This window comes from Phodopus roborovskii, unplaced genomic scaffold, assembly GCF_943737965.1.
Source record: "Phodopus roborovskii unplaced genomic scaffold, PHOROB, whole genome shotgun sequence".
Taxonomy (NCBI): Eukaryota; Metazoa; Chordata; class Mammalia; order Rodentia; family Cricetidae; genus Phodopus; species Phodopus roborovskii.
The window spans coordinates 4,915,423-4,987,511 of NW_026126448.1; the positions used below are offsets into that span (position 1 = coordinate 4,915,423).

Below are 72,089 nucleotides of genomic sequence, written 5' to 3' on the forward strand. Positions count from 1 at the left end.
TTTTTAAATGTTAATGTCATAGTAGAGAGCAGAAACATTGTAATTAAAAATCTTGGAAATCAAAGGAGATGAAGAAGTGAGAGATATGTGTTCTTTTAAAAATGTATGAAAATACAACTATAAATGAGAAATATTTCTAGTGGGACAACTATTATTATCTATGTAAGACCTGCACAGGATTAGTGCCACCATTTGCCATTGTGGAAAAGGGAGAAACTCAAAAAAGACCTCATCCCACTCTGAGGCTTTATAGGAAGCTAATAGCTGCTGAAGAGGAAAAGATACACTTTTTTCAGTGATGTAACCACTGGTAAGTAATGTTCCTGTAAACAAACCTTTAACATGGTCCTATAAAATACCCTAATTAAGCTCAACAGATTATCATAAAGAATAAAAGGTGTGATATTATAAAGGAAAGTTGTTGGAAAGAGGAAGATTAGTAGGACTGGGAGGGCACAAGAGAGGGCAATGGAAGGGAATACAAAGTATATGCATGAGTAGAAATAAACTAATAACATCCATTATATATAATTAATATATACTAATAAAATATAAAAGAAAGACAAAGGAAGAGATTAATCAGTAATTAAGAGTATTTGTTGCTCTTTCAGAGGACCCAGGTTTAGTTCTGGCATCCAGATGGTGGTCACAACCATATCTAACTCCAATTTCAGGAAATCAAACAACTTTTCTGACCTCTGTGGGCACCAAGAATGCGAGTGGTCAATACAAACATGCATGTAAAACTCACATGCACACAAATGAAATAATTTTAGAAAAATATTGTGAAAATATATATTATTTTGCTCATTCAAAATTCAAGAAGGATGTATCATAAATATTTTCATTTAAAAAAATAAGTTACTTAGTATTTTGGACTTGATCCAGCAGTCAAATGCGGTAGATTTTATATCTACCATGCACACATCATGTACAATACTAGGGTTATAGAGAAATTGTAAATTCAAAGGAAAGTTAAAATAAATCTAATGCAAACTTTCATCTAATATGTTTTATCACAGGTATAATGGGAGCTACAGGGGTGTTTGGCACACACTGTGTTATCTTGTACCTCCTTCAGATGGTAGTGCTCAGTTCAGGTATGTCTCTCTCACTTGCGCTTAAGAGCCTTACCAATGTCAAACATGCCAAGAAAATCAAGGTTTGGTACAAAGAATCATGACTAATGGAAAGAAAGTATAATAAGCCCACATATAACAGTTTGAAAATGTCAAACTATCTTCAACAGTCTAAATCATTCTGCATTGCTACCAACAAAAAAATAACAGCCACATTGTCTTCATGTTTTGCCATTATTTGTGTTGTCAATGTTTTTTATTTCAGCTATTCTAATAATTGGTTGAAAGCTTACTGGTTTTTTGATTCATAGTATTCACTAATTTTCATCTTTATTTACTGTGGAGTTCAGACAATTCCCTGCTCTACAACATGTGGAACAGTAACTTTCAAGCTGATTACTGTGATGAGTGACTCCATTTTAAAATGCAGCGGTTTGTTACATTTTGAGTTTGTATACAGTCAGAATAACTATATACATTTGTGCAAGTAAACTATCATTGCCAACCCAGTATGAATCTCTCAAAGAATGAAATCACAAGTTGCTTAATTGTACAAGTAAAGAAAATAACACTTATTAACTTATCAGCATGGATCAGGAACACCTGGGCAAATGGGTATATCAAGACTATCTCAGAAAATCCAAGCTCATTAATTAACACATCAGTCCAATGAATGTGGCAGCCCCTTCATCTGTACCACATAAAAGGTCAACAGTTTAACACAAAGAGGCAGCAGTGCCTGCCACATTCTCATCTACAACCCTTGTGCACGTATCACCTGACACACAGGCAATGGATTACCTAATGTCCCTGGAGCCTCAGTTCAGCAAAATTTCCACTACATGGCATGGCCTACTCATACTGCAATTTTCCCTGACTATGTTTTCCACACTGCCTTGATTTGTCTTGAATCCAGCCTGTCTTGAAGTGGCTCAACACCTCCAATAGTTCCTTAAAATCTTCCCTAACCACTTGTAGTAACACTTCCTGCTTTAGTATCAATTAGGTAATTAGTAATTAAAATGCCTTCAGGATAAACAAAGTGACATTCTTTGAAGTATGTGTGGATGTTTGAGAGAGAGAAGGAGAAGATATAAAAAGGATTAACAGAGAAAATTATTTCAACAAAAGGTGTGAACACAGATACTAATTCACACTCTTGTCTTTTGATTATTCTCCTTCACAGAAGAATTCACAGTGTCTGGCTTGACTAGGCCAGTCTTGGCTCCATTGGGGGGGAACCTTGAACTCAGTTGTCAGGTGTCCCCACCACAAAATGCAGAGCACATGGAGATTCGCTGGTTCAGGTACCGCTATACACAGCCTGTGCACCTGTATAAAAATGGTAAAGACCTGCATGGAGAAACTATCTCCAAGTATGTAGAGCGGACAGAACTCTTGAAAGATGATATTGGGAAAGGAAGAGTGACCCTAAGGATCTTCAATGTGACTGCCGATGATAATGGGCCATATCACTGCATCTTCAAAGATGGTGAATTTTATGAAGAGCACATCACAGAGGTCAAGGTCACAGGTAGGCACGGATTCCTCTGAGACTACTGTATATCTATGACTTAAAGACTATCTATGGTTGAGTAGTTGGAATATTATCAGTGGTTGACACTTATTGCATGGTTTGATTAGCAAGATGAATTCTATACAATTAGTTTTTGAATTTGATGTCATAGAAGATCAAAAATAAAAATTATTACAGTACAGAAAGTGTTTTGATCAGTAAATACTTTCTTATAGCTACATACATTGTTAGGTTTCTAACATAACAATCAGATTCCTTTTCGGTTGTTTTATTATCCTTTCAAATATTTCTAACAACATTTTAGTAATTTTCCAAATTAACTGAATATTTAAAATATGCTTTTTACTATAAAGTTGGGTGGGTATGGTGATGGGGATGATATTATAAGAATGCATAGAAAAAAAGATGTAATATAATATAGAAATTTTCAATGAAAGAAATAAAATACTCTTTTTATAATAATACTTATATACATTTGTCTCCAATCAATTCACTGACTACTTTGTAACCATTTAATTTTCTAAATCCTTTGAAAAATCATCATTATTCTCAGATATAAAACTGTATATGAAGTATAGACTATGAAGCATTTATTCTACTTTCCCTACTCTGAATTATTCTAGATGAAAAATAAATGAAAGAATGTTAAGAGCATAAAATGTAAAAAAAAATAAAGAATGCATAAATTTGTGCACATACACATAGGGCTCTAAACCCAGATGTTTAACTTTCATTGGATATCACCAACACTCACCTCTGTGATCTAGAGCAGATTTACACAATGAAGCTGGTTGCCATGCTTAAAGGTCAAATGATACAAAAAGCTAACTATTGTTGCTTTTGGTAGTCTTATGGGTCAAATGGAAACTATATTAGACACACACACACACACACACACACACACACACACACACACACACTGTGTGTTAGTCCTAGGAATTTTTCTAGACAGAGCAGGTTTGGTACAGTGTTTTACGTTTCCATCATTTCTCTTTTGGCTTATGCATTAGGCAAGTTTATGTTTCAATAAATGCACAGACATTTTTCAGACATGTTTATTCTGTCTAAGTTAGTATGTGCTTTTCATATTATTGATGTATTGCCTATTTTAAATTAAACACATTTTAATATAATTTTTATTGATTCTTCAATAATTTTATATCATCCACCCCAATCCCACTCACCTCTCAGTCCTTTTCTATCAGTCCTTCACCACTGTATCATCCCCCACCCCAACACAAGAGAAAAATTTAAAAAGAAGAATAAAGATTAATTTAAAAAACTAAAACAGCAAGAAAAGCAAAAAGAAACAAATAAATATTTGCTCCTACCACTTTTCTATCACCTCTTCATTTTATTTTTGTGACAATAGTAGCTAGACACACTATATATACTTTTCTCCAAATAGCTTTATTTACAAATGTTCACAAATTATAAAATTACCTACTACAGAAATACACAGATTCAAGTAGAGTCCCACAATTGTGCTTATAATGAAATTCAATTTCATGATCTATTTACAGCTCAAAATTAGCTAGTGACCATGATAAAACATTAAATTATAAATTATATAATGGTAAAAATCTTGATTTCTGTTCATCATAATCCAAAGATAAAGGTTAGTTTCTCACTCTTAGTAAAAAAAAATTAAAATATGGTTCAAATAAATGAATAAACAAATGAAACAAGTCTTTCCTGTGTTGATTTAGTCTGGACAGGGTACAGACTGTGTATTATAGATTTCTATCTAGCCCTTGCCATTTTCATGAGATTTTTTTTCTTTTTCTTTTTTCATTTTACATATTGATTCCAGTTCCCACTCCCTCCCTCTCTCTTTCCCTTTCTTCCCCCCTCACATGCACCCCAACCACCCTCCCCTCCCACCCACCTCCCACTCGACATGTAGGGTGATGCCATCCAGGAGGGGTCATCTAAATTTGTCAAGTCATTTTAAGTAGGGGCTAGGACTTCTCTCCTGTCTCTAGGTTAAGGCAGTATCCCTCCGTGGGGAATGTGCACCCAAAGTCCTTTTGTGCACCAGGAATACATCCTGGTTCCACTGTCTGAGGTCCCTTAGACTGCCCAGGCCTTATAGCTGAGACCCATGTTCAGGGGGTCTGAGTCAGTCCCATGCTGGATTCCCAGCTATCAGTCTGGTGGCCTGTTAGCTCCTCCTTGTTCAGGTCAGCTGTCTCTATGTGTTTCTGCAGCCTGGTCTTGTCCTCCCTCTCTGCATCTGGATTCTAGTGTTTAGTTATGGGTTTTTGCTTCTGATTCCAACAGGTACTAGATGAGGGCTCCATGATGGTGGATAAGTTAGTCGTTGATCTCATTATCTGGAAAGGGCATTTATGTTAGCCTTTCCACTGTTGTCTCTGTCTCTCTGTCTCTGTCTCTGTCTCTCTCTGTCTCTCTGTCTCTCGGCCAGTTAGCTCAGTTGGTTAGAGTGTGGTGCTAATAATGCCAAGGTCTCAGGTTTGATTCCCATAAGGGCCAGTTTCATGAGATTTATATGGCTACTTGCATCCTATAGAGTTTTGATTACTAGTATATCTTTTGAAATTAGAACTAAAACAGGATAAAGAAAACTTTTATTTTCTTTCTGTTCTTTCCTCTTCCATTTACACCTAACAATATTGTTTTCCTCTTTTGTTGTCAACCAGTCACAAGCTCAGACATACAGATTCTTATGCATCCCCCTAATACAAAAGGTGTGATGTTGGAGTGTCATTCAGGAGGCTGGTTCCCAATGCCTCATATGGAATGGAGAGACAGCAAAGGCGAGGTCATTCCAGCAACATCAAAATCCCACTCACAGAATAGAAACAAATTGTTCAGCATGACAATGGCCCTTCTTATTAAAGCCAACTCCCACCGGAATGTCACTTGCTGCCTTCGAAATCCTCTAACTCACCAGGAAGAAAGCATCAACATTGTCCTATCAGGTAAAAATATGTTTTTGTTCTCCAGGAATAGCCATTATTGCACATAATTATTACTGATTCTTCCTTGATTTTGTTCCTTAGGCCTTGCATTCTCTGGGGCTTACTTACAATCTAGTTTTTTGTCTCTCTTACTCTCTTTGATGTATTTAATTCTCAATCTATATTCTTGACAATTGTAGTGTGTTTATATGTCACTGTGATAAGGCATCAACATCATCATAAACAAGTTGGATAGGAAAAGTGTCTATTTGGATTATATACCTATATCTTAGTGATTTATCAAAGAAAGCCAGAGCAGGAGCTCCAATGGTCTGTCTATTTTTGTGCCAGTACCAAGCTGTTTTCAGTACTATAGCTCCATAGTAGAGCTTGAAGTCAGGGATGCTGTTGCCTCCTGAAGTTCCTTTATTGTACAGGTTTGTTTTGCCTATCCTGAGATCTTTTGTTTTTCCATATAAAGTTGAGTATTGTTCTTTCAAAATCTGTGAGGAATTGTGCTGGGTTTTTGATGGGGATTTCACTGAATCTGTGGATTTCTTTTGGTAAGATTGTCATTTTTACTATGTTGATCCTACCTATCCAAAACCATGGGAGATATTTCCATTTTCTGGTATCTTCTTTAATTTTATTCTGGAAAGAAGCAAAGTGCTTGCTACATAGGTCTTTTACTTGTTTGGTTAGCGTTACCTCAAGATATTTTATGTTGTTTGTGGCTATTGTAAAGGGTGATGTCTCTCTGATTTCCTTCTCAGCCTCTTTATTATCTGTATATAGTAATGCTACTTTTTTTTTTTCAGTTAATCTTATCTCCTGCCACTTTGCTGAAGGTGTTTATCAGCTGTAGGAGTTCCTTGGTAGAGTTTTTCCTGCCACTTATGTAAATATCATATCACCTGCAAATAGTGAAAATTTGTCTTCTTCCTTTTCAAATTGTATCCCCTTGATCTCCATTTGTTGTCTTATTGCTCCAGCTAGAACTTCAAGTACAATATTGAGGTGATATGGAAAGAGTGGACAGCCTTGTCCTGTTCCTCATTTTAGAGAAATCTCATTAAGTTTCTCTCCATTTAGTTTGATGTTGGCTGTCGGTTTACTGTATATTGCTTTTATAATATTTTTATTATTTTACATGTCAATCCCAGTTCCCTCGCCCTCCAACCCTCCCTCCCTCCCTTTTACCCTCTCTGCCCCCTCACATGCACCCTGACCACCCTCCCCTCCCATCCCCCTTCCCCAATTCCACATGTAAGGCAATGCCATCCAGGTGGGGTCATGTAGATCTGACAGATCATTTGAAGTAGGGACTAGGACTTCTCTCCTGTCTCTGGGTTAAGGCAGTATCCCTCCATGGGGGATGTGTTCCCAAGGTCCTTTTGTGCACCAGGAATACATCCTTGTTCCACTGTCTGAAGACCCTTAGACTGCTTGGTCCTTCTGGCTGAGACCATATTCAGGGGGGCCTGAGTCAGTCCCATGCTGGCTTCCCAGCTATCAGTCCGGGGGGGCTCGTTAGCTCCTCCTTGTTCAGGTCAGCTATCTTTATGTGTTTCTGCAACCCATGATGTTTTTGTATGTTCCTGTTATCACTAATCTCCTCAAGACCTTTATCATGAAGGGGTGTTGGATTTTGTCAAAGGCTTTTCAGCATGTAGTGAGATGCTCATATGGTTTTTCTTTTTCAGTTTGTTTATATGGTGGATTATGCTGATAGATTTTTGTATGTTGAACCATCCCTGAGTCATGGTGGATGATTTCTCTGATATGTTCTTGAATATAATTTGCAGTATTTTATTGAGTATTTTGCTATCAATGTTCATGAGGGATATTAATCTGTAGTTTTCTTTCTTAGTAGTGTCTTCATATGGCTTGGATACCAAGGTAATTATAGACTAGTAAAAAAGTTTGGCAATGACTCTTCTGCATCTATTTTGTCGAACACTTTGAGGAGTATTATTATTAGCTGTCCTTTGAATATCTGATAGAATTCTTCACTGAAACCATCTGTCCATGGGATTTTTTGTGGGGGGACAAGGGGGGCATTGGGAGAGTTTTGATGACTGCTTGTGTTTCATTAGGGTTTATAGGTCAATTTAAATTGCTTATCTGTTCTTTATTTAATTTTGGTAATTGATACATATCCATAAAATTGGTCCATTTTCTTTAAAGTTTCAAATTTTGTGGAGTACAGATTTCAAAGTATAACCTGAAGATTCTCTTGATTTTTCTCAGTATCTGTTGATATGTTCCTCTTTTTATTTCTCATCTTGTTAATTTGCATAATCTCACTCTGCTTTTTGATTAGTTTGGATAAAGGTTTGTCTATCTTGTTGATTTTCTTGAAGAACCAACTCTTTATTACATTGATTCTTTGTATTGTTTTCTTTGTTTCTACTTTATTGATTCTTCCCTCCATTTGATTATTTCCTGGTATCTGATCCTCTGGGATGAGTTTGTTTATTTTTGTTCTGGAGCTTTCAGTTGTGTTGTTAATTCTCTAATGTGAATATCCTCCAGCTACTTCATGTGGGCACTTAGTGCTATGAACTTTCCTCTTAGTATTACTTTCAATGTGTCCCATAAGTTTGAGTATGTTCTGTCTTCATTGTCATTGAATTCTAGAAAGTCTTTAATTGCTTTCTTTCTTGACCCAGGAATGTTGCAATTGCACATTGTTCTGTTTCCATGAGTTTGTAGGTTTCTGCAAATTGTGTTTTTGTTGAATTCTAACTTTAAAGCAGGGGGATCTATTAAGATACAGGGGACTATTCCAATTTTTTTATATTTGTTGTGGTTTGCTATGTTGCCAAGCATGTGGCTGATAATAGAGAAGGTTCCTTCCATGTGGATCTGAGAAGAAGATATATTCTTTTGTGTTTGGATGGAATGTTCTATAGGTGTCTGTTAAACCCAATAGGGTTATAACTTCTGTTAGCTCTTTTGTTTCTTTTTTAAGATTCTGCCTAGTGATTCTGTCTAATGTTAAGAATGGGGTGTTGAATTCTCCCACTATAAGTGTGTGAGGTTTTATGTGAGATGTATGTGAGCTTTAGTAATGTTTCTTTTACGTATATGGGTGCCTTTGTATTTGGCACCCATGTTCAGAATTGAGACTTCATCCTGATGGATTTCTCCTGTAAGGAATATGAAATGACCTTCTTCATCTCTTTTTATTTATTTTAGTTTGAAGTCTAGATTTTTAGATATTAGTATAGGTACACCAGCTTTTTTCTTGGGTCCATTTGATTAGAATGTATTTTCCCAACCATTTACTCTGAGGTAGCATCTGCCTTTGAAGTTGAGGTGTGTTTCTTGTATGCAGCAGAAGGATGGGTTCTGTCTTCATATCCATTCTGTTAGCCTGTGTTTTATTATAGGTGAGTTAAGACCATTAATATTGAGGGGAAGTTAAGTACCATTGATTGTTAATTCTTGTTTGTTTTAGAGTTGGTGGTGGTGGTGGTATTATGGGTATATTTGCCTGCTTTTGGGGGGGGGGGTTCTGGTAAAGTGGGATTATCTATTGCCTATGGTTTTGTGACTATATTTAATGTCCTTGGGTTCGAGTTTTCCTTCCAGAACTTTCTGTAGGACTGTATTTGTGGATATGTATTGTGAAAATCTGGCTTTGTCATTAAATATCTTGTTTTCTCCATTTATAATGATTGAGAATTTTGCTGGGCAAAGTAGTCTGGGCTGTTATCCATGGTCTCTTAGTCTTTATAGAACATCTATCCAGGACTTTCTGGCTTTTACAGTTTCCATGGAGAAGTCAGGTGCAATTCTGATTGGTCTGCCTTTATATGTTACTTGGCCTTTTTCCTTGACTGCTCTTAGTATTCTTTCTTTATTCTGTATGTTTGATGTTTTGAATATTATATGGTGAGGGGACTTTATTTTCCTTTGGTCCAGTTTGTTTGGTGTTTGGTACACTTCTTGTACTTTCATAGGCATGTCTTTGTCTGGTTAGGAAAGTTTTCTTCTACTATTTTGTTGAGAATATTTTCTGCACCTTTAAGCTGGGTTTCTTTGCCTTCTTCTATACCTATTATTCTTAGGTTTGGCCTTTTCATGGTGTCCCACATTTCCTGGACATTTTATGTTAAGTATTTGTTGGATTCAAGATTTTCTTTGGTCAATGTGTATATTTCCTCTAGTTTATCTTCAGCGCCTGAGATCCTCTCTTCTTTCTCTTGTATTCTGTTGGTTATATTTGCATCTGTAGTTTCTGAACATTTACCCAGCTTTTCTGTTTCCAGCATTCCCTCTATTTGTGTTTTCTTTATTGTCTCTATTTCAGTTTTCATGTCACAGACTGTTTGAATTGTTTCCTTCATCTGTTTGATTGTTTTATCTTGGCTTTCCTTGCTTTCTTTAAGAGATTTGTTGATTTCTTGCTTTTGTTTGTTTTTTCTTCCATTTCTATAAGGGATTTTCTCATATCCTTTTTGAGAGGCTCTATAATTTTCATGAAGTTATTTTTAAGGTCATTCTCTTCTGCTTCATCTGCGTTGAGATGTTCAGGTCTTACTGGCATAGAATCCCTAGCCCCTGGTGTGTCATATAAGTCTTTCTGTTGTTGGAGGTGTTCTTATATTGTTGTTTTCCCATCTCTTCTTCCAGTGGGTACATGTGGGGTCTCTCCCTCTCCTCTCTACTTCTCTAACATAAAGGTGGAGAGGCAGAGCAGGAATGGTGCTCTATGCTGCTGGCTCCTTTGTTTTGCCTCCAGGTCGCTCTAAGGGATTCAGTGGCTTGAAGCCCAAGGCATAGTTTTTGAGGCCTTACTATCTTCATACTTCCTTTTATCTCATGACTTTAAGTACCACAAGAATTCTTACTCTTCCTTAAGATACATCTCCTCTGTTGCTCTGCTCTCGTCTGAAAACTCATAAGTCAGCCCAAAATTTAATAAGTATCAAAAAAGGAGCACAATAAGAACTAAACTGTAAATTCAGTGTTACTCCCAATCTTGCAGAATTGAGTGCTTTGGAGTAGCAATTCATATTTTCAGTTCTCAGAACCAAGTCATTAAAGTCACCAATTACTTCAATTTCCTATCACATTCATGCATACAAAAAAATAATGCTGGGTCTACCATTAAAATATAGCAGACTTTCATTGTTACTGGAGTCTCAGGACAGATGTCTGACTCAGGGCCCCAGATAGCAGTTGTTCCAATGACCTAGATTTAGACACATGTCCTAAAAAAGAAAAATGGGTGTAAAACCTGAAAACAAAAGAAGAGAATTTAATTTCACTCTGACCACATTGATAGAACATGTCCAAAGATGCCCTGTGACAATATAGGCCTTGAAATTATACAGCCATGAATAAACAAAAGCTAAAGTTGAGAGGTTTTGAGCAGTCCACTGAATATTCTTTCCACCACAAAGGTTCCTATCTATAAGGACTTGAGGGGAGTGCTCATCATTTGGTGTTAACCTGGAATCATGGGATTTAAGATGAAATTATAGATCCAGAAAATCAGAAAAGAATGAATCCTAGAGAAAAATGATCAGGTCAATAATTGAATTCTCCTTCATCATTTCTCATCAGCTTTTCATAGCCATCTAAGCCTGCATCATTTATTATGGTTTAGAAATAGCATACTAAAACTCTCCTGTTTCCTATCTAGCTTATGGTGGTATAACCTGAGCTTAAGGATAGAATAGATTACCTAAACTACCATCTATGTTAAGTACTCTGAGGTTGGTCTCTATTTTGCTTATAGTTAAACAACCCCCAATTTTTTTTCAGTTATCTGTGTCACTGTTACTCCCATTGCTTCACCTCCCAATGTTCTCCTTCTCTGCCTCATCTATTCATGCATCCATGTAGATGAGCTCTGTCTTCATATCTTTCCTCTAGTTATTTCTTCTTCCAACACAATGTAAATTCAACTAACTTCCCAAACTTCCTCAATTCCATATTCAAATCTCACTTCCTCATAATATCACTTTGAAGACCAACACAAAGCATGCAACCTGCCTCTACACATCTGGAGGTCCCTGTTTCCTTACTCTTTTAACTTTGATTCCTTTATTATTACTCCTTTTAAACCTATTATGCAACTCTCTTATGCTATTTCTCTAGATCAGTATCCTTTCCAAAAGAAACAATCTTTGGTGATTTTATATACTGACCCTCCAACTGCTTCAAATATACATATGTGTGTATGTAAATAAGGAAAGGTAAAATTGAAATAATTACTAACTTATTACATCTTCATTGAGTAACAAAATGTATATTTTATGATCTTATATTTTCTTTAAATATTTACAAACTCTAAACAACATGTTATAAAATAATTACAATAAACACAAACTTTGCACACTGTTGTATTTTTAGGAAATGGAAAATATTTAACCATATGTTCCATTCATGAAACATAAAAAAAGTAAAGTTTTATGACAAAGACAGGATCATGATCAAACTTACTCATGCAAGAATGTGTTGTTGAAATGACTAGCAAGTTGGCAAGGTTCCAATTGAAGATCACTGGGTTACAAGGCATGAGAGTTTATCTGGGATATGAACTAATACCTGGTAAATTACGTGCATGAAAGTAACAACTGAATACAGGTTTGTTCCACAACAAACAAACATTCAAAATTATATAGGAGAATTTTCAGTGGGCTCTAAATTGCCTCATGCTAGAAACAATGACATGTTTTAGATGGTGTAGGATTTTTATCTGGGAAGAAAGATTGACCAGGACCAGGAGGGTAGCATACGTGGGACTACCAGATGAGAAGGCTGGGGAGAGGAAAGCATAAAGAAGTAGGGAAGAGACGCTATGTTGGCAAAGGAGTAACATGCAGGATTGCAGGTAAACCACAGCCTCATGACAATCCATACATTAATAGAAATTGGTTAATAATTAAGACAGATAGCCAATAAAAAAGCCTGAACCACCAGTCAAACATTTTATACTTAATAAAAGTCTTTGTGTTTATTCATGGCAAAGCAGTTGTGGGGCCAGGCAGAACAGAAACCTCCATTTTCAAATAAGAGGAAAGGAAAATTTATACAAACTTAAGTCACTGAATATATTCAGGAATAGTAGTCCCAGAACCAATGAGTGCACTGAATAGAGCAGGGCTCATAACATGGAACTTAAGATATGAGTTCTGCAACATTGATTTGGACTGGCTTTATGATTCTCATTGGCAGCCCACACTTGAACATTGGGGAAGATTTAGTTCTGTCTCTTCCTTTTCACCCAGGAAGCTTATGAGGCAGTATTAATGGAAAGAATTGAGAGAAATAGCCTCCACATACCTTTATATCCACCACACTCTAAATGATATCTGGCTTATTTGACTCTGGAAAAAGTTTGTTCTTTATCTAACCCATGATAACTACCTCTCTACACTTGCCTAGGCCTACTATTCCAAGGTGGTAGACAGGAATTGTATCAAGCTTCAAATGAATCACTATTCTTAATGATGTATGAATAAGCAAGTTTTCTCAGTGATGACCTTTGTGACTCAAATTTCAGACAAACTGTTTTCATGGAGAAGAGTTTGGATACAGATTCTGAGTTTAATAACATGTGTGCTAATAGCCTTCCTCTTGACTTCCTGTGTTCGGCAACATCTCATATTTGGTAAGTATGTATGAGTGGTATGGAACAAGTAAATAATGGGAAGTAGCTAAAGCTTTTCAATCATTGCTTCTCATGCCAGTCTTCCCAGAAAGTCCTTAACTCTTGGGTCTCATGTTATATAGGACCTTACCTATGAGTTTTAGTAGGTCTTATTTATTTATTTATTATTTTTAAATTTATTTTATTATCGATCCCAGTTACCTCTCCCTCCCTACCTCTTTTCCTCTCTCCCACACTCCCATGCACCCCCAGACACCCTCCCCTCACCCCCCCAATCCACATGTAAGGTGTTGCCTTCCAGGAGGGGTCATCTAAATCTGTCAAGTCATTTTAAGTAGGGGCTAGGCCTTCTCTCCTGCCTCTAGGTAAAGGGAGTATCCTTCCATGGAGAATGTGTTCCCAAGTCCTTTTGTGCACCAAGGATATATCCTGGTTCCACTGGCTGAAGTCCCTTAGCCTGCCCAGGCCTTCTAGCTGTGACCCATATTCAGGGGGTCTGAGTTAGTCTCATGCTGGATTCCCAGCTATCAGTCTGGGTGTCCATTAGCTCCTCCTTGTTCAGGTCAGCTGTCTCTATGTGTTTCTGCAACCTGGTCTTGTCCTCCCTCTCTGCACCTGGATTCCAGTTCGGCTCAGTGTTTAGTTGTAGGTGTCTGCTTCTGTTTCCCTCAGCTACTAGATGAGATCTCTTATGATGGTGGATAAGTTAGTTGTTGATCTCATTATCAGGGAAGGGCATTAATGTTAGCCTTTCTACTGTTGCTCAAATTGCTAGTTGGGGTCAGTCTTGTAAGTCTCTGGACATTTCTCTAGGTTCAGTTTTCTCTTCAAACCTAAAATGGCTCCCTCTTTTATGGTCTCTCTACCTCTATCTCTCTCTCTTTTCTCTCATCTGTTCCTCCCCTGAGTCAATCTTCCTAGTCTCACATGCTTTCCTCTCCTCCCTTTGTCTTTCTCCTAGCTTCCTCTCACTCACTGTTTCCCCCTCCACTCCCAATATGGTCAGGAGATCTTGTCCTTTTACCCTTCTGTGAGGGACCTCATAGGAATCTCTTAGAATCCTCCTTGTATCCTAGTTTCTCTGGTTATGTGTATTATAGGCTGGTGATCCTTTGCTCTATGTCTAAATTCCATAAATGAGTGAGTACATACCATATTCCTCTTTTTGTGACTGGGTTAGGTCTTAATAATAAAAGCCCAGAGTCAGATACAGAGGTAAATACTGAAAGTTCAGAGAGACAAAGGAGCAAATGACAGCCACACCTAAACTCCTTAACTTCTTAGGCAAAAAAAGAGGGATCGTCTGTGTTCTCCGATCTTCATTCCACTCTCTGCCCAGCCATATCACTTCCTGTCTGTCTGTACAGACCTCCCGACCTCTATGGCTAGATAGTAGCTAGCTCAACTGTCTGATTTTCAGGCAATCTTTATTTTATTTGCTACAGCACAATAACTCTATACAATATATTCAGGAAATAAATACATCAACAATGTCTAATCTATTAGCAATCGACAAAGCCAGAGAAAATACTCCCTATCTATCTATCCTATCTTGGTGAATCTAAAAATTTGTACCTAATTTACATTCTATCCTAACATGCATTACCAACCAAAACATTGTATTTTTATATTTCTCAACCTCAAAACATATATATATATATATATATATATATATATATATATATATATATTTACCTCATTGGTGGATTTCCTTCATGAAACTGGTAATAAGAAAAACTATACCTATAAAATCTTCAACTTGATCAAAGACCCAAAAAGAAATAATATTACCTGACTAAGCAAGAAGTTCAAACAAGTGGCTGTTAGATATGACAGAAACTTCTGACTGCCTGGACAGTCACCAAAGTTCCTGTACAATGTTTGGGCATCCAAGCAAATCTGAAAAATGTTTCTGTGAAGCCATATATTCTAAAGGGCTGTCTGACCTTTTCTTATCAAGGTTTTAGTAATAATTTCTTTTGTGTCCTTCTTGTCCAATTTGGACAGCATACTGTCAAAAGTTGAGGCAAAAGCAATCTCTTGCACAATGGCTTATTTTTGCCACCAAGAATGTAAACTCCACATGGTGTTTCAATGTCCATCATCTTCTAGAAATAAATTGGTGCTGCAAGGAGCAGACATATCTCATTGTCGTATAAAAAGAATCTATGGTATTGAAATAGCTAAAATGCCATATTCTGTAGGTCTCTGAAGTATTTGAAGATGACCTGTCTAGTGCATCTCTGTTTGACCTTGTAAACATACCAAATATGACTACAAGTTTGATTGTAATAAGTGACTAATTACAAACCTGAATTTCCTTATCTGAAATGGGTGGTAATAATAGCTATCAAGGGCAAAAAATGTGTATTGCATTGTTAAATGAGTTGCAAAGGTACCTTGAAGAAAATTAGAAATGTATATACAGTATATTCTAACAAAAATAATTTCAACTTTATATCAATATGTAAAAATCAAGCCAATTTAAATTTTTAAAGCTATTAGCTGTTTTTGGTTTAAAATGCATTCAATAATCTAAATTTTTATGCTATTTATAAATGCCCTTTTTTCTTTTCATAGTGGATTAAATAATCTATGCTTGTATTTATCATATCTATCTATATTTCTTTTTTTTCCTTTTCAAAATAAGAACGCTGAATCTAATCTTCTTTGTTCAAAAATTTTCCTGTCATTACCAATAACAACTTATAAACAACCCTCCTAAAAAAAGACAAACATCCAAAACACATTGAATGACCAAAAACTACTCACCCAACCTCTGCTTTCTGTGGGCAACAGCATCTTCAGGGGATCCTATAAAGAAAAATTTGGGTTAATTGTCAAGTCCTGGAATAGGTAGCTATAACATTTGTTATCCAGTCTCTGCATAATAGGAAAGGGCAAGGCTTATCTCAGGTCTAGGCTAGAGTAGTCTATGCAGCTGGATCATCTCAGCTAGCCACTTCAAAATTGTCGTGAGCTGTTGGTAGTCTAATACCTATCTTTAGGAGTTTTTCAGTTTAGTGGTGTTATCATAGTCCTGGTGGAAGCATCATTGTGGGGACCCATCATCCTTTTGGAGACTTCAAAGGTCACTGTTCCACATGGTCATGGTTCATTTCAGAAAACTTAAACATTTTAAATGTCATATGCAACAGATTTCAACGAAGTTAAAAGACCAATATTTGGTATGTACATCCAGAGTACAAACAGTTAATTCCCAGTTACATGATAGAGACTCAAACCCTAAATCATGTACAGGAAGCTAGATGATGGCTTTTTCTAGAATTAATTAGTATTTTATGTGACCATTGATATAATAACAAAAACTGTAAAATATATACATATATATGTATTAATATTATAAATTTTGAGGTAATATTAATACCTTAACAAAAGCTGTTAAAGAGTCAAAATAAAACTAAAAGATTATGAGATTAGTGCCAATACAAAATTTCTTATATTTTTTTTTCTTCAGTTTCTCTTCAGACATGAGACAGAAATTTTAAATTTTACTTTAGCAAGCATGTTTGAGTTTAGAGAAGGAAAGAGCTACACTCCAACTCCAAAACCAATTTTAAATCTTTATTGCTCTGAAACAACAAAAAAGCCTATTTGTATCATGTATCTGTAGAGAAAAGCAGAAACAAACATTTGGGGAAATTTATGAAATTTTATCCTGTTGGAGATGTGTAGGCTAATTTACGTTTTTTCTCAGGACAATTTGTGGATGATTTGGGTTTTTTTGTTTGTTTTGTTTTTTTTCTTCAGATGTCTCATTTATCCACTGGTCTTCAGATTTCCATTATGGAAAGTTGTAGTGATCAAATGAGAATCATTTGTTAGTTTTAAAGTTAGTTTAAATTGAACAGCCATTCTGTTTTATTAACTATCACTTCTAATCAAGAAACGTCTCTTGGTCAAATTTAATCTTTATTAATTTTGATGGTATACATAGCTTTTCTTCTCCTGTAGAAACAAAAGCAAATCACCTTCCCCAACATAACACATACCCTAGTTTTCATTCTGAGGTCAGCACATCTTTAAAGTATACAGGCTGATCTAATTCTGTAGTTTTTCCCTATTAGCCAATGTATCTCTGCAGCTGTCATTCATTTCTTATTAGCATTCAGAAAATTAAAAGTTAATGAAACATTATTCAGTCTATATCTAGGGGACTTTGTTATTCTTTTCTGTTAATTTGGCATATCCTTTAGAGTTTGATTTGATCTTTCTGTAACTGCTTACCCTGTAAGGTTATGTAGTATTGTAAAATAAGTTCTTAATTAGTCTAGATAATGAAAGACCAGAGTCAGATATAGAGGGGAATGCTGAGAGATCAGAGAGAGGGAGCAAGCCATAGTACATCTTATCTTCTAAGCATCTCTGCAGAGAAGGAAGTGATTTCCTGTTTGTCCATGCTTATATGCTGTTACTGCCCAGCTATGTCATTTCCTGCCTGTATGTACAGACCTCCAGACCTTTATAGTTAGCTAGTGGCAGTTTCTACCCAGATATGTCACTTCCTGTCTTACAGACCTCCAGACCTATATGGATAGGTAGTGGCAGACTCCATTCTCTGACCCCAGACAGGCTTTATTTGTGCAAGAAAGATATCACCACATATCCCCTTTTTGTGCAATTTTTTTTCTGTGTGTTTTTATTTTTTTCCATTTATTTAAAATTTATTTATTTATTTTATATAACCAAGTCCATTTATAGAAAAACAAACATTTATAGACAATATTTGGGAATTTGGGCATCGTTCTTTCCAAACTACTTCCTGCTGGTAAGGGGCGCTGTCATGGGGGATTCTAGGAAGATGAAGAAATCCTGGCTGTAGTTTGTAAGGCTGCTTTTTCCAGCTGTTTTGAATGTAGGATCACCTGGTACTCTGTTTCAGGCGGTCTGGCTTGATCAAACCACATTGGTCTGGAAGGAATCCACAGCTTTTCATTTTCTGTGGAAACAAAAATGGAAATCCTTTTCCCCAGTAACTTGAGTGAGATCAACAACTAACTTATCCATGGAGCCCTTAACTAATGCCTGTTGGAAACAGGAACAAACACCCATACGTAAACACAGAGTCAAAGTAGAACCCAGATGCAGATGGAGAGGACAAGACCAGGTGGCAGAAACACATAGAGACAGCTTACCTGAACAAGGAGGAGCTAAGGGCCACCAGACTGATAGCTGGGAAGCCAGCATGGGACTGACTCAGGCCCCCCTGAATATGGGTCTCAGCCAGAAGGACTGAGAAGTCTAAGGGACCTCAGACAGTGGAGCCAGGATGTACCCCTGGTGCACAAAAGGACCTTGCAAACACATCCCCCATGGAGGGATAACTGCCTTAATCTAGAGACAGGAGAGAAGCCCTAGTCCCTACTTCAAGTGACCTGTCAGATCTACATGACCCCACCTAGATGGCATTGCCCTACATATGGAATTGGGGTGGGGGGATGGGAGGGGAGGGTTGTTAGGGTGCATGTGAGAGGACAGAGAGGGCAAAAGGGAGGGAAGAAGGGAGAGAGGGAGAGGGAACTGGGATCAACATGTAAAATAATAAATTAAATAAAAAAATGCTTTGACTCCAAAACTGTCCAAACATTTTTAAAAAGTTATAACCAATATGAGAAAAATTATGTACAGTAGGAACAGTAACTATATACAATATACACATGACGATAAATGCAATGTCTATTCCATAAGCATATGACAAATTTTGAGAAAATACCTTTTCCTGATGAGTCCAAAGTATCGTACCTAATTTTCTTTCTATTCTAATATGCATATCAAATTATCTTTTAATATCTTCTAAACCTATTACACTTAATAAATCTATAGTGAGGTTTTTTTTTTTCTGATTATGGTAAACAGGGAAAACTATAAGTATACTATTTAGTCTTCAACTCCCTTAGAGACCCAAGAAGGAAATAATATTAACTGAGAAAACAGGAAGTGAGAGCAAGCAACTTCCAAAGAATGTGAGAAATGACAGAAACATCTGGCTGCCTGGACAGTCACCCAAGATTGCTCTGCAATGTGGGGGCATCCATCTTCAGCCAATAGGCCTAAGCACATCCGACAGACATTCTGTGAACCAGGATAACCTGAGGGACTGGACCACCTAGTCTTGGTAAGGTTTATAGTTACTCTTTTTGGTGTCCTGTATGTCCAATTTGGACAGCAACAGTTGAGGCAAGGGCCTTTCTGGCCCAGTGACTTACCTTAACCACAAAGAAATAAACCCCATATGGAGTTTCTTCGACGCTCATCATCTTCTCTGACATATATTGGTGATACCAGGCCAGACATGTCTCATTATCATAACAAAAGAACCTATGTTATTAAAACATGTTAAATGCTATATTCTGTTGTAGAGGGATATTCACTTGTCTCCTTCTGTGGCACCCATTGGGGGGTGGAGCCAGGGGCGGATGTGACCTGTGGAAGGAGGTCTGAGGAGGAGCCCGGGAAGCTCTCTTGCTGGCGGGTCATGGAGAGGAGAGCATCCGGTGGAGACTGCTGGTGTTAATCTGTCTAGGTTGTAAGTTATTTCTCCCTGAAAAAACATCTATTTGGCCTATTTGTTTATCCTGATCCTTATTTAACTGCAATATTCTGTATATCTCTGAAGTGTTTGAAGATGGCCTGCCTTTCTAATATATCAGTTTAACATTGAAAACATAACTAAAGTAACTATAAGTTCAATTGTTATAGTTGACTAATTACTAAATTACATTTCCTAATTGTCTTTATAGTTGGTAATAATAATTTTCAGGAACTAGAATTTTGTATTTCATTGTTAAATGAGCTGTATAGATACAATACCTAGAATATTAGAAACATAGCAAAATTAATCTCAAGTTTGTATCAATATACAACATTTGTATATTATATACAGAAATCTAAACCAATGTAAAATGTTTAAATCAAGTAGTTGCTTTTAAGGGTAAATTCAATAATCTACCTTTTCATCCCAACATCTCTATATCTTCCCTTTATTCTTTTCAGAGTAGATTCAGTAATCTACCCTTTTTATACTACCATACCTGAATTCCTATCTTTTTTAGTCAAAATAAAACATTGAATATAATCCCCTTTGTTCAACTTGCTTCCTGATCATAAGCAACAACATTTTGTAACCAATCCCCCTAAATAATGGTAAATGTCCATATCCCAAAGAGTGACCAAAAACCACCCATCTCACCACTTTGGAATGTGGGTGCCATGTTCTTAAAGTACTTCCTGCTGTCTGTGGGCAGCAATATCTTTAGGCGATCCTGAAAAGAAAATTTTGATTGTCAAGCTGTATCATTTGTTTCAGATGCTAAAGTACTCTGAATCACCTTAGCTAGCCACCTCAAAACTGTTCCAAGCAGTATCTGTGAGGCTGCATCATCTCAGCAAGTCACTTCAAAATTGTTATGAGCAGTTTTTAATTCAAAGTTAAACTTTAGTTTGTGTTGTTTAGCATAATGGTGTTGTGATTGTCCAAGTGAAATTGTCATTGTGGGGCTCCATCCTCCCTTTGTAGACTCCAAGAGTTACTGTTAGGCGTGGTCATGGTTCACTGTTTAAAAAAAAAAAAAAAACGATAGAAATTCGAACAAGAAATCATGTATATGAATATGAAGGAAGACAAAAGAAACTTTTCTAGAATTGATTAGTACACTATATGACTATTAATATCATCACAAAATGACAAAAAATTATATTAGTGGCAATACAACAGTCCTAAATATTTGTTTGTCTTCTGTTCCATATCAGATGGCTCTTCTGACCTGAGTCAGAGTACATATTTTACTTTAACAAACATGATTAGGTTTAGAGAAGGAACCATTCTCCAACTCCAAAGCCAGCTGTTAATATTTAACTCAACTGAGACTACAAAAAGACCAATCCTATAGTATACCTATAATATGTTTTATATTATAATGAGCAAAAATACTGTTTCATTTTACAAGAAACATATGTTGGAGCATTGTCTATTTAACCCAGAGAAGCTTGGGAGGAATGGTTGCCTAGAAAATACAATGGTCAATTTGAAGCTGATCATTCTTAGTGCAAGTCATCTTATTCAGGTCAGTATCAATATCTTTTCCCTTATGGTATAGGATGATTTGCCTCTTTTCTGTAGTGCCACGTGACCAAAGTAATCATTATAAATTTTTCAACCAATGCTAAGGTACATGATAGAAAGGCGGCCTTTGGGAAGGATATTCTTAGTGTAGACATCTTCTATTACATGGCATATGATGGAATGATTCATTAATGTCAGTTTGAAACTTCACCTCAAATGCTTGGTGGACTCTATGTTACAATCTCTGAAAGTAAGTCATGCTACTTTCATAAAAAAGTCCTATTATCAGTCACATGCCTTCGTTGTGGATAATACATGAAACTGAGGCTCATCTCTCTGCCCAGGAAGAATTTTCTCACATGAATAAAGGATGAGTATATTGGGGGAAGACATGAAGATGTTGCTATTCTCCACACTAGCCACAGAAATGACAAGGAAACAGAAACAAAGGGAGGATGAGAACATGTCAATATGCAATGCCAATGTCACAGGAGGAAGGAGGGAATAAGTTAAATAGGATAAAAGGGTAGATTAATGAACCTACTTTTAAAAGCAACTACCTGTTTAATTGATATGCATCTCTTTATATTAATAAAAATTTGATATTAATTTTGTTAGCATACATTGTCCATATATTAGTACTGTTGTTTATGGTATTGTACCTATGCAACTCATTTAACAATGTAATGCAAATTTCTAGTCCTTGAAAGTTATTATTACCAAGTAATTAGGATATAAAGAAATACAAGTTACTAGTCACCTATTACAATTAAACTTGTAGTCATGTTGATTGTATTTTCAAGACCAACAGATATATTTTAGATAGACAGTCTTCAAATACTTCAGAGATCTACAGAAAGTAGCATTTAAGATATTTAATAACATAGATTCTGTTTTATAACAATGAGACATGTCTGCTCCTGGCAGCACCAATTTACTTCAGAGAAGAGAATGGGCATTGACAAAACTCCACATCGAGTTACTTTATTTGTGGCAAAAATAATCTACTGTGCAAGAGACTGTACTTGCCTCAACTGCTGATAGTATGATGTCCAAACTGGACAAGCAGAACACAAAAGAAAGTGACTGCTGAACTTTTCCACAAGGTAGAACAGTCTTTCAGAATATACAGCTTCACAGAACTGTCTGTCAGATATACTAGGCCTGTAGGTCGGGGATGGATGCCCCAATGTTACAAAGGAACCTTGGGTGAATGTTCAGGCAGCCAGCTCTTCCTCTCATTTCTCAAAATCTTTGGAAGTCAATTGCTTGTACTTCTTGCATATCCAGGTAATATTATTTCCTTCGTGGGTCTCTGATGGAGTTGAAGACTTTATAGTTATAGTTTTCCTTTTTACCATATTCAGAAAATAAATTCACTAAAGTAATGTAAATGCATAAAGTTGAGAGACATAAAAGATAGTTTTGGTAATACAAGTCAGAATAAAAAGTGAGTTAGATATAACCTTAGGACTCACTAAAATAGGACAGATAATGGAGTATTTTCTCTGAATTTGTCAAATGCAAGTGGACTAGGTGTTTTTGACATATTTATTGCCTGTATATATTGCATGTAGTTATTGTATTTGTTGTATATATTTTTCTTATATTAGTTATAACCTATTTTATTTTAGACAAAAATGAAGAAATGTGAAGATATTTTGTTTGTGCTCTAACAAATAAAGCTTCCTGAAGATCAAAGAGAAGAGCTAGCCACTAACTAACCATAGAGGCCAAGCAGTGGTAACACACACATTTAATCCCAGCACTTGGGAGGATGAAAAAGAAAATGATATGACTGGGCAGAGAGAGGAATTGATAAGGCAGGACAGACACAGGAGCTCATCTCCCTATTTTGGTCTAAAGATTTCATAGAGTTCAAATCTCTATTGGCTGACTGGTCTTCTCTGATTGTTCAGCTTTCACCCTCTAATATCTGACTCTGTGTTTTTATTATTAAGACAAATTAAAATCCATGCTACAATCAACATTTCTTTTTATAATGAAATGATTGATATACATGATAGGATCTTTTCACGCAAGTTTCATACTGCCACATTTTTCTCTGTTAGTGTTCATTTAGCTCTCTAGAATCAAGTAATTCTTGTTTGACGTAGACAGTAATAAGTTTTTAAAGACCTTATCTGTGCTCTGTTAAAGAGGTTTCATTGTGTAAGGCTAACTCATAAATATCTTATAGTTATCAAAAAGCAAGTATTCCAGGTCCCCATGTGTAAGTAAAAACCACCAAAAAAAGACACTGCTAGGAGCCAAAAGGAGGTTAGATGAAATTCCCATTATCACATAAGAACTAACTCTTTAGAAAGCTTCTGAGGCCAAAGAAGTCCTAAGTCCTCACAAACTGCAAAGTCTATTTCTACTGCTGTTGGTTATGACAAAACCAGATGATGATACCTGTTGTTAAAGATACTGTACCCTTTGGTTACACAACATAAAAATCAGGATAGGACAGAGCTGGAAGTTCCCTCTCTGACTGCTGGCTGTCATAGCACCAAACAATGCTGTGGAGATAAGCAGTTGTAGAGTATGCACAAAATTTCATCCTAAACATGAGTATTTCTACAAATAAAGCACTTCTGTTACTAGAATGTAAAGAGAACTTTCTCTTTTGTAGTCTCTATGGAGACTTATAACTTGTCAATCCTGAGAAAGTGACTTTTGTTATACTGATCAAGGCTCAGCCATAATGAAAAATATTTGACATTTACACAACATTCTGCAAATTTCAGAAAATGACTTAACTGAATCGAAAGAATATAAGAGCTAAATAAAGGAATGGAGTGTTGTGTAGCTCTCTTTAACTGGAAACATTTCTTCCTAGAAAGTGAAAGAAAACTCACAATACTTAGGAAGCTAAGGAAACTTAAAAGTGTCAGGAAGCTCACACAACTTGTGAATATCATGATTTGTATCTTCATTATTGCTTACAAAATCAGTAAACAACTTCTGGGGATATATTTTTAGTGGAAGTTGCCTGTAAGTTGAGCAAAGACCTCCAGGGAGGCAATATTTATGACTCACCATTCATACTGGAAAGTACCCTTTAGTTATACAGTTAACCTTGAGTCGGACATGTTCCAAGTAATCCCAGGAAACTTACTGATCCACAAAACTAGGCTTTGCTGAAGTACATTTTTTTTTTTGTCCTACTGTGGATGTAGTATCTGAGATTGTTATTTGTTCACTTCTGCCAATGACAAATCATACAGGAAAAAAAGTCAAAAACTTAAAATTAGAACTTTGATATGTCTCATTATTGTCAGTACTGGGTTTATATTCCCAATGAATCCAAGTCACCATACAACTGAGAAAATGTGCATCTCAATTTATTGTAGTACTACTCACAAAAACTAAGTATAAAATCAATTTTTATGTCTGTGAACAGAGGACTAGATAAAAATATATGAGAATGAGGTATGCATGCATAGTGGAATTTTATTCAGCTATAAAGAATACCATTTTCATTGGTAAGAAACTGGTATTTTAACTAATATAACTCAGAAATTCATGTATCACATTTTTCCTCATTTGTGAATTCTAGGATTCACATAAATACAAAGAAAAATTTTAAATATGTGTTAAGTGAACATAAAAGCAAGATTGTCTCAGGGGAAAGGTTTCCTAAATTGAGGAGGAGACAAAAGATTTCTGGAGGGGAATATGGCCAATGTTTAAGATATAGCTGAAAGAAATTATCTTAAAGAAATTGATCACTAGGTATGATGAACATGCAACAATAAAATTGAAACTCTTAAACTTGTGTAAAATTTTTTTTTTTGTCACAGTGCTATGTTGCCAAAGCATATCCAGGTCTTCAAGATCTCCTCCAAATAATTCAATATATCCATCATCTGAGGATTTGGGTAAGCATGTTTCTGCATTTCTCTGAGGTATCTCCCTTTACTTTTAAATTTCTACCTGCCCTTATGAACACTGTTATGTGATAGAAACAGCTCTTTCCCAGCCTATCTTTGCTGGGGTCTATGGAGGGCCCACTTATATTAAAGCCATGAATTCAAAACACTCTCTATGTTAGATAATAATCTGTAGATATAAATGTTCTCTTCTTATTGATGACATTTTTATATCTTTATTTGCAAATAAGATAGAGGGTGAGAGAGAGAATGGAGGAAAGCTTTTAAAACCCCAAAGCCATCCCCCAGAGACACACCTCCTACAACAAGACCATAACTCTTAATCCTTCCTGAAAATTCCAACAACTGATAACCAATATATATGAGACTATGGTGACCATACTCACTTAAACCTCCACAGTCACTGTACCTCTGTAGCAGAATAGACACTCCCTATGATAATAATTTCTCACATTATGGAAATCGGTGTGTCTTAGGCAGTTAAGAGGTCTTCAAACTTGTCCTCCTTTGCCTCTTTCAAACAGAAAAAAAATGATAATAAGTAATACATAGATCTACCTCTTGTTCTTAATAATGCATACTCATGACAAGTTGTAACGAGTACGGTTTTTCTACCTGCAGCCTGGTCTTTTCCTGCCGCCACGCCACCAGCCACAAATAATGCACAGAGACTCTGTATTTGATATTATGCTGTTGTCCAGGTGCTAGTTTCTTATCAGCTAGCTCTGTCTTAATTATTAACCCATTTCTATGTATTTCCACGTGGTCTTACCGAGAGTGGAGGAATGGCGGTTCTGTTCTCTCCAGGCTCTCCATCCTGACTCCTCCTTACTCCTTCCTTTCTCCTCCTTGTCTCCTAGTCCCTCCTATCTTCCTTTCCTATTGGCCAACAGTCTTTATTTATTAACCAGTATGAGAAACATATACAGAATGACAACTCCCATCAACAAGTCTGATGGAGTAATAGTTAGCTACTTTCTCTGGGCCTGCTTGGTCTCATTACCAAATCTCCCCACCTAAAGAACAGCTATCTCTTTTACACCTGTTCTCTTATATTATAATTCTTCAACTTTTCCTCTTCAATGAATAAAGGAGGAAGTATTAAAAAATAGCCTTTACACTTGTACCCGGGCATTCCCCTCTCCAGTTATTCCCAAATTACACTGGAAATAATCTCTTTAGAAAGGGAATGGGGAAATAATGTAGTTGTATTATAATATAAAAATTTTTAAATACAGCTTTAAAATGCACTGAGAGAATAGATCTTGCATTCTTGATGTATTTTTTCAATGTAACGTACCTCCAGATAAATGTCAAATGATAATAACATTTTCTTTCTTTAGGTAGGTGTCCTTGGAAAAAGACTGTGATACTACTCATTATTTCAATATTTGCAATTATAGGAGTCAATCTCATTTTGCATCTAAGACAAAGAGGTATGTGAAAGCAAGAGGTGGCTGCCATCCTGTTAAAGTCTTCTCCCATCTTTCCAAATGCCCATTAAGACATTTAGTATAAGAAAAGTGATCATTATCTGAACTACAGTCCAGGGTCAATAGGCCATGAGAACACATGCCACAATTACAGAGCCTTCTTCTATCCCTATTTTGTGTTAGGAATTTATTAGATTAACATCTTTTTACTGATGAATCCATTTCCTCTAGCATATCTTCAATGCCTGAGATTATCTCTTCCATCTGTTGTATTCTCTTGGTGATGCTTGCATATGTAGTTCCTGTTCACTTCCCTAGATTTTCCATTTCCAGAATTTATTCTGTGTTTTCTTTATTGTTTCTATCTCTCAGTTTTCAAGTATTAAACTGTTTCCTGTACCTGTTTGATTGTTTTTCTTTGCTTTCTTTAAGGGATTTATTGATTTCTTCCAATTTTTAAAATGGGTTCATTTTTATTTTTAAGACTTATTTATTATATGTACAGTGTTCTGCCTGAACACCAGAAGAGGCCATCAGATATCATTATAGATGGTTGTGAGCTACCATGTGGTTTCTATACACTGAACTCAGGACCTCTGGAAGAGTAGCCTATGCTCTTAACCTCTGAGCCATCTCTCCAGCCCTGATTTCTTTTTCTTTTCTTTCTTTCTTTTAGAGCCTCTATCATCTTTATAAACTACCTATTAAGTTCATTTTCTTTTTTGGTTGCATTGGAATCTTCATGTTTTTCAGTTGTAGGATCACTGATTTCTGGTGGTGCCATATTGCTCTTGCAGTTGTTCACTACTCTTTTTCTGTTTTGTTTTGTTTTTGTTTGTTTGTTTGTTTCAAGACAGGGTTACTCTATGGCTTTGGAGCCCATCCTGGAACTAGCTCTGTAGACCAGGCTGGCCTTGAACTCACAGAGATCTACCTGCCTCTGCCTCCCGAGTGCTGGGATGAAAGGTGTGAGCCACCAACCCCCGTCTGTTGATTGTATTCTTACACTGGCATTTGGTCATCTTTTCTTCTAACCAGTATGACTTGTGCCTATACCTGTTCTTCCATTTGTTGTGGTTTGCACCTGTGCGCATTAGTCTGCTGCAGTTGTAAGGAAGGGCTGGCCAAGGGGAAGATGTTCATGTGCCTGTGGTTGGGCAGCACAGTGGATCTTGGCCAGACAGAATCCAGTGGGGGAGGGGAGTGCAGTGTAAAGCCTGCCTGCAGACTGGTGGGGACTGCACCAGAGCAGTGAAATTCCACAAGAGGTCTATTCATTTCTCCTATGAGTGTGTCTTTTTTTTAACCCATTTCAGAGCTAGTCCAAAACCTAAGGAGTGACAAGGAAACTATTCCTCACTTGATATTCTTTAGAAGGATGCAATGGATGAATCTGTGTCTTATGTTGGAGAGTGCATCTGTAGGTGGATGGAGAGGAACCAAAATTCCCTCTTCCCAAGATCTAGATTTCAATGAGTGAGTCTTAAGAGGATACCCTGATGACAGAGGAAATAGGACAGATAGGTATCAAGGAAGATGTATAATATTTGGAATATTGAGACAGAGAAGAAGATGACAATAAAGAGAGGATACTTCCTAGGGTATATGATGCTTAAGAATTTTAAGATCTCTTCCATTTCACAGGTCCCAGTCATCTAAGCATTATCTGTTTCATGGTATTCTATATGGGCCAGAACTCATGAGGAGCCTCAGTACTAAATAAGAACAGATAAAAGCATAATCTAACCATGTATTCTTCAGACAGACTAGTAAGAGCAGGGGCCATACTGCTTGAGAAGAAAATGTACCTGTCTCCTTATAGCCTCTTCCAGGCTTAACAAAAACATGCTCATCTCCAAAATCATGTAGGCCAACTTTTTCTGCATTATTCTTGTACATGTAGGAGGCATGGAGCAACAGGAACCTGAAAAGCAAAGCTACCTTTCAATGCATAATCTATCCATCGTTTTGGCTGAAAATGTCCTGATTCTTTCCTATTTTCCCAGTCCCAATTTCAGATCCACATTTTGAACTGGATACTTTGTGGGTAGAAGATATTAGTGTGGTCCTGTGTGTGCTGATAGTGTTCATCATCAACCTCGTTTCATTTATTTACTTCAGATTGAAAGGTAATTATGAAAGGAATCCTGGCAACTCAGAAGATCTGGATCACATGATTGTTGCTCAGATGTCTAGAAGGTGATCTTTCCAGTCCTTTGTTTTAGTAGTTATAAGAAAATCAATCTAAAGAACTTTTTAACATATAAAGACTGGTAGATTATATCTTCCTTCTTGGGAATACTGAATCTTTCACTGAAATGAATGTTGGTGTCTCACACACCAATGTCTGTCCTAGTTCTTACTGGACAATTACAAAAACACTCCAAGGTACAGTTGAGAAGGTGATTATTTTATTTACACATCCAGGAAAGCCTCTATTTTCTGAGTTCTTTGCAAGAGCTGTATGATTTTTTTAAAAAATTTATCTGTGACATTTTGGAATGAAACTTTTTGGGTTTGTTTGTTTTGTTTTTGTTTTTCTTTATTTGTAGATTAGAAACAATCTTATTTTACATATCAATCCCAGTCTCTTCTCCCTCCCATCCTCCCATTCCCCCACTGGCCCCCATCACATTCCCTTTCTGCTCCCCAGGGAGGATGAGGTCTTCTATGGGGGATCATCAAAGTCTGTCACATCATTTTGGACTTGGACTGAAAATTTAAGGGCACAAATATTCATTTAAATTTTAATAGTTTTCTTTGAAAACCAAGTAAAAATCACTAAGTTCCAGATCATCAACATTTATGAACTGTGTTAATGAAGGCTACATCTTTTGAAGCATCCCCTAACTCATGTGTAATGCTAAAAGCTACCTTTGTTGGGCAAACACATTTTATGTATGCACATGGATGAGGTCATAGAACTGATAACCCAAGAAGAAATACTTTCATAATAGATTCTTATGATTTACCAATAGCATATAATCCTAAAATATTCCATTAGAAATGTACACACATGGGCTAGTAATATGGCTTATCAGTAAGAGCACTTGTTGCTTTTTTTAAATTATGTGTTTTGATAATTCTTGGTGATATCTGTGCTATCTGTATAGGCAGGTCACAACAGTTCCCCTAGACTCTTACCTTGAGCCTGTTTATCTCAGTAAATCTGTATATCTGTCCTCCCTCAGACTATTACTATGAACTTTGTTTACACTGAACCTACTTCCTTAGTTGATGTATAGAACCTATCTTTATGGAAGTTGTCACTTGTAGTTCATCACAGTTTTGATGTCATTATGTCTTAAGCTTTGTTTTATTACTTGGGATTAATGTAATTATCACTGGCAATATTTTTTTCCAAATTGTGCTGTCCTTACACTTGCCTAAAATAAACTACCTAGTGTCTGACTCTCTAAGTTTGAACCAACACTGACTATTGAGTCTTGTTGAATCCAACTGCCTTCTTACCTTACACAGATCTTTCTGCTGTCTATCATAGTAGAAAATCCCCCAAAAATGACACAAAAAGAGAGAAATTCAATGCTCGATAGAGGTAAGAAAATTTTTCCTTAAATAGAAGCAGGGAATAGGAGTTTGATCTTCTCACCCAAGGGGTTGCAACCATGAGTGAGAGAGTAAAATAAACATGTTTTCTTCTCGGTCCTTTGAGACAAAGCATTTTAAATAATTATTGAAGTCTATGTTAAGATCCAGAGGAGCAAGATAATCAGATCAATAGTTATACAGCTTTGTAAAATTCAATCCTTGGTTTTCTAAACAAAGATCTTGTTAATTGGAAGCACATAGGATTTAATGTAGAGATCTCATGAAAGGTGAGATAAATTTTTGTTAATTATTTTGTAGACTGGATTACGGTAATCTTTGCTTGGACCCTCTCAGGAAGATCATTGAGAGAGAGAGAGAGAGAGAGAGAGTTCTCTGAACGAGTATCTTGGCAAGTCTTGACAGGGCAGCATTTTCCACTGTTGAGGTACAGCCAGACCAGCATCTTTTACAACACCTGAGTTCCAAGGAGTGGTAGGTGGGTCTTTATAACCCCTACTTGTGCTCCAGGGCTCTGCTATTCCAGTACTTAGCTTTTTGTTTTCCTTCACAGCAGGAATGACACAGTATAGATTGACCAAAAGTCCCTTCATGGGGAAAAGTTCAAACTATCCCAAAGTCTAGCACAAGAACAATTACAACTAGGACATAGGGAACGTTCAGTCAGTCTTTGAAATGCCCCTATTTTTGTAATGCATGAAAAGGTAAAAGAAATTTTTGATTGTTACATGATCTCGTGGGCATAAATACTACCATGAAAACAATGGGGACAATCTGGTCAGGCTCCCTGCCCCTACTGTGATTCCTCAACGACATTACATTATTATACTTGACTTAAATGACTTATTTTTCTGTTTTTTGCATCCTGATGATAAGGAAGATTTTTGCATTCTCTTTTCCTACTTTAAACAATCAATGACCAATAACCTGATATCAGTTGAAAGTTTTTCCACAGAGAAAGGAAAATAGTCCCACTCTATGTCAATATTACATACACAAAGCTTTTATGCCAGTGCTGATTAAATTTCCTGAGGTATTGGTCTTTGTATATTCTCCTCTCCTGATCATCTAATCAATACTCAAATGAATTCTTAACTTTTATGGTAAATAAAATTCAAAAGCAATCACCTTTTAGTTATTTAGGTTATATGATTAGTCAACAACAAATTCTCCACCATCCTCTCAACTTAAAAACAATATACTGTCAATTACTTACAAAAAAAACATGGGGCATGTCAGTTGGATATACTCTTATGTACATATCATTACTGATAATTTGGCTTTATGAATTAAGATGCTTTCTGGAAATTCTCAATTAAACTTCACCAAAACAACACTAAAAGCAGAGCAATATATTAGTTTATTAGATAATTCTACTGCTAAAATGATAACTAATAGAAGTATTCCCTTCATTCCTTCCTCTCCACCATTATTTATCAACAAGGTAATGGTGTAGGGGGGGGTGGTACTGGACTTTAATCACAACACTTGGGAGGCAGGAGCAGGCAGATCTCTATGAGAGTTCAAGGCCAACATTGTATATAGAGCAGGGATACACAGAGAAAGCCTATCTTCCCCCCAAATTGCCAAAATTTCCACAACAATCTGTTACTCCTTCTTACAAGAAATTATAGGCTTGATAATGTTTAGAAAGGCACATCTTAAACAACTTATTGGTAAAGAGCCTATAGAAATCATTGTGCCACTAAATAAAATTCAGGTTGATAACTTGTTTCACACTAATAATAATTGACAGGTAGCATTAGCATGTTACTCGGGACCTATATATAATCATTACTCAAAAGATCACCCCTTTAAATTATTTTAAAGGTACCCCATGGGTGTTGTCTAAGATTATATCTAAAAATCCTATAGAGATCTTCTTTTATACTTATATAAATGATTCTTCAATAGGACAATGAGTATATGTGTTATATGCAAATTCCACATATGCTCCACAAAGTAAGATTTTACCTGCTCCTGGTTTTACAGCTCAACACTCCAAACTCATTGTAATCAATCTGCTATTATTTGTTGTTTCTTAGCCATTGAATATTTTAACTGACTTCCTGTATGAATTAGCACATAAAAGACAGAGATTAACTGAGAATGAAAGCTGGTCTAACTTGGGAGATAAACTATGTTGAAAAAAGGTTGAGTGTGGAGAGGATGTATTGGAAGGATGGAAACATTTGGAATGAGGTCCTCGAGGATGGAGTCTAGTAAAAGAGAAGTGAAAATGATTGGGATATGAAGAATGACTGTTCACTGAGTTTCTTTGCCTTGAAACTAAAAAGTAAATAAAAAATAAATCCAACCCTGTTGAAATATGACAGTAATACTGAACTCTGGAACCTCTCTCCCTAGAGAACACAAGCAAGAAAAACCCATCTAGGAGAAACCAAGAGCAGCTGTGCCTGTTGCTGGCAGTAAGCTGCTCCCAAGGTTTGGTTGAGGAGTTTTCTGATACTGAGACTATAGGAGATGCTTTCCCTACTATTGCCTGGTCAAGTTATGCATCCATTCAATGATGAAATCATATCATTAACAAAACAGGGAACTTTATCTTGTGGTTCCTTTGCATTTATAATCAATACTAAATTTTTCAATTTGTAATTTTGCACAACCTAAAAAATAGAAACTAACAAGCTAAACAGTTTTGGAAAGATTTAAAAAGAAAAATCACGTTAAATGGCATCAAAAGAGTTCTTTTTTTCCTTTTTTAAATATTTCTTCTGGATAATGCAATGACCAAGGAATGAAACATAATTACGTGTTTCTCAAGTTCCCTTAGAGGTTGGAAGGGGTTAACAAAAATTACAATAAATAAGAGTTTGATTATCTTGCATTTTCAACTAAAGTTATTCTTGAAAAAGCCTGAGAATCTGTTATAGCACAGTCTGTGAAATGTGGTAAAAACTCAAGCCTCCAAACAGGCTCTTTATCCATGGAACTGTAATGCATTGATACTGCTCTGCTTTTTGTTTCATTTATAGCAGTGATTTTCAAATTGTGAGTAATGACCTATTTGGTGGTCAAACAAGCCTTTTATATGGGGGTCACCTAAAACATGGAAAAATATTTACATTATGATTCAAATCAGTAGCGAAATTACATTTATGAAGTAATAATGAAAGTAATTTTATGGCTGTGGGTCACCACAACATGAAGAACTGTATTAAAGGGTCTCAGTATTGGGAAGTTTGAGAACAGAACCAGCTGGTTTTGTTTTGTTTTCTCTTTTTATTTTATTTTTTTATTTTTTAGTTTTTGTGTTTTCTCTTGGTCTGACATGGATGATCAGACTCTGGGAATGGAGAAAGTTAAGGGAAGACTATCTTGTAATAAAGTCATTTAACATACTAGCTTTTGTACAGTATTCCATGCTTCTAGTACCTAATTAGTGTACTAATAACCAAGGCTGTCTATAACTGGGGACTTCTCTATTGTTAGGTGTGTGAAATCCCATGCTTGTGCTTGAAATGCACTACATCCATGCTCAGTGCCAATTCCTAACTAATTAGCTGTAAAATGCTGCCCCAGAAATGGCATGGGACTTTGGGGTCTCCAAGAAAATACCATTGTATCACATAAAAAACTTTTTGTCAAATAGCTCTTTAGACATTTCTTTTCTAGGACTCCCATTACAACTAAATAATGATAATGATCCTGCTTGTATTAACAAATTCTTCAAAAATATTTTACAGTTTATAATATATTAATCATGTTACTGAAACCCCTTACAATCCACATATCAAGTTCTTGTGGAATGATACCGTCAAATGTTTAAACAATAGATTTTAAAAATAAAAGGGGGTATATACACCTGCCTAACTACCTACATACTATGCTACATGTGACCATGTCAGAGCAGCAGCAGATAGCAATTGATTAGGGAATTGGCCTACCAGGAAACAAAACCCTGATGGGTGAATCTCGGATAGGTAAGGCCCTGAGGGCTTTGGCCCCAGAATTGTTTTGTTCTACTGTTATGTCTCTCTGTTTGCCACCACAGTTTTTCTCTGGTACCTGACATGATGTGAATGAATATGGGGAGATCCCCATTGCCATTAATGCAACATGATCATCACTTGGAAATAACCCATTCTACTGGAAATTTTTACCTGTGGATTATTTTGAAGATGATTTCCTCCAAAGCTGTTCTATTTAATTGAAATAATTGATTGTATACAATAATTGTGTTTGCTTAAGTAGGATTTTGATGATTGAGGTTTTAACAAATATAGTAAGGGATTATGATAAAGATTAGTTTAGTAGAAAAAATAACATGGGTAAAGGCAAATAAAATGTTGCCCCTGATTTTGTTAAAGCAGAGGCTGCATAGGAAAAAAAATAAAATGAAGAAATGTCACAATGCTAGAATGCATGAGTTTCTATTGTAGAGTTGTATAGATGATGGTTTAGGTTAATGGTTAAGGAAAACAATTGAGTCCGGTAGCCCTGCTAGCTTAAATTCTTTTAATCTTAATGTTGTGAGATGTATTCACAGGTTTCAGAGTTCATCATAGCTGAAACAAAGTTTTGAAAATAACAAGGTTATATTAAGATGTTTTTCTTAAATAACTTTAAGGTGAAAAACCCAAGAAGACAATGTGATGTTTCCAAAAAGCATATAGCCGAACAAGGAACTTGTTAAGGTCAGGGAACAAAATCAAAGCAGCCCAATTATTAGCTGATGTGCCTTTCCTGCTAGGATGGAATGATGATTAATTTCTTGTGCCCAGTTCTGCCTTTAACTTCCTCATATAAAACCTGTTGAAGAGTGGATTAACACCTTGAAGATTTAAAATAGAGTTAACTGATTCTTTATCATATATAAAAGTTTAGACTTATGATTCCTATAAGATTCCTTGTAAGATTACCTTTCAAGATAAGTAATAAGATGATTTATTCTTTTATTGTATCCACAAAATGCAGCCTGCCAGTAAAATAACTGGCTGAAATCAATACCCTGCTTTCTTACACTCTGTTAATCTATAACAAGTTGCTTGGACAAGAATGCATGTGGGTTCTTGGGACAACTTGTTATTTATCTGTAATACATAAAATGTTTACTCATTTAAGGGATATGGAAAAGATACTGGCTTTTATTTGTATTAGTTGTAATCATTCATTTGAAAAATAGAACGTAACCCAATTGCAGGCTTTATATTTCTTGAAAGATTTTGTTGGTTATATAATCTATAAGGAAAAATAATGTTAGTTGGGAGAAAAACATCAAGAAAAATGAGAGAAGGGAAACACTAGGAAAGATATAGAGGAAAAATAAGAAGAAGAATAAAGAAAAGGTCAGAAGGAAACCATCAAGAGAGTATATGCGTCTTTTCCCTTAATCCGTGAAATAAAAAAAAAAAAATCTCAGTTCACCAACTCAGTGGATCTCGATCAAGGTCTGCACTGCTAGAGGCTGGCCCCCATGGCAGCAGTACAAAAGCATTTTGCCTTAACGTATATATTAAGAAATGATCTAGAGCAACGGATCACCAGCCTATAATTCACACTGCCAGAAGAACTAGAATACAAGGTGGATTCTAAGAAATTCATATAAGGTCCCTCACAGAAGGTGGAAGGGACAAGTTCTCCAGAGCACATGGGAGTGGGGGGAGGCAGTGAGGGGAGAGGAAACTAGGAGAAAGAGAAGGGGAGGAGAGGAAAGAATGTGGGACTAGGAAGATTAAGTCAGGGGAGGAATAGAAGACAGAAGAGAAAGGGAAAAGAGAGAGAGAACATGAAAGAGCCATTATACATTTGAAGAGAAAACTGAACCTAAAAAAATATCTAGAGACCTACAAGACTGACTTCAACTAACAATGTGAGCAACCGTGGAAAGGCTACCATAAATGCCCTTCCCTGATAGTGAGATCAACAACTAACTTATCCACCATCATGGAGCCCTCATCTAGTACCTGTTTGAAACAAAAGCAAACACCCACAACTAAACACTGAGTCAAACTAGAATCCAGATGCAGAGAGAGAGGACAAGACCAGGTTGTAGAAACACATAAAGACAGCTGACCTGAACAAGGAGGAGCTAATGGACACCCAGACTGATAGCTGGGAATCCAGCATGACTCAGGCCCCCCTGAATATGGGTCTCAGCTAGAAGGACTGAGCAGTCTAAGGGACCTCAGGCAGTGGAACCAGGATGTATTCCTGGTGCACAAAAGGACCTTGCAGGCACATCCCCCATGGAGGGACACTCCCTTAATCTAGAGACAGGAGAGAAGTCCTAGTCCCTACTTCAAATAACTTGACAGATTTAGAGACCCCTCCTGGATGGCATCACCCTACATGTGGAGGGGGGAGTGGGAGGAGAGAGTAGAAGGGGTGCACATGAGGGGGGAGAGAGGGAAAGAGGGAGGGAGGAAAGAAGGGGGAACTTGGATCAATATGTAAAATAAAAATAAAAATAAAAATAAATAAATTATCTAAAAACTAATCAAAGGAAAGGGGTCTGGTGTCCTTGTAACATCAGGGTGAGGTTATGTTTGTGCCTTTTCAGAAAATAAATGAAGTTCCAAATGTCTTCTGCTTCAAAGCATCCAACCAGAACAGCATCCCAGAGGCCACCAGGGAAATGAAAATGAAACACAAGACCAAACTCATTTGGCAGAAATGTTTCAAAATAAAGAGGAAGCCTAAAACTTTGGGGAGACCATAAAACTTTAATGCTTCAAACTGAAACCTTGGAGAAACAATGAGGACCAATCATATGCCTTTCCCTTTTCCTTGGCCCTCTGTTAACTATTCTTATAATTCCCTTATGCTTGCCTATATTAGTTAGACTATCTACACAGGCTTCTTTGGCCTCTATTACATCTACTATATTTTGTTTGAGAAATTAACAGTAGGGAGATGTAGAAGACATGTAGGTACATGTGTTCACAGATAAGCACTAGGAAAACCAGGAATGTTAAATATGCAAGATTATCTCTTTAAAATGAGATACTATTATCTGTTTTCCATCCTGAAGGCTGGAAGAGGAGGTGGTTAATAGACCTCGGTGCTTTCTGTATGGCCAGGCCAAACCAGCTCCCCCAGACACTTATCTTGAGCCTTATTATCTCAGTCAACATATAGCTCTGTGCTTCCCCAGACCCTTATTGTTCTCTTGATTGCCTTGAACCTGCTTCCTTGGGTCACTGAAGATGTCTCTTCTACTTCAGAAGTTTTGATGAAACCATGTCTATATCTTTGTCATGCACCTAGGATTGAGTTAAATATGACGAGAAAACATGTTTCCAAATTGTGCTTATACTTAAATATGCCTAAAATAAGCTACCTGGCATCAGACCCTTAAAGCTTGAACCAACACAGACTACTGAACCAAACTGCCTTATTTCACATGGATTAACATTCTGGTAGAATTGGTGGTTGCATAGACCCCCACACATTTTTCTTCCATCCTTCTCATCCCTCCAATTTCTCCCTTTCTCCAAACCCCATTTCATTTCCACTTCTTGGTCTCCTGCTCTTTCAGGGTGTTCAATTTCTAGCATCAGCATAGTAGTGCATAGCCACCTATAACACCAGTTCTTGACCACTCCTACAATTCTTCTATCCTCTATGGGCATCAACCACACAAATACATGTGTATGCACATGCATTCAGGCTAATACTCACACAAAAAAAATAAACAATTATTATCTGAAATTTTATTGAAAAGCTAATTAGATTAAAAAGTTATTATGACACTCTTTGTGTGTATGTTTTTATTTTTATTGAAAATAGATTCTTCTCTCATGCAAATATACTGACAATAGTTTCCCTCCCTCCACTCTTCCTACCCCCCTTCCAATCCATTTCTCCTCCATTTCCTCTATTTAAAAGATCAGGCATCCAAGAAGCACCAGCAAACAATACCAAAACAAGATTCAATAAGACAAGGCAACCCAATAAAAGGGAAAGAGTCCCAAGAGCAGACAATATAGTCAAAGAAACAAACATTCCCACAATTAGGAGTCTTACTAGAACACCAAGCTAACAAACATAAGATATACACAGAGAACATGGTGGGGACTAATGAAGGCCCTGTGCTTGCCACTTCAGTCTCTGTGAGCCCATATGAGCCCTGAATACTTGATTCAGTGAGCTGTGTTTTCTTGGTATTCTCCATCTCCTCTGACTCCTACAGTCTTTCCTCCCTATATTCCATGGGGTTTCCTGATCTCTGAGTATAGGAACCCAATGGAGACTCCCAATTTAGACTTGTTGCATAATATCAGACTGTTGGTCTCTGCACCTGCTCCCATCTGCTGTCAGAGGAAGCCTCTCTGGTGGGGATGTCCATCTGTATATATGTTTCTCTTATTTGTTGACAAATAAAACACTGTTTGGTGAATAGCCAGACAGATAAAATAGGCGGGGCTACCAGATCAGGAGAAGGCTGGGGAGAAGAAGGCAGAGAGAGGCTGACAAAATATGCCATGTAGAGACTGGGAAGATAGGATGATGTGCCAGGCATTCTCTGGTAAGAAAAGCCATGCAGAAATACATAGATTCATAGTTATGGGTTAAATTAAGAGAGAGCTAGCCAGTAAGAAGCCTTAGCCATAGGCCAACAATTTCATAATTAATATAGTATCCACGTATTAATTTGGGGCTGAAGGGTTTTGGGACCTAGTGGGACAGAAATATTTGTCAACACCTCTCTGATGATAACTAGGCAAGGTATAGATCTATGAATATAGCAGAATATCATTAGGAATCATTTCATTGATTTTCTGGCCAGTTGTCATTGGTTCCACCCTATGTCTCTGGAATACCCAGTCTCTGATTTTTGGCAGTCCAGGCAGAGTAGTAAATTGACTGCCTCTCATGGCTAGAACTTCAAAATAAACCAGACATTCGTTGGCCACTCTTACAAGTTCTGGGCCACTATTGCCTCAACATGGCTTGCAGGCAGAACAGATTACAGACCAAAGGTTTTGTGGCTGGTATGGTGTCTAGGTTTCTCTTTCAGTAGCCTGTAGTGTATCTTCCCATGACAAACAGACTAGAACATAGGAGTGAAAGTTTCTGAAGGTACCATCTTGACCACTCTATATTCAATGAGTTGTGTGGATGTTGTCCTTGGTAATGGGGCACAAGCTGTCAGTTTCTAGAAAGAAACCTTGTGTCCTAGCATCAGCCTGAATTGTTTAGTAATCTTCAAGAGACCCTCTTGGCCAAAAATTCAATTGAGTACAACTCATTCTCACCACTGGAATCCTTGTCTGGATAAAAATGTTGGCCAGTTCAGACCCTGCATCATCCACTATTGGGAATCCTCACCTTTATAAATTCCAGGACATTTCCAATGTGTTACATTTCTACATCAGCCCCCAAAGGCACCATAACTCCATCTGCCCCTCCCCATATACTCTCCCACCATCCCTCCTTCCCACATCATATCCATGATGCTCCCATTCCCTCATGGTCCCATACACTTACAAAAACTATTCTATTTCCTTTTCCCACCTACAGGCTTCCTCTTTCCCTAACTTCTATGTAGATGAGATTGTGTAGAAAAAGGGGGAAATCTGAAATAACTTTTCATGAGGGATAGTGTGCAAATTACTTTCTCAGTCCATAAAACAGATTCTCAGACCCTCAACACTTAAGCTTTCATTTCCTCAAATTTTAAAACACCTTCTTATAAGTTTTATTCAGACTTTTATAATTAAGCTTTGACATTCTCAGACCTTTATAACTTGTATTTACACACCTTAAAACATTTGTGTCATAACCTGAATCCTATATAAGTTGGTGAGTGAGGATGTTGGGGAGTTGTACAGTGGAGGTAGACTTAGATTTGGGTCTGGTTATGTTTAAAAAATGTCTTACCTCCTGGGGTGAGAGTCAGGTGCATTTGCATTTGGAAAAAGAACAGAAATGATTTACTAATAGAGTTAAATATTTGATGCAAGTAGAAAATTATATTCTGTATTGAAGAATGTTAGTTATGTTGTTATCTGTGTTACATAGTAGGGTGGCCTAGAGGGAAGTAGAGTGAGTTGTAAAGGATAGAAGGGGAGCTAGGTGGAACATTATAGAAGAACAGTGAGTTGTCTCTGTCATTTCTAGAGTTTATATACTGTCCTTCTGTGATCTTTGATGGAGTTGAAGACAGATAGTTATGGTTATAGTTTTCCTTAATATTAAAGATAAATTACATATCAGACTTTAGATTCATAATGATAGGATAAATGATAGAATATTTTCTTTAATTCCTGATAATATTAATGGACTAAATATTGTTAACTATACTTATTTGATAACTGTTTTGTTATATATTTTGCTATTTTAAGGTTAAAATTCTTTTTATTTTAGACAGAAAAGAGGAGATGGTGGGAGATGTCATTATGTAAATATGTTTACCTTAATGATTAATGACTAGGAGACAGGAAAGATTCTGGGATAGATAGTAAAGAGGAGTCAAGATGTAGGATGTGAGAGAGAAGAGCTCCAATACTCTTTCTCAGGTAAGACCACATGGAAACACTTATATTGATAGAAAGGAGTTAATAGCTAAGACAGAGCTAGCCAATAAGAAGTTCTAACCATTGGCCAACAGCTTTATAACTAATAGAGTCTCTGTGTGTTATTTTGGGGCTGACAAGGCTGTGGGACCAGGCTGGCAGGAAACTACTCATAGCAGGGTGTGACCTGAGCATATGTGAGACCTCAAATCCCCCAAAAAAGCGGTGCACATTCCAACAAAGCTACACTCCCTAATAATGCCACTCCCTATAAGCTTCTGCAGACCATTCATACTGCAACAGAAACCATGAGAGAGGGAAGAAAGAACCAAAGTATCTTGTAGTGCCAATTACAAGTGGGTAGAGAAGAAGGTGAGGCAGGCAGTGATGAGAAGCAAGCAGGGATGGTTGAAAAAGGAAGGTGGGATGAGAGGGGGAAGCAATACTTTATTAAATGCTTTACAATAATTGTAAAGATTGTCATTTTGTTTATTTGTTTTAGGGAATATACAGTATTTTTTACTGTCAGAATGCATCAGTAACATTAGGTATGTGTTGAAGTTTTCTATTTGGATGGAGGGAGCAGATTCCCTTTGCTAGTGGAAGCTGGTAGCCACAGCTGAAAGCTGAGAGTATCCCCTGGCTTCAAGTGGCTAAGGAGGCCCCTGTGAGAGAATGTTTGTCTCCCAAGTTCCATCACAAAGAGATGGACACAGTCATTCCAAGGAGATATCAGGAACCTGTCGACAGGATTTTGATTGTTAGACCTTTTTTGCCTCAGGAAGGAGTCAGTGACCAAATATGGAAATAGCCCTTGAGGGCTAGCTTTATGAATGTAATCTAATGTCTTTTAGCAATGGTAAGAAAGGGAAAAGGCAAAACCTGTTGGTACCATGTTTGCCATGCTTGGACTGTTAGATAGCCCTTCGGATGGTCTGAATCTCACTGGGGCACCCATAAAGTGTTAATGCCATCACATATGCTCAAGCCACTCTCTGTTATGAACAATTTCCCACCAGCTGGTCCAACCGCTGTGTCAGCCCCAAAACAACACGCAAAGAGTCTATTTTGAGGCAAAAATGAAGCATGCTGTATTTAATATTGGCCAGGGTGATGACTCTGGCCAGGGCCAGGGTTTCCAGAAAATGGCCACAAGTCACATTTTGCAGAGGCTTATAAATGCAAAACCATAAGGTCACATATTTCCTACCATGTCCAATCAGGGGCAAGCATATACTGATATATATGATATATTTCATACCTCCCACCTGCATGTGGTCAAGCACACTGAGTTCAGCTGAGTCAAACACACTTGTTTAGTGGAGCAAAAGCGTGTGGTTTGTTTTCTTACATAAAAGAATTTCTAAAAGTATCTATACTTTGGCAGGGGACTTAAACATTATTAGTATTTTGTGTTCATTCGTTCGTTCGTTTGTTTCATGGCTCCCTGAAGCAAAGGAATTAAAACTTAGTTATATCTATCCTTGGGAGCATATTCATTAGGGATAGTCTCTATTTGTGTTCTTCCATATCCTTTAGAAGGGAATAAGCTGGCATTGCACTTATTTTATTTTTGTTTGATTCATGTCAGGATTGGGAATATTCCCTGTGTTTCATGTTAATCTCATTTATTCCTATGTGCCTAAATCTCAATTGTGATTCTGTCTCAATCATGTTGGTTGTATGCTTTGATGGCTCTAATACTCTAAACACAGTTTTGTTGTTGATGTTGACTTACTTTAGGAATTGTTACTTTATTTTCATATAACAATAACTCTTCATTTGGTTACTGAGGTAATAATGTTCACTTCTTTCTGCCACTATAGTAATAGTTGTCCCATAAAGTAAAATCTTCCAGTCAATTTTCCTTTTTTTTGAGAGAGAGAAAACTTCTGCCCATTACCATAGACGCATAACAATGAACATTTTTTGAAATTTCATACCCTGTCTCTAGTCATTTTCATGGATTCCCAGTGTGATCCATGATAAAATTTTTCAAGAGTGTAAGCTTTCTTTGTGTCTGTATATTCTAGGTATTTATTCACAATGGTAATCCACATTTGGTTTATCTAACTGAATGAGGCTAGAGAGAAGGGTAAGAAGTTAAGAGCACTGACTGAGTTAGAGGACCTAGGTTCCATTCCCAACATCTAGTTCACAACCATCTGTAATTCCAGTCCCATGAGATTCAGCATTCTCTCCCAGCATCTCAGTGCACTGTGAACATGTGGTGTATAGATGTGTATGCAGGCCAAATACTCATCAATAAAATAAAATTAAAATTTTTAATTTTAGCTGATAGCTTCATGCATGTTTGTACAGTGACTCTTATTCTTCAAATGTTCTGCCCCAAGACACCATGATTTATCTACGTTATATGTAATCTTCAATTTGTTTGCTTAAAAAGTTATAAGAATCAGCTTATAAGTTATAAGTCAGCTTTTATTTTTTCTTAATTTGGGGATGATACCTCAGGCTTTCTGAAAAAAAAATCAATAATCTTTAAAATTGTCTGAGTATTGGTAGATATTTTAAGTTTAGATAATATTTTGTCCTTTAAAAATCAATTAAGAGTATTATTATGTAACCTACAGACTTTCTAAAGTCATATAATCATTCACACTTTAATTAGAGAAGGGTTTTATCTCTTATCTTAATTAGAGTCTGACTGATTATCAAAGCAGTGAGAAACTCAGTGAAAGTATTCTCATTAACATATTCAACAGGTAGAGATAACTAGGTATGAATCTACTTCTTGTTTGCAACATTAGGCAACTTTTTCACCAAATAGAAATCTCACATATATAAATATGGTACAAGAAAAATCATGTAATATTTGATCTAGCTGCTTTATAATTGATTCCTAGCATTTGAATTAGTAAAGATATCATTATTATGCATTCTATTATTCTCAAAAAGTTTCAAGACAAATAAATGTACATTATCTATAGATGAATCGGGGCTGTTTAAAACTCAGGATGTCACACCCTGTGCCACTGTATGAAGTCAGATATACAACCATGCCAAAAGAACAAGATTAACTAGTAAGGTTAAGAAAGAAATATGAGTCACAGACATTTCATAAGAAAAGCAATCTTAATCGTTTAAAACAAGTTTTGTTGTTTGCTTACAGACAAAGTCTTTTGGCAGAACCCAGTGGTAGCTCCAAAGCCCCCACCTAAAATGGCAGTGCTGGTGATATTGTCCTAAACAGAAGGATGTTTGAGGGGTAAACAAAAGGATTTATCAGGTAAAAAAAAAAAAAGCCAAAATGGTTTCTATTTACCAAAATAGAAGATCTCCTACAGAAGGTTCAGAAGGTTCCTTTTTGCCAGAAACTGTTCCTTTTTTTTTTTTTTTTACTTTATTGTTTTTTATTTTACATGTTTATCCCAGTTCCCTCTCCCTCCCTTCCTCCTTCCCTTATCCTCTCTCCCCCATCACATGCACCCTCACCACCCTTCCTTCCCATCCCCCCACCCCCATTCCACATGTAGGGCTATGCCTTCCAGGTTGGGTCATGTAATTCTGTCATTTGAAGTAGGGACTAGGACTTCTCTCCTGTCTCTAGGTTAAGGGAGTGTCCATGGGGGATGTGTCCACAAGGTCCTTTTGTGCACCAGGAATACATCCTGGTTCCACTGTCTGAGGTCCCTTAGACTGATCAGACCTTTTAGCTGAGACCCATATTCAGAGGGTCTGAGTCAGTCCCATGCTGGATTCCCAGTCTGGGGGGGGGGGAGTCCATTAGCTCCTCCTTGTTCAGGTCAACTGTCTCTATGTGTTTCTGCAACCGGGCCTATCCTCTCTCCCTGCATCTGGATTCTAGTTCATCTCAGTGTTTAATTGTGGGTGTTTGCTTCTGTTTCCAACAGGTACTAGATGAGGGCTCCATGATGGTGGATAAGTTAGTTGTTGATCTCATTATCAGGGAAGGGCATTTATGGTAGCCTTTCCACGGTTGCTCAAATTGTTAGTTAGAGTCAGTCTTGTAGGTCTCTAGACCTTTCTTTAGCTTCAGTTTTCTCTTCAGAAACCTGTGTTGTTGTTTGTTTGTTATTGTTTTTGTTCATTTTTTGTTTTGTTTTTTGTTTTGTTTTTGTTGTTGATGTTTTCTTTAGAGGGCTGCCACCCAGCTCCCAATTAAATACACAGAGACTACTCATTCTTACTTATGAATGCCCAGCCTTAGCTTGACTTGTTTCTAGTCAGCTTTTCTAACTTAAATATCCCATTTCTCTTTAAGTAGATTTTTACCTCTGGCCTTGTCACCTTTTCTTATTCTGTATATCTGTCTCTCATGGCTGGCTGGCTGTTGGCTGGCCCTTAGCACCCTCCAATATGTCTCCTTTTCTCACTCCTCCTATTTATTCTCTCTGCCTGACAGCCCAATCAATTATAGCTATTGGCTGTTCAGATCTTCATTAGATCAATCAGGTGTTTTAGGTAGGCAAAATAACACACCTTTATAAAATTAAATAAATGCATTATAAAATAATGAAACACATCTTTGCATTATTAAACAAATATTCTACAGCATAAATGAATGTAACACATCTTAATATTCCACATTATCCTCCCTTATGCTTCCCACAAAGGTTAAGATCAAGGGTGCTTAATTCTTGGTCAAGCCTGATAATCTGTATCAGCTCAGATTCTCACTTTGCTAAATGTAATATAAAATCTGCTTGCTTCTGAGGCTGGATAGATGTCTCAGAGGTTAAGTCTTTGGCAGCTCATCCAGAGGACCTGAATTCAATTCCTAGAAACCACATAATGGCTCACAGACCTGGTGCCTTCTTCTGGCATGTAGGTGAACCTGCAGATAGAGCACCATATACAAAATAAATCAATAAATAAATATTTTAAAACTTATTCCTTTTACATTTGCTTGCTTTTCCATCATTTCACTCTCTTCTCTCTGACCTCCCAACCCATTCCAGGATGGTTTTGGCAATTTGATTTCCTAATAAACCTTTCTTTCTATTCACGAAGTAATCTTGTTTGGTAACTTCTCTGTGCCATTGCTTATACTCAGGTTGGTCTCTTACTTTCCATTTCCTGCCTCCAACTCAAGAGTTCTGGGATTACATAGATATACCATTACACCTAGAAAAACTTTTTAATCAGGATTAATATCACCTCTAGAGGCAGCCCTCTAAAGAAAAAGAAACAAAAAACAAAACCAAAAAATGAACAAAAACAACAACAAAAAAAAAAAACTAACAAACAACAACACAGGTTTCTGAAGAGAAAACTGAACCTAAAACTAAACAAAGAAAGTTTCAGTTTCTGTCTCAAGAAATTTCATGGTAAATAACTAAAAATGGAACAAATTGATGGCTGTGCTGTGTAGACTCTCCAGATCTCTTTGGTTCTTTGTTTTATCGCTTGGGAGTATACAGAAGGTGGAAATTACTGTTCAAATGTCAACCCACCAGAGGAATGATTCTCTAATGGAGGAGAATCCCATTCAGGCAAGGGTAACAGGATCATCAACTCTGGAAACCATTACTCCTGTTTGTAATTTCAATGTGCAAAAGAAGCTATATTGTCTCCCCAATACCTGCACTATAGTGTGTAATCTCAGAGGATGTATAAATGTAATCTCATGATTGCTTCTCAAATTTATGGGCATGTATATCTGTGGATAATGAGGATTATTACTTATCACTAAATATATAATTTTGATATATATAAAATATACTAGGATATACTTCATAACTAAATATATTGTCATGCCTGGACTGTAGGATACTTAAAAGCCTGTTTAGGTCCTTTAACTCATACTAACATAGAAAATAAAAGTTTCTCCCCAGTTTATGACACACTACAAGCAATTAGCTCATTTTTACCTCAGAGCAAGCCCAAACTAGACTGAATATTTCTGTAGATGCTAACAAAACAAAATATGGAGTACTAATTCAAAGAGGGAAGGACAAAATGTATATTCCAAACTGTGGCTCTGTACAACTAGAGGAATTGTTGACATTTTTAAAAATCCTGGTAGAATATCAAAATGAACCTGTCACCATCTTTTCTGATAGTCAATATGCTGTGCGGGCCACAAGAGTATTGGCATTGTCAAGGGTTAAGGACTCCCTAAACCCAATAGCCAATATCATTCTCTTAATGCAAGGTTTCTTAAATCAAGAACTGAGCCCTGGTATTTGTCACATATTTAGTCACATTCCAAATTACCAAGAGTCTTGGCAAAGGGAAATAAAATAACTGATGCTATTATAATGACAGCTATAGTAATTTGCTAGAACAAGCTAGAAAGTTACATCAGCATATTTTGCTTATCACCACAGAGCTTACATAAGTTGCTCCCAGAGTTGCCAATTTCCGTTTAAACATCTATCCAAGTCCTTTGTTACTTGTGCACTGCTTGCCCATTTGGAGCCCCTTCAGAGTGCAGGAGTGAACCCCTGAAGCCTAACACCCAATGCTTTATGGCAAATGCATGATACATATCATGCACCCTCTGGCAACTTAAGATATGTGCATGTTATAGTGGATACCTACCTGGTCTGGCTTTGTGTATGCATTGGCATTGCCTGAGAAAAGGGCCTCCAATGTTAAGTCACTCGTTTTTGGCAGTGCTAGTCATGGGGGCATCCTGGGCCATAGAAATGGATAATGGCCCAGCTTATTTGTCACTACAATTTAATGATTTTGTGTGTTCCTGGAAGATTTCCTATAAAACAGGAATCCCCTACAATCCTCAGGGGCAGGCCATTGTGATAAATTATTTATGATCTATTAAACCTTGCCTAAAGATTCAGAAAGCAAGGACAGTCACAAGCCATAGAAGCCAGACACACACCATTAATCCTGGCAGCCAGAAGTTAGAAGGTGATGGTGCACACCTTTAGTCCTAGGACTCAGGATTAAGAGGTAGATTGAGTCAGGGGACGATGAATACAGGAGAGCAAAACAAGAAGATACCATAATAGAGGGAGCCATTATAGTTTTGAAGAGAAAACTAACTCTAGAGAAATGTCCAGAGACCCTAACAATCTGAGCAACAGTGGAGAGGCTACCTTCAATGCCCTTCCTGATAATGAGATTGATAACTAACATATATGCCATCATAGAGCCTCAGCTGGTAGCTGATGGAAACAGAAGCAGACACCCACAGCTGAACACTGAGCCAAACTCCTTGAATGCAGTTGCACTGAGGGAGTTGTGATAAGAAAAGGGGTAAAGATCAGGGTACAGAAACCCACAGAGACAACTGACCTGAACAAGGGAGAGCTCATGGACCACCCCCCACCAGACTAATAGCTGGGAAACCAGCATTGGACCGTCTCAGACCCCTTGAATGTGGGACAAAGTTAGAAGGCCTGGCAGTCTATGGGACCTCTGACAGTGGAACCAGGATGTATCACTGGTCCATGAAAATACTTTGGGAGCACATTCCCCATGAAGGGATACTCCCTTAAGCCTGGAGACAGGATGGAGGGCCTAGTCCCTACTCCAAATGTTTTGACAGATTCTGATGATCCCTTCTGGAAGGCCTCACCCTCCCTGTGGAGTAGGTGGGGAATGAAATGGAAAGGGGTATGAGGGCATAGGAGGGAGGGAGAAGGAACTGGGATAGATATGTAAAATAAGAAAAATAATAAAATAAAAAAATTTAACAAAGAAGTATATGGATCTCTGTGAATCCAAGGTCACCCAGTTCTACACAAGATTGATCCAGTCCTAAAGAGAAGCAGATCACACAAAGATGATCTCAGCAACTGGGATCACACGCCTTTAATCCTGGCATTAGAGGGGTATAAAAGAAGCAAGGTCTTCAGTATTCAGTAGGAGGCATTTATTCTCCAGTCGTGCTGAGGAGAGGCAGCAGGATCAGTCCATTCAGCCTAAGGTAGTAATACTTTGCTAACCAGATCCTTAAAGAGATCTTGACCTGAATAATATCACCAGAAGCAAAAAGTAATTCTAATCTTGCTCTGTTGAAGGTCTTTTTCTCATTAATTTACTAAGATTTGATGATAAGGGATTAAGGCCAGACTACAAATACTGCACTTGCCTGACACAGTGCACCCTGCCCCCTGTACCCCTGCCACTGGTAAGATGTAGGGATTCTATATCCCTCCAATGGAAACCCCACCCCACCCCCATTAATTCCAGGGAAAGAGTATGCTTGCATCTTTCCACAGAGTGCCATCACTCCAAAAATGGATACCCTCCAGAGATACTCATCCTGCTATGGACCAAGAAACCTTGCCCAAAAAAGAAGCTACAAACTGGTGACATACATTTCTGTGGCTCTTTATCCTGGTTTTTGCTCTGCATATGCAGATAATTTATGGGCCCTTGTCCCACTACCCCCAGTTCTTTTGCCCATGGAAGTTGATTCCCCTGTGTACCCAGTTTTGTTTACGTCTAATGTTTTGATGAGTGTGTGAACCCATTTAAAAAGACTTTATGATCCCTCCTGGATCCTTATATATGTTTTGCTTTGGGTGGTAGTACTGTTTATTCTTCACTTATTTAAATGTCTCAAGCAGAATATTCATCAACAAAAGGAGTCCGCTAAGGTGATGTTCCAGGTACTAATGGCTCTGGAACACTCGAACAAAGCCCTCCTAAAAAGGTAATGCATGCATGACTTACTGAGATACTAAAAGCTATTGCCTGACCTACCACCCTGTTTGCCAGCATTGATGGTCTTCTAGAGCTGGTAGTCAAGAATGGGTAAGAGTCTGTTTGGCAGGCTGACCTAAGACAGCAGAGTCTGTAAGGAGTATGGTTTTTCCACCGCAGCCCGGTCTTGTCCCGCCGCCGCACCAGCCCCAATTAACACACTGAGACTCTGTATTTGATATAATTCTGTTGTCCAGTTACTTGTTTCTTATTGGCTAGCTCTGTCTTAAGTATTAACCCATTGCTATGTATTTCCACGTGGTCTTACCGAGAGTGGAGGAATGGTGGTTCTGTTCTCTCCAGACTCTCCATCTTGACTCCTCCTTTTCCTTCCTTTTTCCTCCTTGTCTCCTAGGCCCTCCTACCTTCCTTTCCTATTGGCCAACAGTGCTTTATTCATTAACCAGTATGAGAAACATATATACATAATGGCATCTCCCATCATCTCCTCTTTTCTGTCTAAATCACAGTTAACACTATTTAGTCCATTAACATTTAGCAAGATTTGAAGAAAATATTTCATCATCTATCCTATCTTTGTGCGTCTAACGTCTAAGTAACTTATCTTTAATCCTAACTAAGGTAAACTATAACCATAACTATTTGTCTTCAACTTCTTCAAAGACCACAGAAGGATAATATATAAATTCTAGAAATGACAGAGACATCTTGCCTTGTTAGTCACCTGAAGTTCTTCTGTAATCTTCCATCTTCAGCCCATGGGCCATTGTGTGTTTGGCAGACTCTTCAGCAAAGCAGGAAACTTTAAACTGTCCACCTGTATTGGCAGATGGTCATTCACTTTTCTCTGTGTCCTGAAGACTGTCTGGCAGACTCTTCAATGAAGCAGGAGCCCTGTAGCAATGTCCATCTTGTATCAGCAGTCACTTTCCTGGAGCCCTGCATGTCTAGTTTATACAGCATAAAGTCAAACAGTCCAGACAAGAGCAGTATCTTACTCAACTGGATAGTCTTGCCATATTGGAAGCAAATTCCATAACAAGTTACTTTGATGTCCATCTTCCTTTCTGACTCAGGTGGTGTTGCCAGGAGCAGTTATGTCTCACTGTCAATAAAAACCCTAAGCCATTTTAAATGCCATATTCTGTAGGTCTTTGAAAAGTTTGAAGAATGCATATCCATCTCAAATACATGTCTGTATATCTAGAAATCTTAACTAACATAATAAGTTTTGACTAACATAGGTACTATCTATTCTGTACTAAATTATACAATTTTAAAATGAGCTACATAAACACAATACCTAAAGAAGAGGAGAAATATTCTTATCACAAAATTGACCTTACATTTGTCCCGCGCTACTGTCTTGCCAGCAAGAACGACGCGGCACACTCAGGATCCTTCTGCAGTAAAGCTTTAATGCATCTTGAGAGGGAGAGCAAAAGCTTACAGAGCGGAGACTCCAAACTCCCAAAAACCCATCCCTTATATAGAATGGCAACAGCCGCCTCGGACATGTCACCCCCTGATTGGCTGCAGCCATGACGACATGGGAGAGGCAGAGGCCACCGGAGGGAAAATCACCCTGCACCTGCGCACTGACTTGTTTATTCTCAACACCAGCCTGATGCAGGCGCCATCTTGTAATGGAGAATGCAGGGACGGCTCCCTGCATAAATGAAAATCCATTCCAAAGCAAATTATTTTTACCTATACTATAATTCCCTTTTTTACCTTTAAAAAGATATTGGTTGTGATCATTAACCATTTATAACCAACCCCATTTAAATGAAAACAAACATTTATAAACAATATTTGGGAATTTGGGTGTCGTTCTTTCCAAACTACTTCCTGCTGACAGGTGTAGTGAGATAGTCCTTCTGTGGCACTGACCACGCCCATTGGGGGGTGGAGCCATGGGCGGAAGTGACCTGTGGAAGGAGGTTGGAGGGGGCCAGGAAAGGCGCTCTCTTTTTGGCGAGACTCGGACAGGAGAGGATCGGGTTGAATTTCCTGGTGTTCATCTGTCTAGGTTGTAAGTTATTTCTCCCTGAATAAACATCTTTTCGGCCTATTTGTTTATCCTGATCCTTATTTACCGCGATATCTGGTGTCAGAAGTGGGTTGGGCGCCATTTGTAGGGAGTACGGTTTTTCTGCCTGCCGCCGCCTGGTCTTGTCCTGCCGCCGTGCCAGCCCCAAATAATACATAGAGACTCTGTATTTGATATTATGCTGTTGGCCAGGTGCTAGTTTCTTATCAGCTAGCTCTATCTTAATTATTAACCCATTTCTGCTGATCTATGTATTTCTCTTACCGGGGAGCCGGCGGCATACTGCTTTCTCCAGACTCTCCATCTTGACTCCTCCTTCCTACTTCCTATTTCCTCCTTGTCTCCTAGTCTCTCCTATCTTCCTTTCCTATTGGCCAACAGTGCTTTATTATTAACCAGTATGAGAAACATATACAGAATGACATCTCCCATCAGACAGGGGGCGCTGTTATGGGGAATCCTAAGAAGACACAGAAATCCTGGCTATGGTCTGCAAGGCTGCCATGTTCAAGCTGTTTTGAATGTTGGATCACCAGGAATACTGTTTCAGGGGGTCTGGCTTGATCAAACCACGTTAGTCTGGAAAGAATCCACAGCTTTTCATTTTCTGTGGAAACAAAAATAGAAATCCTTTTCCCCAGTAACTTGTCCTTAGACTTAAATTTTGGAGTCAAAGCATTTTTAAAATATATAAATTGGATTGATCCAGCAGCATTTGTCTTAACAGTTGTTGTTATTTCCTCAGCAGTCAAAAGATACAAAGACAATATAACACCGTACAATATCCAGATTCTCTCTGCATTTTCCATCTTTACGTGGCTTTCTTATTACTCTCTTTCTTTTATTTTTTTTTTTTTGTTGTTGTTGTTGTTTTTTGATTTTTGTTTTTTGAGACAGGGTTTCTCTGTGTAACTTCTATCCATCCTGGAATTCACTCTGCATACCAGGTTTACTTTGAAATCACAGAGATCTGCTTGCCTCTGTCCCCTGAGTGCTGGGATTAAAGGCGTGTGCCACTACACCCAGCTGTTCTCTGTCTATTTAAAAACATTTTATTCCTTTTCTCTCCCAAGCCTACATATATTTTACAATACACTGTAAACCTTTAGAGGATTTCTTAATGTGAATCTGTCTTTACTGTAAATCTTTATCTTTTTGTAGCCACTAGTCTTTATCATTGCTAAAATGAAAGTCATATTTGTTCCTGCTGTGGTTTACCAAAGATGGCAGCAGGTACTTTTACCACCAGCACTGAAAGCTATGTCCACCACCTTGGTCTGCGCTGGCATCCAGCAAGCATGCTTCCGGCTTGGAGATGTGGTCACTGCCATTGCCATCTCTCATACACACCAATAAATTGTTAGCAGTGTTTCTTAAAAGCCATGTGGTTTTTTGCTGTTTATGCTGAGTCAGGAACCTTCCCTTAAAGGAACCGTGCAAATATCTACTTGTCTCTCACAAAGCAGAGTCCAACTGAGAAAAATGCTGCTGCCAAGAAACCTTGCTTGTCTCTGTTCTTTTGTTTCTAAAACCCTTTTTAATGCTTTTGTTAAATTTTAAGTGGAAGTTCTTATTAGCCATGTGAGCACCATATGTAAGGAGTATGGTTTTTCCACCTGTTGCCCGGTTTTGTCCCGCCGCCGCACCAGCCCCAATTAACACACTGAGACTCTGCATTTGATATAATTCTGTTGTCCAGTTACTTGTTTCTTATCGGCTAGCTCTTTCTTAAGTATTAACGCATTTCTATGTATTTCCACGTGGTCTTACCGAGAGCAGAGGAATGGCGGTTCTGTTCTCTCCAGACTCTCCATCTTGACTGCTCCTTCTACTTCCTCTTTCCTCCTTGTCTCCTAGTCCCTCCTACCTTCCTTTCCTATTGGCCAACAGTGCTTTATTCATTAACCAGTATGAGAAACATATATACATAATGGCATCTCCCATCAAGAGTCCATCATGCTGAATCCTCCTGAGGTGGGAACAAGAAGGCCAGGGCAAAGCACCCTAGCTCCCACTGAGTGTGTCCTATAAAAATAATAATAATAAAGATGGAAATGTGGGATAGCTAAGCCTCAATGGACCTGATAGATGACCTAGACCAATAATAAGAACATGCACAGTAGATATTTCCTGACAGCCAGCCTGGGTCTCCCAAAGGGTCATGACAACAGTAAATAAGTCTGACAAGAGATGACATGGACCTATGGACAGCAACCACATCACATCACCTCAGCAGATGCCAGCTCAGTATATCCACCCCCTGGGTCAGGATGGAAGGTATATAAGGCTTACCCCTTTCTAAAATAAAGTGAGCTTGTTGTTTCTACATGTTCTTGGTACCTGTGTCATTGGTTATGCATCTAATTCCCCCCACCCCCAAGGGACACCCACTGGGATCTTGCAACAAATGATAACCAAGATTAACTATCTTATGTCCACTCTTGTCAATTTGACACCCAGAACATTACTTTTAAGTCATGAATTTCCTCCCTGATCCTCAAAAGCTCATGGCCATATCATAATGAAAAAATGCATTTAATGTGAGAATCTCTCAAATCTTAATAATTCCAATACTGTCCAAATACCTAAAATGAAAAGACTCAAAGCAAACTTTTAACTGTGAGATCCTATAAAGTTAAATGTGTCACATACTTAAAATGCACAGTGGCACAGAGGGAATATTTTAATTTAAAATGTGAGAAATTGAACCATAATGAGGAAAGACTATGCTAAAGCAATACTGGAGCCCAGCAGAGAAAACACTAAATCCTGTAGCTCCTTGTCAGCATCTGTGCCTCAAGATAGAATCACTGTTCTACTAGCCTTGGAAGTCTTTCCCTGCCAACATTTCCACATAGAGCACATGAGCCTCTCCCCTGGACTGATGCCTTTCCATGTTTGCAGCTTTTCTGGGTGAGTATTTCATAATATTGGCATTTCCAGCATCCACACACCTCTTTTGCATCTCATGCTTCACAATCACAGACTCATCAAATGGCTTCTTTTTTGTTTGGTTGTTTTTGGTGGGTTTTGTTTTGGGCTTTTTTTTTGGTTTTTGTTTGTTTGTTTGTTTGTTTTGTGTTTTGAGACAGGGTTTCTCTGTATTGCTTTGGAACCTTTCCTGCAACTCGATCTGTAGACCAGGCTGGCCTCAAACTCACAGGGATCTGCCTGCCTCTGCCTTCCAAGTGCTGGGACTAAAGATGTCTGTCGCCAGTGGCTGGCTATAAAATTGTTTCTTATTGATTCCTTGTAGAAATTCTAACACTGATATACCTTGCCCAACTTCAGAAGCTGTCTGGGACTTTGGTACCATACTTCAAAAACCCATATTCCTTGTATACTACATTCTTCTACCAATCCACTGCATGGAGTGGATGACACTGCCAAATTGTACTTTCAGCTACATATGTAGTGGCCTTCTACCACAGTTGCAGTTACCTCTGTGACCTTGGGTGTCAAAAACCTATGAAAACATCCCACAAGTGATTATTTCAGAATACAGCACCCTTTATAAGCATTAGCAGCTAAATCTGTTTCCTTTCAAATTAATTTGTTCTTCCAAAGATTCCGTTTTTGATGAATGCTGTCTTATCCTCAAGGCATCTTTCTATCCTAGTGCAAACTTTGTGGTTCTCCCCAATTCTAGTAGTGGTAATTTCTTTAAAACTTATGGCATAATGTCAAGAATTCATTAACACTGCTCAATAAAACTCACAATATTAATTGCTTCAATATCTCAAATAAAAAGGCATGGATTAACAGATTGATTAGTAAACAGGATTTGTCATTTTACTACTTTACCTCACCATCAAGGCAAACTGTCACCTTAGGAACAAAGAAAACAATTAGGCATAGCTATTCTAATATCTGACAAATTAAAAATTGAAATCCAAAACAGTTCAAAGAGATGGGAAAGGACACAATATATCTATTTAAGGGAAAATCCACCAAGAGTATATTTCAGTTCTAAACATTTATGCACCAAACATGGGGTCATCCAGTTTCATAAAAGATGCACTATTATATCTAAAATTGCTTATTGACCATGACTCAGCGACTATTAATGACTTTAATGCCTCACTCATATAACTAGACATGTCATACAAACAAAACCAAATATAGAAACGCTGGGGTTTAATTATATCACAAATCAAATGACTTGAACAAGTACCTACTGAACATTCTACCCAAACACTAAAGGATAAACTTTCTTCTCTGTAGTTCATAAATTTTCCCCACAAATTAGACACAAACAAGTCTCAAAAATTGTATGAAAATTTAAATAATATCCTTAATTGTATTTGATCACAGTAAAATAAACTTGGATATAGAAACAATAAAAGTAGAAATGGCAGATAATATACAAACTCGTGGAAAGTAAGCAACACAACTACTGAATGAAAAATGAATAAATGCAAAAATCAAGAAGGAAAAAAAGCTTTCTAGTACTGAATGAAAATGAAACAATACTTATTCTCTAATAACATGACAAGTACCTTCTAGCACTATGAACACTAGTCAGTAAGGATAAAGCATCTAGTTGTGTACAACCTTGATGTTACCAAGTTCAATTCAATAAGTAAATAGAGTCTTCAGCAACAGAGACTTACCATCATGTCATGGAGAGCAACCAAATAGCCTTTGTAATACCCTATAATATTTAATATTGAGTGGTTCCATGACACCCTTTGGATAATGAATGAAAATAGAAAAATTCATCCTGAGTGAGGTAATACAGATCCAAAATAACAACTATCCTGTGTTCTCTCTTTTATGTGAATGTTAGCTTTAAAACTGTCATCATCAGTGCCACAGCCTGAATAACTTCAGAGATTATATCCTAATAAGAGACCAGGGAAGGAGAGTATGCCCAATGAACAAGCTCATACCAGACAAAATTCAAAATTCCAGCATGAAAGAGTAGGCATGAAGTTCCACCCAAACCCAAAGAAATATTAGTAATTGAGAGCTACAGAGAAAGTCAGTCTTCAGTGAAATGACACTAAACATATCAACCACAGTCCAGAGCAGGCCTTGAAACAAGGTTTAGTCATTCAACACAAACTGGATTCTGTTTTTGCTTTTCTTTTCCTTTTTTGAACAAAATACCATGAAATTGGGTGGTGGCTAGGGAGATATGGGGGTATCTGGGAAGAAATGAGGGAGGATAATGATTATGATCAAAATGTAATGTATGCAATTCTCAAAGAGTAAATAAAAACACTATTTTAAAAATATTTTTAAAATATTAAAAATAAGAAAACAGAGTTCCAATATCCATTGATCTTTGTTTGATTAATTTGACCATAACATGACCAGCAGTATGCCTCCATCTATGATGTACTTTCCTTGGAACTGTAAGCCAAAATAAATCATTCCTTCAAGTTGGATTTTTGTCAGGTATTTTAGTCACATCAACCCAAATAGTAACTAACACATCCATATTATGTAAAGATATTATATTGTTTATACAAAAAGTACATACATAATGCATGTATCATTAACACATATTAAGCTTATATTCATAATTACATATGTTATAAACACACATTCATTTTCTTATATTTTTATATATGTGAACATACATGTATAAATATACATTATTATTTTATAAACACATTCAAATATGTACATAATTAATTTTTAAATTGCAGTTATAACAATATAGGCAATAAATCCTCACTCTCTTAAGTTTCTTTTTATCAGGTATTTGCACAGAGCAATGAGAACAATAACTAATATAACATGTTTACCCTTTTACTTTCAGTAGTTCATCTCTTATGCCTCCTCAACCTCTCCTCTGCTCCAGCCATCTTAAACTATCTAGTATGCTCTGAATTTTGTTGTTTTCAAGGTCAGATTATACTATTACCCTGGAAAAATTGATGGGCCTTTGCTTCATGGAATAGCTGATTATTTTGTTCCAAGATCTTGCTAACAATTGTCTGTTCTCTGAAAGTTGAATTGAGAGTCTTCTGCTTACACTTTCATGAATTGACTCTTCCGCCATGGCAAATAAATTAATCATATCTTTTATGGGCAAAACTCAGTACATGACAGGTATGAGTCAGAATTTCTTGTGTTCCTTCCATGGATGATGGAAGCCTTAATAGTAATTAAGCAATATGAGTCACAGGCTGAACAAAGGTTTCATTTGTTTGTGAATGCAATTAGCCTACTCTGCATTTTTCTGCAAAAAATAAATAAATTGTCAAGTGGGAAGAATCATACAGCCAGAATCTGAGAATAGAAGAGGTTTGATGATCAGATTTACCTGGTCATGGTCTGACTCTGGATCATCTTTCCCTGGGTACAGAAAAACACCTGGCCATTATCAGAAATCAGGGTGAGCCAACTGGGGTTTTCTATTGGAAACGTGGAGAGCTGACTTGCAACCATCAAGCTCAAGTAAGTATCAGAATTTAGTAAGATTATGTATCTAGTAGTCTATTCATAAATGTCTCTTTTAGCATTTTCTTTTGCTTATGCCTCTGGGAAAATTATTGTATTTACATTTCTGGGGAGGCTGCAGACCTGTGATTGAAGGCTATTGAGATGTGGAAGTTCAGAAGGATGAAGCCTTAGTAACCTCCGGGAAGTTTTTTTTCTTCTGTTTTCCTTATGTATTTCTTCTGCTGTGTAGAGACTTGGCAAATGTTGGCTCAATTTCTGGAATGTAATGTTAAGTAGCAAGAAAATATATATCTATCCTTATGCTAGTTTCTCGGTCACACATTCATTAAGATTTGTTTCATTCCCATAATTTTCTTTGCAACCAGTATATATATTTTATTGTAGATAGATGTGACTAAGAAAAGCAAAGAGTAAAAGAGAAATGCATTGAGGTAAGATGTTTGTGATTATATATATATATATATATATATATATATATATATACATATATGATTTTCTTCTTTCTTAAATAGGCTATCAAAGAAAGAAAATGTCTGAATATTATTATTCATCTATGAAAGTTGATTTTATAGGAGAAAGTAGAATAGTTTCTACTAAACACTGAAAGGAGAAATTGGCATAGGAAGTCAGAGGGAAGCTTAATTATAGGTATCAACAATTATTTAGGAACAATAAGCTCTATTTTGGTGAGCATCCTTTACAATTATTTATTATGCTTTACAGATAACTGAATGAGCAAAGTTTGAAGGTATCCACTGATATTTAAGGAAATGCAACTGCTACTACCCTGATTTGAGCATTGCACTTTAAATTGCCATGCTGGAGAGATGGCTCAACAGTTAAGAGTGCTTACAGATATCAGATAGGACAGAGACTTGCTTCCCAACACCCACCTGATTGGTCACAACCCCTTATAACTCTAGTGTCTGGTGCCATGACACTTTTCCAACCTCCACAGATGCATACATGCATATGTGCATATTAACATGTGGACACATACATAAAATTTAAAAACAAATATTATTAAAATAAGATAAAATATCTCCCTGGAAGCCATAAATGTTTATTGTATTTATTTTTGCTAAAGAAGTTTTGAAATGTTAAAACAAAACCATTATAAAATTTACAGAGAATAAAAAGTAATACAAAGCATATAGGAGACCTCAAAGCCCACCTACACAGTGACACACTTCCTCAAACAAGGCAATTCCTACTCCAACAAAGCCAGACCTCCTAATAATGCCACTGTAGATGGAGTTTCTTTCTAGCCAGGTCCTGCAGCTCTTTAGTCCCAAATAAAGACACAGAAGCTTATATATCAATTACAAACTATTTGGCTTATAGCCCAGGCTTCTTATTGACAAGCTCTCTCCTAATTATTAAGTCATATCTATTAACCTAAGTATTTCCACATGGTCTTAGCTTACTGGAGAATGCTGGAGTTCTATCTTCCCAATAACTACATGGCATCTGCCTCGTGGCTCCTCTCTGCTTTCCTCTTTCCAGATATTCTCCTAGTATGGTATCCCCACCTATGCCTTCTGCCTAGCTACTGGGCAATCAGTGTTTTATTCATCAATCAATAAGAGAAACATATACAGAAGGCAAGCAGCCACATTTTTTTTTGTCAAAACATCACAAGAACGTCTCTATGCCACATACTAAAATTCTTTTCCGAAACCTCTTGACACTGGTGGCACCACTGTCTTCCATGTTCCTAGCAGTATAATCCATTAAGCTTCATTTAAAGTGTTCAACTGTTTTCTAATTCAAAGTTCCAAAGTCCACATTCCTCCAAAGAAAACCATGGTCAGGCTATCGGAGCCATACCTCTGATACAAACCTCCATCTTAATTAGGATATCTAATTGCTGCCAAGACACACCATGACCAAGGCAATTCTTACAAAGGAAAGCATTTCTTTGGGGCTGACTTGTAGTTCACAAGTTTAGTCCATAATCCTAATGATGAAGGCAGGCATGGTAATAGAAACAGAGTTGAATCTTGATCTGGAGGCAGCAGAAGTAACTGCAACACCCTAGCCAGGCTTGAGTTTCCGAGACCGCAAAGTCCAGCCCCTAGTGACACACCTTCTCCCATAAGGCCTTATGTCCTTACCCAAGGTCATTCCTCCTAATAGTGCCATTCCCTATGGGCCCATGGGGATCATTTTTTATTCAAACCACCACGAATTCTAATAACAAATACAAGGATGAAGAAAATATTTCCTACATCTGAAAACCTGAAGTGATAGAGTTCTAGTAAATTTCCTAGGCTTATTCAGCTAAATAGTAAAGCCAGGGTTTCAAGTTATATGATATTAATCCAGGACCCTGAGTTAGCTGCTATACATGCTACCACTTATTCTCTTTATAGCTTGCTCGACTTTATATTAATACACCATATGAAGGCTTTATAAGATTTCCTCTACTTCACTATTTAGTATTACTATGTTTTCCTCAACTCTCCATTGCTCAACAGCAGTTGTACATACACTATCTGATGTATGTCTTTATTGCCTTTATGATTTTTAAGGAAGCCAGGTCGTCATTCATATCATTTTAGTAATTTGAGAATCTAGATATGGCAAGGATTGCTACTAAATTTACCCATGTAGACAAGGTATTGTAATGTTTCCACCCATCCACCCCACACACACACACACACACTCCACAGGGAGGGTGGCTCTTTGTTTCTCTATAATACCAGTACTTGGTAAGTATAGAAAGTACTTTGAGTATAGAAATAGGCAACTCTTATATCTATTCCCAGAACTACATAGCAAATAGAACTTATAAAAAATCATTTATATTTATCTGAGAATTTACAACTTCATCTTCCCCTTGGCTTTGCACTGAAGAATTAATGACACTAATATATCTGTGGTTGTTTGAATAGGAACGTCCCTAATAGATCCATGTGTTTCAATGCTTGACTCATAGGAAGTTGCACTATTAGGAGGTGTGACCTTGTTGGAGTAAATGTGGCCTTGTTAGAGAAAGTGTTTCACTGTGGGGGCAGACTTTGAGGTCTCAGATATTCAAGCTAAGCCTAGTGAAGCATTCATTTCTGCTGCCTGCCAATCAAGATATAGAATGCAGCTCCTTTCCTAGTGTAATGATAATGGACTAAACTTCTGAAACTGTAAGCCAGGTCTAATTAAATATCTTACTTCATAAAAGTTTCTGTGGTCATGGTGGTCTCTTCACAGCAATAGAAACCTTAACTAAGACAATGTTTCAATTAACAGAAAATTCAGTGGAGTTTTTAAAATGTCATACATAAAAGTTATTTCCCCGTTATAAAATGGTTACTTAGTTTCTACCATATAATGAAGATAAATCTGTCTTTAATTTTTTTCTCTGTGTATCTACTAATAAATAAATCAAATTATTTCACTAATGGGGGCTTTAAAATTCTGGAACTATTCTGCATTTCCATCAACTTGGACAAAGAAAGCAATCTGATTTAATTCAAATAAAACAGAAAATAATATTCAATAAAGCATTGGAGAAGAAAATCCTGTAAAAATAAATAAATGTCTGAAAAATATAGTCATATATTGATCATTCCTAGCATAAAAGTCAGAGTTTATAATAAAATTTCAGAATGCTAAATAAAACAAAGTAACTGCTTCCCCTAAAATGCATTTGCTGTTTGCCTGGGATTAAAAGATGATGGCAACTGCAACTGGAAGACAGCTGCTTTATTTATGGGTTTATCTGATTTCTGCAACTTCTTAGTAACATTTTAACTAGTAATGAATATGCTTCCTTTTTGCAGGTGTGATGAGTGATGAAAAACTACTTACTTGTTTACAGATTTGGTGTTGTTATCATGTACCTCCTTCATACAGAAACACTGTGGGCAGGTATGAATCTCTCACTTCCCCTCATGAACCTTACCAATATCAAGTTTAGAAAGAATGAAAGGGAGGGAGGGAGGGAGGGAGGGAGGGAAGGAGGGAGGGAGGGAGGGAGGGAGGGAGGGAGGGAGGCAGGCAACGTTACAGAGGCTCTGTTGCCAACCTGATGAAATCTAGAATTACCTGGGAGACAAGCCTCTGGGCACACCCATAAGAGGGTATTATATTAAGTAGGTGAACTGAGGTGGGAAGACCATTGCGAGTGGATCAATTTCCTAGAATGACATCTTGAGCTATATGAAAAGGAGAAGTTGAGCTGAGCACAAGCACTCACTCCTCCCTGCTTCATGGTTGTGGATACAATGCAAAAGCCAGCATGTGGATCCGCACAATAAAATATAGACATAAATTCTCACAACTAAAGACAAGTGACTTTTTACAAAGATGGAAAAAACAGCTTATTAATGAATGTTGTTGAGAAAACCAACATACATGTGTAGAATGCTAAAACTATAGCCCATCTCTGGTCATGTATAAAACCAGTTCCAAATATAGAAAATATTTTAATTTAAAATATAAAGCTCTGAAAATGGGGAGATATGAGAAAACATTTTGAAATGCAAACATAGGCAAGGACTTTCTGAGTAGAACTCCAAATATTCATGGAATTAATGCAAAAACAAAAAAAACAGACAAATGGGATTGCATGAAATTAGCTGTCTCTGTACAGGAAATAAAAAAGTTATTTGAATGAGTGTCCTAAAGTATAAGAAAAATGTTTGTTAACCCTATATCTGACAAAGGAATAATATATAGAATATGTAAGGATCTCACAAAACTAAATGCCAAGAAACCCAACAATCCAATCACTAAACAGTTCAATTAGATAGTTCTTGAAATGAATTAAAAATAACCATTAAACATATGAAAAAGTTCAGCATGATTATCAGAAAAAAAGCAAATTAAAGCACATTATGAGTTCATCTACCATGATTAGAATGACAGTCATTAAGAAAATAGATGAGTCCTGGCAAAAGTGTTGAAAAATGTGTGTTATACAGTCCTGGTCACAATCTAAATTAGTTTAGACACCACTGATATCAATATGTAGGATCCAAAGACGAAAGACAAAACAAAAAATCTAAAGTTCATCAACCACATTATGCAGCCATACCACCCTTGGGTATTTACTTGAAGGGTTCTAAACCAACATACCACACTGCTATTCGTACATCCATGTTTATTGCACCACTATCCACGGTAGCTATAGAATTAACCATATAGTAGTACAAAATTTGTTTAAAGGAAAATAGATTCAATACATTAATGCAGATTAATACATTTTAAGCAAGTTAATTCAGATTAAGAAAGACAAATACTACATATCCTGAAGACAAAGAGGAGAAGAGAGAGAAAAGTATTAATGGCTTATGGGAGCATGGGACTTAGTGAAAGTACATTATATACTTGTAGGAAAATGTTCCTAAGATATCACCTCCTACATACAATAGATAATATACCAATAAAAAAATACAAAAATGAAACTATGACACAGTGATATTTAAACTGAGCTGCTAATGTCCTTTAGCAATTCTATGGCCCTGACACTCCATAATTTGCTATGGTGTGGTTCCACTTAAATATATAAGAGTGCTGCCAATCTTGAGAGTTCCTTGTTCATCATTCTGTTGCGGATGATGGTCTTCAGTGCCTCTGCAAAGTCTTACTCTGTGGCTTCCTACTTTGCAATCCTGAATTGTTGCTCAAATGGACAGCTGTTGTGTGCTACTGCCACCTGGTGGTTTTAGTTTGGTCCCTCTATCAGACCCTGAAATTCTTAAACTCATAGATCCTCATGGATTCAACCTGATGTCATATAGAAGAATTTTACCACTCTTGAAATGTCATATGATCCACCTACTCCTCATTTTATCTCCTCTTAAGAACCCAACCAACCATCCTTCATACCCTACATCATTGCTTTATCTAGAAGGCCATACACTAGAAACCATACAAGCTTTACTAATAGACAATATTCCATTGTATAAATGTAAAACATTTATTCAGTCACTTGTTGAAAAGCATTCATCTGCATCCAGTTGTGAATTGTGAGTAGTGATGCTTTAAACATTTGGGTGCAGGCTTTTGCATGGACCTACTTTTCAAGTCTTTTGTATCATATCTAGGCATATGAAAAATGAAGGCTCATTACTATGGTGAGACTATGGTTAAATTTGTCAGATAGACAGACAGACAGACAGACAGAGCACAGATGAATTCTCCTCCAAAGGATTTGATCATATTACATTCCCATCTGTGACAAACCACAGATGCCTGTAGTTCTGTGCTAACCAACATTTGATGTTGTTAGCACTTTGTATTTCAGCTACTCTTCTAATAGGTTTATGATAATATCTCATTACTTTTTTTGTAACTCTCTAATAAAATATATTTCAGAATTTATATATAAGAAAGATGTTTTTATATAGTGTATATATATAGAAAGAAGTTCTTTCTATGTTCTACATACAAGTCTTTTACTAATACCTGTTTTGCAACTATTTTTCTGCCTATGGTGTATCTTTTCCTTCTGCTAACAAAAATATTTTAATTAATTAAATACAAAACATTTAATTTTATTGTAAATTTTTTTATTGAGTGGACTAATGGTCAAGCTGTTGTAATTTATTTTCTGTATAACAAACATCCAGTTATTTAATTTAAGTTATGCAGTGGCAGTTGATTCTGTCTAATTTTATTCCATTTTTATTTGTTTTGTGTGTGCATGTGCATTTGTGCATGCAAGAAACTGTGTAAATGTACAACACCCCAGAGTGAAAGTGGATATCAGAGAATGAGTTGCAGTCATCTATTCACTCTCTCTACATTGTGGGTCCCAGGGATTGAACTCAGTTCCTCAGGGTTAGTAGTAAGTGCTTCTATATGATCAGCATTTCATCATCTTGATTTATTTCTAGTATGATGTGTACATGCTGTGCTTTCTACAGAAGAGTTCTCAGGACCAGACTGCAAAATAATAACCTACAGTTTCTGTTTTCAAATGAACCTATGCAGAATATTGTTTTCATTGTTCTGTTTTATTGTTTCACAAGTCCATGGCTGCATATACTGTGCTTTGTTCAAAAGTGCGCCCAATTCCCTCCCTTCCAATTTTTCTCTATGCTTCCCACCACTTTTTCACCCAATCCTCATATGTTCTCTTGTTTGCAAATCCACTGAGGCTACACAGTGGTGCCTGCATGTTCAGAGTTGAAATAATCTTTCTGTACACTGTGAATATGTGTCTCTGTTCTTCCTTGCCTGCCTAAGGATCCTTCTTATTGGTTTAATGAAGAGCCAAACAGCCCATAGCTAAGCAGTACAGGATAGGTGGCACTTCCAGGCAGAGATAGGATAGGAACACTAGGGGAAAAATTCTGAGATGCAGGAGACTCTTCAGCTAGACACAGGGGAAGTTTGATATTCAGTACTGGAGAGAGGTAAACACCATTTGGCAGAATGTAGATTAAAATAAACAGGTTAATTTAAGTTTTCAGAGCTAGTTGGGAACAAATATAAGCTAAATCCAAGCTTTCATAGTTAAATTAAAACAAATCTCCATGTCATCATTCAAGAGTTAGTGCTATAAAGAAAGACACTATACACAAATGTGTGAACATCAATTAGAGCATGTTTAGTTGTAAATGGAAGTTTCTGTCCTACCCAGTCCTGCAGTCATTTAGTCACAAATAAACACACAGAGGCTCATGTAATGGGATATTTACTTTGTCTCCTTCTGTGGCACTGACCATGCTCATTGGAGGGTGGAGCCAGGGGCCAAAGTGACCTGTGGAACTAGGTCTGAGGAGGAGCTGGTGGGAGGCAGAGAGGAAAGCAACTTGCTGGTGTGCATCTGTCTAGGTTGTAAGTTATTTCTCCCTGAATAAACATCTATTCGACCTACTGGTTTATCCTGATCCTTACTAAACCGCAACATGCTTATATTAATTATAAACTGTTTGGCCAATGGCTCAGGCTTCTTACTGGCTGTCTCTGAATTATTAACCCATTTTTATTAATCTGTGCATCTCCATGTAGTCTTGGCTTGCCAGTGATGCCTGTGCCTCCTACTTCCTCAGCAGCTACATGGCATCTCACTCACAACTCACTCCCTGTGTTCCTCTTCCAGCATTCTCCTAGTCTGGAAGCCCTGCCTATACTTCCTGCCTAGCTACATCCTGCCTGTCCATTGGCCAAAACAATTTTATTCATCAAGCAATAAGAGAAATATATATTCACAGCATATAGAATGACATCCCCCTTCAGGTAGTTTTGAGGAGCTGTATCCATGAAGAAAACTTACTCTCCCTCCTGCAATTCACCAACCATCAATGCCAATACCTTCTCAGCTACAGGTGGGAATTTAAGAGCCCCTTACACATTCATCCTGGGATTTGGGTGAGCTTAAGCTTGTGCACGCAGTAAGCTTATATGTCTGAAAGTTTAAGCCATACAGAATCATCTTTTCTCCACAAACTCCAGAAATAATTCTTGTCACAAGCCAAATTTCTCTATATTCTTGTGTTTCTAAGCTGTCCTATTGAGATCTCTTCTTAGGAACTAATTTAAGATTATATGAATATTCACTAAATAGAGATATTTTAAACTTATCTGGGGTGTTAAAGTAGAAATTTCTCCATGTTCATAGACATGCTCCGTGTGTGTGTGTGTGTGTGTGTGTGTGTGTGTGTGTGTGTGTGTGTGTTTTCAATTTTAAGGGAAGGGATCACTTCATATTGATGCATTGATTTGTGGTTTTACCATGTGGTTAAAAATTTTCAGTGCACCTTTAAGAACATTTCTTTTTTTCTCTCTCTCTTTCCTTTAAGAGTTTTGTAAGCTCAAATACATGTTAAGCCAAGTATTGGTCAGGTGTAGGAAAATCTAGAATTGCCTTTGAAAGTTTGACTCTAGACTCCATATTATCATCTTCTATGGTCTAGTTATATCCAGAAGACAAAACAAAACAAAAAATCCCTTGTTTCCAAAAGAGGACATTTGGAGAAGTAGATTTTAGCACTTTATTCTGTCTTGCTATTTAAAAAAAGTACCATAATAAATAAAAACAGAGAATAAAGGGAACAAAAATATTTTTCCTATATACATACTATATTCACATCATTTCTACCATTTCCTCTCTCTATCCAACTCCTCCCATGTCCCCAATCCTTCTCAAACCCACAACGTACTCTCTATTACACACAGACACACACACACACACACACACACACACACACACACACAGAGAGATGAGCTCATTTAGTGTTCTTCATATGCTTGGGTATTTAAGACTGACCACTTGGGAATGAATAACTTATGAGGGACTGATTCATGGAGAAGACTGACTCTTTGCTTTCTCTGCCACCATTAATTGCTTATAGTTCTTCATCTAAGGGTAAATGAAACCTAGTGAGATTTTTACCTTTCTGTATTAGCAGGTCAACCAATTATGCTATTATGCAGATTCTGTTTAAATTACCATATTGTTGAGATTTCATGAGTTTCCAAATGCTCCAAAAATAAGTTTTGCTTTTTTTCATGCAATATATTTGATCATATAATCTGCCTCCTACATCTCCTCCTGAATCTCCATAAATCCTTTACCTACCTATGTCGTTCTCTTGCTCCTCTTTCTCTCAAAAAAGTGTAACAGTGATGGCTCAATCAGCAAAGGAGAGAGCTACATTTAGATGTAGATATGAGGATATGTCTTAGAATGCAATTAGAAATTATACTGGTTTAGGGAAATGACAGTAGTAGGTTCTTTAAAAACGAATTTAAACATACAATGGGTGAGAATTTTTCAAAATCAAAGTTAAGAATAAGTCAAGACTTGCTGGGTGGTGGTGGCATGCACCTTTAATCCCAGCACTGGGGAGGCAGAGGCACATGGATCTCTGTGAATTTGAGACCAGCCTGGTCTACATGAGCTAGATCCAGGACAGCCTCCCAAGCCACAGAGAAACCCTGTCTTGAAAAACAAAACAAAACAAAACAAAAAGAATAATTCAAGATATGTGAAGCTTAAGCATAAGAACAAACATATACTTCTTGTGGCAATTTCAAATAATACAGCTTACAAACACTCAGAGAAACAATGAAATAGAATAAAAGAAAGTCAACTACTAAGCAGATAGCAACTCATTTGTGATGCCATTCAGCAGCAATGGTAATTATACACATTTCATAAGGGGAATAGTTTGATGAATCACCATTGATGACGTGCAAAATTAAGGTATTTTTTCAAGTGTACTGAGGAAAGATGACACCCAGCAAAAATGTGTTTGTGTGTTTTGAGGAAGAGGTGACTTAGAAGATTTCTTTGATTAAAGCTTTCACATTTTGGTTTCCTCTTCCCAGATCGATTCACGGTGACTGGATTAGAGGGGCCAGTTTTGGCTCCATTTGGTACAGTGCTTGAGCTCAGTTGTCAGTTGTCTCCACCACAAAATGCTCAGCACATGGAGATCCGCTGGTTCAGGACCCACTATACACAGCCTATTCACCTATACGATGATGGCAAAGATCTGTTTGGAGAAATTATTCCAAAATATGTGGAGAGAACAGAGCTCATGAAAGATGACATTAGAGAAGGGAAAGTGACCCTTAGGATCTTTAATGTCAATCCTGATGATGACGGGCAGTACCACTGCATCTTCAAGGATGGCAAGTTCTATGAAGAACACATCACAGAAGTCAAGGTCATAGGTAAGCATGGACTCCTCTGAAACAAACTTCTAACTTAATTCAGTGATTTACATATAAGAAAAATGTCCACTTATAAATTCTACAAAGAATTGAATCCTGGATGATTTGTTGGTTTTTGCCATCTAAAATCTTAAGTTAGTTGTTTTGATTTGTTAAATAGAAAATATTTTACTGAAAGAAAAAAACAAATTAAACAAGAAGGCCTTTTATCACCAGATTTGTATAGACATATATGTATGTTACTAAAGCAATAATTGATATTTGTATATTATGGCCTCTACATGTTTCCATCTGGTACCATCTATTTTAATTGATTGATTATGTCAATTAGAGCCCTGTAGAGTTTTGACTATCTTATATCTACAGACCCTGGAGTTAATATGAAGGAGGAGTGGTTTCCTTTTTGTGTTCTTTTTCTCTTTCCATTCACTACACACTACTGATTCCCCTTTGTTTATAACCAGCTGGGAGCTCCCGGGTTCAGATCCTTGTTCATCCTCCTACTACCAAAGGTGTGATAGTGGAGTGTCTCTCCAGAGGTTGGTTTCCACAGCCTCACTTGGAATGGAGAGATAGCAGAGGAGAGGTCATTCCAGCTGCATCAAAGTCCTATTCACAGGATAGAGACAAATTGTTTGATATGAAGATCACACTTGACCTTAGAGACAGCTCCCTCCGGAACATCACTTGCTGCATTTGGAACCCTCTAACAGGCAAAGAAGAAAGCACAGGCATTGTTCTACCAGGTAAATTAATGTATTCATTCTTGAAATAAGTTTATATAATTTAAACTTGAAACAAAACTTGTGTTTTTTTTTTTTTCATTTGGTTTCAGGCCATTCCTTTCCCTTCATCTTATTTATCATCTTATCTGTTGTATGATGCTTCCCTTTGCTAGAATCATTTCTTTCACCATTTTTCTTTTTTATTTATTTTTCTTATTTTACATATTGATTCCAGTTCCCTTTCCTCCCCTCGATCCCTCGATCCCTCCCTTCCTCCTTCCCATGCCCCCCCTGAACACCCTCCCATCCCACCCCACCCCCCACTCCACAAGAAGAATGATACCTTCCAGGAGGGATCAACAAAATCTGCCTAGTCATTTGGAGTAGGGACTAGGCCCTCTGTCTTGCCTCTGGGTTAAGGAAGTATCCCTCCATGGGGAATGTGCCTGCAAAGTCCTTTTATGCCCCTGAGATACATCCTGGTTCCACTGTCAGAGGTCCCTTAGACTGCCAAGGATTTCTAATTGAAACCCATGTTCAGGGGTCTGACTTGGTTCAATGTTGGTTTCCTAGCTATCAGTCTGGAGGTCCATTAGCCCCTTGTTCAGGTCAGCTGTCTCTGTGGGTTTCTGTAGCCTGATCTTGTCCTCCCTCTCTGCATCTGGATTCCCGTTCGGCTCAGTGTTTAGTTGTGGGTGTCTGCTTCTGTTTCCATCAACTACTAGATAAAGACTCTATGGTGGTGGATAAGTTAGTCGTCAATCTCATTATCAGGGAGGGCATTTAACATAGCCTTTCCACTGTTGCTCAGATTGTTAGTTAGGGTCATCCTTGAAGGTCTTTGGACATTTCTCTAGAGTCTTTTTCTCTTCAAACCTATAATGACTCCCTCTTTTATGGTATCTCTCTCTCTTTCTGTCTCTTTCTTTCTTCTTGTATGTTCCTCCCGACTCAATCTTCCTAGTCCCACATGCTTTCCTCTCCTCCCCTTCTCTTTCTCCTGGCTCCCTCTCCACTCACTGCCCCCCCCACTCCCAATGTGCTCAGGAGACCTTGTTCCTTTCCCCTTCTGTGAGGGACCTTGTATGAATCTCTTAGAATCCTCCTTGTATCCTAGTTTCTCTGAGGGTGTGAATTATAGCTTGGTGATCTTTTGCTCTAGGTCTAAAATCCATATATGAGTGAGTACACACCATGTTCCTCTTTTTGTGACTGTGTTACCTCATTCAGGATGGTTTCTTCAAGTTCCATTCATTTGCATATGAATTTCAAGATTCCTTTACCCCCCTCCATGAGTAGTATTCCATTGTGTAAATGTGCCACATCTTCTTTATCCATTCTTCAGTTGAGGAGCATCTAGGTTGCTTCCAAGTTCTTGCTATTACAAATAATTCTGCTATGAACATAGTTGAACAGATATTTTTGATGCATGGATGTGGATCATTTGGGTATATGCCTAAGATCTGATCCTCTCAGTCCTCTCTGTGCAGTAGATGTCTGTGTCCCAGTTAGCCACTGAGCATAAGGGATAGGTAGATTTTGGAGAAGAGTGAGGTTTGTTTGTAAGTTATAGGGTCTAGTGGGAAGTTGTTGATGTAACTAGCAGAAGTCCTTCCTGCTGACATGCTGATACGGGTGTGGAAAGGGCCTGGAATTTTGTTCCAGGACCTAGGACTCAGAGGCTATGTGGTCCAGATGGGAAGCTGGACATGCACCTCTCAGTCCTCTCTTGCAATAGATGTCTCAAAGAGATGTTCTTAATATTCCTAAGTTTTACTTGAACCTACCTTATCAAATGTTAGCATTCCCACTGTTCTATTTTTCTCTCTATGATGATACCATGACTGAAAACAATTTGGGTGATTGTTTGATTTAGCTTATACTTACCAGTCCATCACTAAGGGAAGTTGGAACAAAAACTCAAGTAGAAATAGAGGCCAAACCATAAAGGAAAGCTGATTATTAGACTGGTCTTCATGGCTTGATCAGTTTGTTTTCTTTTTTATTTCTCTTTTCTTTGAGACAGGGTTTGTCTGCTTATCCCTGGCTATTCTGGAACTTGCTCTGTAGACCAGGCTAGCCTCTACTCACAGAGATCTGCCTGCCTCTGCCTTCTTAGTGATGGGCAGTTTTTTTTCCTTACTAAATTCAAGACCTTTAATACAAAAAGTAAAAACCCAGAAGCAGATATTAGGATTCAAGCTTCAAGCTGAAGAGCAGAGAAGCAAAGTAGCCACCCACTAGCTCTTACCTCTAACTCAGACCAAAATGGGTGTTCCTATCTCCAGGAATCCTCAGAGGAAAAATAGTTCAAGTTCCTGTCTCCCCTTCTTTATGCTTCTTTCTTCATGCAGCCATATCACTCCTATCTCCACCTCCCTAATACTGGGATTAGAGGCATGTTATCCCAAGTCCTGAGATCACCTTCATGTGAGCTGTTTCTCTTTAGAACTGGATCAATTATGTAGCTCAGTGTGGCCTAGAACTAAACAGAGTTTCATCTACCTCTGTCTCTTGAGTCCTGGGATTAAAACTGTATACCATCACCACCTAGCTTCTATTCTATAGCTAACTAGTATGGCTGCTGGGGTTAAATGCATGCATCACCACTGCCTGATCTCTATAGCTTGTGGCTGGTTTTGCATTCTGAACCCCCAGGCAAGATTTATTAAATCATAAATCATATATCACCACAAAGACTAGCTGCCCAGAGTTGGCACTGCCTACGAATGGGAGGAGTCCTCCCACATCAATCATTCCCTCTCTCCTGCATCCATAATTAATCAAAACAAATGTTCAAAGGATAGTTCCATGGGTCAATCTGATTAAGTCAATTCCTCAAACTATATTCTTCCCTCCAAGGTCACTGTAAATTGTGTCAAGTTGACAAAAGAACTAACCATCACACTTGCCTTTTTATTGTGTCTACTCTCTGGGCCCATAGTAGTACCATAATTCAGTGAGAACATTGGTGTTGCTTGTGTCCTAAGAGTTTAGACAAAACTGAAGC

At 37.3% G+C, this 72,089-nt stretch overlaps 2 protein-coding genes across 2 annotated transcripts; both read left to right on the forward strand.

Moving 5' to 3' along the window:
* The first annotated feature begins 1,027 nt into the window (after positions 1-1,027).
* LOC127225063 (selection and upkeep of intraepithelial T-cells protein 2) lies at positions 1,028-28,785 on the forward strand. The gene is made up of 7 exons (XM_051188328.1): positions 1,028-1,100; positions 2,266-2,613; positions 5,280-5,561; positions 13,063-13,178; positions 24,884-24,890; positions 26,493-26,585; positions 28,589-28,785. The coding sequence occupies exons 1-7, from the start codon at positions 1,028-1,030 to the stop codon at positions 28,783-28,785; spliced, it is 1,116 nt and encodes a 371-aa protein (XP_051044285.1).
* A 37,149-nt stretch (positions 28,786-65,934) lies between these two features.
* On the forward strand, positions 65,935-69,236 carry LOC127225064 (selection and upkeep of intraepithelial T-cells protein 1-like). Its single transcript, XM_051188329.1, has 4 exons — positions 65,935-66,001; positions 68,007-68,354; positions 68,819-69,100; positions 69,190-69,236. The coding sequence occupies exons 1-4, from the start codon at positions 65,935-65,937 to the stop codon at positions 69,234-69,236; spliced, it is 744 nt and encodes a 247-aa protein (XP_051044286.1).
* The last annotated feature ends 2,853 nt before the right edge of the window (positions 69,237-72,089 follow it).

Bases quoted from the DNA above. Each gene is read 5' to 3' on its own strand.
- LOC127225063 (XM_051188328.1), top strand. From the start codon at position 1,028: ATGGGAGCTACAGGGGTGTTTGGCACACACTGTGTTATCTTGTACCTC. The intron at 2,614-5,279 runs GTAGGCACGGAT...GTTGTCAACCAG, and splicing joins CACAGAGGTCAAGGTCACAG to TCACAAGCTCAGACATACAG. The intron at 5,562-13,062 runs GTAAAAATATGT...CTCAAATTTCAG, and splicing joins CATCAACATTGTCCTATCAG to ACAAACTGTTTTCATGGAGA.
- LOC127225064 (XM_051188329.1), top strand. From the start codon at position 65,935: ATGAAGAAAACTTACTCTCCCTCCTGCAATTCACCAACCATCAATGCC. The intron at 66,002-68,006 runs GTGGGAATTTAA...TCCTCTTCCCAG, and splicing joins CAATACCTTCTCAGCTACAG to ATCGATTCACGGTGACTGGA. The intron at 69,101-69,189 runs GTAAATTAATGT...ATTTGGTTTCAG, and splicing joins CACAGGCATTGTTCTACCAG to GCCATTCCTTTCCCTTCATC.